Genomic DNA, 72,089 nt, shown 5'->3' with positions numbered 1-72,089 from the left:
ATTTGCACAGCATATGCGTTTTCACGCCAAATCGTGCCCTCTTTGACGCAATGCACTGCACCCAGCTGAGCCTCCCCTTGTAAGCTATTAGACTTTCGTCAATGCTGACATCTCTTTCTGGCACAAAGGTTTGCTGGAAATTTTGTAGAACCATCTGAGACACTTCCCAAATTTTCTTAAGTTTTCGGTAGTCTCATCAAATTCTTCATTGTTTGCGAAGTGCAAGTACTTCATGATAAGGGAAAAGCAGTATTCTGGCATGACTGTGCCAAAGAATGGAGTGGCAATCATTTTATTCTTGGACCAGTACCACTTCTGCACGGGTTTGCCCACAACTCCCTGCAGGATCACCAAGCCCAAAAACAGCTAAATATCCTTGGTCACAAGTTCCCACTTTCTGCTTCTTGCAAACCTCAGGTGTGGAGCAACTTGTCCAGTGTACCTGCATAAAACAAAATAAAAAATGTATTAGGTTATGTTCTTTTATAGTGTGGTTGAAGGTTGTGAGTAATATGTTAGCAAGCATATATGTTTGCCCAAAAAATTTCAAAAAGTTAGCAAACACAGAGCAACCTACATGTTTGCATAAAAAAAAAATAGCCAAAAGCTTTAAAAAGTTAGCAAACACAGAGCAGCACACACGCTGGCATAAAACATTAAAAAGTTAGCAAACAGAGCAGCATACATGTTTGCATAAAAAAAAAAAAAATTGCCAAAAAACTCAAAAAGTTAGCAAACACAATTTTTCGATAACTTCGGTAATCGATAATCGGTCAAAAACAACTTCAGGGATGCCAGGGGGTCGTCGCATTCAGCCTCAATTTTCATCCCAAGTGCGCTGGTAAATGAAAATCTTGGCGGTGCTGCCTGGTCCGCATCAAGGTCAACGAAGCACCATGTGCACACAGCACTGACCTCAGGTTCAGAATCATCGCTCCGTTCACTTTCACTGTCTGATGACAAATTTACATGGTGAATAACTATCGCTCGATTCCACAAGGGACTCCAAATCGCCGGCGAGATGCTTTTTGGATGTGGTCCCCAGCAATCAGTCAGGAACAATTAAGGTCAAAGACAAAGTGATGAAATGATACATTCAGGAAGTGATTTATAAGCCATCAAAAGGTCAGATCAATGTCAGGGCTAATAGTGGGCAAAATGTAAATCAGGGCACTGGGCAATGATGCTTGGTGCACTAAAATATGTACTTGTACTGTTATTTAATATAGTGTTTTTTTTTGGGTTTTGTACTGTAAAAATTTTTTTAAAGCAGATTACATAGCAATCTGCTTTTAAATTTCCTGCCCCCACGTTCCATCACTCCACCGCATCACCCGTAAGATGTCACATCTTGCCGGGTGATGCGATGGGGATGTCCCCGCCCTGCTCACTCCCCTAGATCCACCAACGATGCTGCTCGCATCACCCGGAGGATGCGAGCGTCACATCCTCCTGGGAATGTAAGCAGCTATAGTATCTGTATCAGTTATCACCACTGGCATCACCCCCCAGAATATTCTCTTGCTGATCGCATCACCAGATAGATCTGATGCTCCATGCAGAAATCCTGCATGGTGCATTGCATCTAACTGATTATAGGTTCAGCGGCGCTGCTGGGACCCAGGCGGCATTTAAAAGCAGATTACTTGGTAATCTGCTTTTAAATTTCCCGCCAGGCCATGCCCCCCAACAGACAGACGCCCCAGCATCACAGCGGGATCGTCCGATCGCCACTGGAGTGCGGGGCACAGGTAAGAGGGGGTTCTAAAGTTACCGCTTTTTGCAAGTGAATTCCACCCAGAGTCACACTCGGGATTACCGCTAGGGGGGGGTTAAAGAGGGAACTAAACCTGTTCCTATTTGTGAGACTATACCATTGTAAATGGAAGGTTGAATCGTGTCTTTAGTTTGTGCATTATAACCTGTAGTGTCTTTGTTTTTCTCATGTGTATTCGTGTTGTGATGTCTTTTTTTGTTGTACGTGGTGAAATGTCATTAGGTACTCTTTTCAACTCTTGTTTTTGCCCAAATGTACTTGAGCCAGTATTGAAAAAAAAAAATAGGTCTGATGATCTTTCAGAGCCGCTTTCATCGGTAGTTTCTCTATTTCTCTCAGGGATTCCTCTTTTAGGGAATCCTCCTTTTCTTAGTTGGTTCCACTTATATGCCCTTTTTGACATGAAGGTTTGCTGGTCTTTCAAGAACTTTTGTTCTTTGTTTGATACCAATTCTGCGTTTGTTTTTTTAAAAATAATTTTGACTCTCAAGATTTTTGGCACATAAACTTTTAAACTTTTTAAGGAAAGCAAAGCAGAATTTTCAACATAGAAATAAACTAATTAGGCATCATTTTTTCCTAATTCCATTGTATGATATCCAATTATTAGAGACATAATTTTTGAGAGCAGTCCTTAAGGACCTCTTTCCACACTTTCTTCAAAATTGACATATTTTTCACATTTGGAAAAATTTGTATACAGAGACCAATGGGGTTGCATTTTTCCCATAATATATCTGTTCAAATAATGTATATGCCAATAAGAAATGGATTTCCTCTTGTATAACATTTTTAGTTTATATGCAACTCCATTGATCTCCGATTCCTTTTTCGTATGGTTTGTACAGGTTTCTGTGAGCCCCAAGGCAAAACCTTCCCACGCATTACCTCGTAGAGTCATAATAAAGTGAAAGATGTGAGAAAAAAAATCAAAGGCCCACCAGAGAGACTAACACAGTTCTCACTATTGTTTCAAGTACTTTCAAAATTAGATTATACTCATTTCAAAGATCACAAGGTTGGTTAAACGGACAATACAGGTGATTCCAGACCTAAAAATTCTTGGCTCTTAAAACTAAATCCGTTGGTTGCTGTTGTACTTCTGCCATAATCCTGCTGATTAAAGGACAAACTTAGATGGTGCTGTTGACCTGTATCAATTACAGGTCCAGGACTTCCGTGGAGATAGCAATCCTGTTCAATCATAGAATGGTGTAATCCCTGTGCAGAAGTAACATTATTTCTGGTAGCTGGCTAGTTTATAGCCTAAACAAAAAGCCTCCAGGAGCTAGTTTTTCATTTGACAAAAGTACATTGCATATCACTTTTGTTCAAGTTAAGGTCTACTTCAAGGGCAGCAGGGTTTAAACTCTGAGCTGATAGATCATTGTTCCTATCCATGGGCTAATGAAACCCTGTACACATGGGCATCTGTACACTAAACAGCTTGTTCCTTACTGACACTACATCAAAATGAACACAGATATTATTGGACTCCAATGTAAATTAAATATTTAAACAAGAATTGTGATAGTAAAATCAGATAACATTAATGTAATGTAACATTAAGGTATTATCATGGGTTAAGGGGGGAGGGGAGGAACACCAGAATGTAAACAGGAAGATAATGATAAAGAACTAGACCTCAAAGCTAGGGAAAGGGAAATGGTCACCACCTACAGAAACCCTAGATCTAGCCCTGACTCCTGTCAGTATGAATAGACCCTGAAAGTGGGAGGATTCATACACCAGAACATAGACCCTAGGAGCCCTGAAATGCCCTAGGAGTAGTGACAGGGTATGAGACTACTGGTTCCTTCCCAGATGAACGAACCAGCATCTCCCTGAGGCCTAGTAAAAACGAGCAAAGGGTAACACCAAAATACAAAGAGAAGTAAACTTATCTTCAATAGAAAATGGATGAGCAGGACCTCAGGAGAGGACCACACACCGCTCTTCCACCTCCAAGCAGAGAATATCAACTGCATGACCTGAAGTGTAAGGCCAGGCTAAATAGAGGAAAAGTAATGATAACAAGCTGCAGCTGAGACCAGAGGTGTGGTCATTACCAACAACAACATTGAAACAAGTGAAAGCAAAGAGACTGTCAGATAACCTCACGTGCAGCCAGTCTCTCAGATCATCTACCCTCATGGGAGGGACCGTGACAGATATAGAGGGTGAGTATATACAAAGGTCTCTTAAAGTTGTCCATAAATAAATTTGCATTCCATGGGGGCTATATTGTAGCCCATTGTAGTAATTTGCATTTCTAGATAATAATACAATTAAAGCAAAAATACATTACCCCCTCCCCACCCTAAAACCTTCTTGTAGGTAGCATAAAGATGGGGCATCCCAGACTACCTGTATCCCCTCAGTATGTGAATATAAGTATAGAGACTGCTTACACCTATGCTACATAATAAACACAATTCAGGCAGACCACCCGCATTCTGAAAGCTGTTTGGAAAATCTGTGGTGTCTTGCAACTAAGAAGGCATCAACAATATTTAGGATTGTAGAATAAGATCTAGAAAAACAGGAAAGTGTTTAAATATATAGAGCCACGTTTGCTCAACCTGGAGGTTTTACAGGATTCTTTGGTAAACCGTAAAACAATGAAATCTGTGGAAATAAGGTCTTCTGTACTCCAAAACTTTGGGTCTCCTGGACATCATCAGTCATTATGCCTGACTTAATAGCATGCACTAATGTTTACATACTCTTTTGTACTATATAGCTGCATTTTTGGAGGCTATGTATAAGACCCTGGTCCAGTGCCAGAATTTACCAGATGCATATCTCGGATTATAACTGAACACCATCACCTATAGCAGTGGTGGTGAACCTATGGCATGCATGCCAGGGGGGGGGGGGCACTCAGAGCCTTTTCTGTGGGCATGCACTCCCCACCTCGGCTGGCCTCATTGGCTATTGTACTATTGTCCCTCTGTCAGCTTGTGCTGGCTGTGGATTTTCCCTTCTCTAAAGTCCTCAGTTAACCCTGAGAATAGGAGGATGTGGGGCGGAGAGGCAGCTGATGTCTATTGAAGCTGATGTGTCTTGATCCAGAATTAAAAGGGTGAAAGTACAGAGCAGGGAAATAAAGTGAGGAAGGGGGGATCTTGTTTTAATCTGTCCTAGTTATAGGAAGTACAATATGAATTAAGCTGAAGACACAGAACAGAGCTACACAGCGCAGGGACAGGAGTCTGCTATACCCAGTCAGGACCAGGTGAAAACAAAGCTTGTGGTAGAAAGTAAGTGTCTGTTGATTGTAATAGGAACCCTGTAACTGTGTATTGCTGTCCACAGTGCTTTAAAAAAAATGTGTGCAATGCTATGCAATTGTCATGTGTTTAGTAAAACTCCCTGCATTCCTGTATTGTGAGATATAAATAATATGTATTATTTTTATTTTTGCTGTCTGCACTCTACTAGGAAGATGTTGATCATTTTCTCTTAGTGACAATGGCCTCGTTACCAAAATAAATGAAGGTGGCAATTGATGATAGCATCTAGCTTAAATGCCTTTCAGAGGGGTTTGGACAAATTTCTGGAGGAAGTCCATCACAGGCTACTAGTCCTGATGGGTATGGCTACCTCCTCATTATAGATGTGGGCCACTGTGAGATACAGGAGCTGGACTAGATGAGCCATTGGCCTGATCAAGCGGGCTCTTATGTTCTTATCAGGTTAGTATTATTACACAGTATTTATATAGCGCCATCATATTACACATTGCAGGTTATCAGTCTTATCAGGTTGTTGCTCATTGCTGGTGTCGGGTTATAAATTGGTTCTGTCATAGAGAGTGATTGCTGTACATTGCATGAATGACATTCACACTAATTGACATCTGTTCTGTGAGTCTAGTACAAGAAAGGTTACAATGTCATTGCATAGCAGCAGGTTGCACTTACCTGACATCACATGACCAGTGTAATGCTCGGTGTGGTGTCATAGGTTGGTGTGCAGGGTTCATCTCTCGATGGCTTGTGTGTGCTATATGAGAGGACAGGACAGACATGGCACTCATTGTACTGGGATTGTCAGGGGGAACTTTGTATGGGCTGCTGTCCACAGGAACCAACCTGGGCTCATGCTAATGGAAAAATGAGAGCTTGTATGGATGATCAAGGTCTGGAACCCTCCTGTGTATGGGAAATGTGCATTACACTTCCACTTCATCCTATATAAGAAATTCTCCAGGAATGCATGTACATCGGAGGTGAAACAAAGGCAGGAAATTAACTTACCTTTTGCAGAGCAGGCCAAAAGCTAGTGGTCAGTGGAACATTGCCCCTTTGCTCTGGTGGTCAGCAAATTCAAAAGGAACCCCAGCTGAGAATCACTGCCGTAGATTGTTGATTTTAGGGAATATCCGTTTCTTTTGTGTTAACTAATAGTGTAAGCTATTTTGATATAGTGATAGAATTGTATTGGGCACTTCATTTGTTTTCAGTTTTGTGTTTTTGTAGACTTCAAGTCTTGATCACCCAAAAATAAGTACAGCAAAAAAAGCAAAACAGATAGTGGAAGATCATTCTAAGAGGCCTGGACAGAGGAATTTGGAGTGATTGAACGCAATGGGAAAGGGTTATGTATTCTGGATAATGAAAGTGTTGTGTGTCGCACATCAAGTGTCAAACGACACTTTGACTCCAAACACAAAAGTGTTGTCAAACTTGGTGAGACTGAAAGAAAACAGTTTCTTGAAGGGAAATTGAGGATATATTCCTAGTATCTTAGTTTTTTTAAAATATCTTTCTAGAACTAATCATCTGACAGCTGCCAGTTTTCAAATTTCACTGTGCATAGCAAAACATGGTAAGCCTGCTGGTAAACATGGGGATATTATCAAAACAGACATGTTATCTGTGAGTAATTTTCTTTTCATGATTTTCCAAACAAGTAAGAAATTATTCAGCGCATCTCTGAGATGCCACTTTTGCATAATGCTGTTGGTGACATCATGAGTGAATAGCTGATGAAACTGGTGTCTTTGCCTGAAAGAACACAAGGGATAGATATCTACAATGGTGTGATGGAGGTTTTAATAACTAGTGATGAGGCACCTTCTATGGTGGGGGGCAAATCTGGTTTCATACAGTTCTTTGGTAAAGACACAAAACATCAAGTCATTCAGTTTTATTGTATCATACATCAAGAAGCTCTTTGTGCAAGGGAAAGCAGCAAAGGATGTTTTGTGATATCAAAACATTTGAGAGAAAACTGCAGGTGTTTGAAAGAGACATTGAAAGTGGGCTGCTGAAATGTTTTCCAAACCAAAAAATGCATTTAGAAAATTCTACATTTGCGGACTATCCTACAAGCCATCAGAAAATCTACAAGGAATTTTCTAATATTGTAGGAGCTGCAAAGGGGAATTTTAGTAACAGATCTTTACAGTTCTGTAAGATGGAAACAACCCTGTGTTTTCTTACTTCTCCAGATAAAGGCAGATTTTAAGAACTTGATCTTTCCTGCTTAAACTGGTTAGATTTAGGAAATCCTGAAATGGAGCTATTGGAATTTCAAGAAAGCTCTATGGACAAATAAATTCTATAACCTGCATGAAACACTTGAGAAGACAGAAGGAATGACGAATGACAGCACAGTTAGTTTTGAAAATGAAATCCTTAAAGTGTGGAATTCTCTGCCAAATAATTTTAGGTCAATGAAAGGACGTGAGAATGCGTTCCTTACTTTGTTTGGATCATCTTATGCTTGTGAGCAGTTGTTTTCAGCTTTTAATTTTATCAAATATGACACCAGAAACAGACTAAGAAATGACCTGAGTGCTGCATGTTTTGTTCTCAAACTTACATACAAAGTTTGAGCCAAAGTTATAATTATTATCAGCATGCTTGAAACATCAAAAATCAGATTATTTGTTCAAAAGCATGCCCAAATGCAAACTTTCAAAGGAAAATTGATTGTATCAGCTGTATTGAAAGTTCTTTCATTGTGTTTTTCTTTTAAGACAAAAGATGGTAATGTATGGGTTGTTTTATCTAAACTAAAACCTCAGTATTCGGGTTAAATTGCCACAGTGGCACGTGTGCGATAAACAAGTGGGTTGCAGTTTAGGCACTTGGTCTCTAAAAGGTTCACCATCACTGACCTATAGAAAGCCCTCGCTCAGCCTTGGGAGGGTAGTTGCACTGTCCTAACACATGGTGATCCACAGATAATGCAGTACAACAAAAGCAAATTCAGAAAACCTGGCCAGAGGTCATACACAGGTTAGCTGTCAAACAAGGTGTTCAAGGGTAAAGATAAGGCTGAGTCTGCAATAAGTTATACAGAAAGACACACCACTAAAAGTTAAGGCCAGCCAGCCTAAACACTACAACAGGCGAATAGTGCCTGGGAACTGAGACGATATAAAGTACCAGTAGCCATAAACTAATGTGCTAATTGTCTGCAGCACATGGTCTAAAATCCCCTTCAGCTGCACACAGTCTGAATGTATGTTTGATATATTGAACACATGTTGTGTTGGAAATGCTAAAATAGGCACATGCATAGCTAAAAAGAAAACTACAGGTGCAGCAAGCTGTACAGTATAGGACAGACAGCTAATTGCTTAATTTCCTTTACTGCTGAAAGTAACACCATTGGAGGAAAAAAAAGAGGGAGCACTAGACTACGGGGGCTTATGGTGCGGGATTGCTGGCAGGATAAGTAATTTCTAACACTATGGGGTGTATATATAAATTATTCCACTATTCATTTCACTCAAAATTCGACCATAATTTACATACATATAGCATATTCTATTGTGACAGTTGTGCATTTTGACAATTGGCCACTAGTTGGCAAAACAAGTCATTGTTTTAAAAGACACTGAAACGAGAAGTGTAGAGAGAGATTCAAACACCTGTCTGCAACTTTCAGACTACTTGACAGGAGAATAATTTATAAATAGAACCCTGAGCCCTTGAAACTAGCAGAGACCTTGGTGTAGATATGAATTACCAAAATTTTTCTACATCTGTAGGCACTTAACAAGCATGGGTGCATGGAATGATAATTTAGAACAGAGTGTGAGACAACTGAAGGCAGATGTCCTGGCAGTCCCAGCACTCAAACTACCAAACCAGTCCAGACCTTTTGAACTCTACTGCTCAGCAAAAGGTGCCACTAGAAAATGAGTGCTTGTACAGCCTTCCCTATCAGGAACACATGCTGTGGCCTATGAGAGTGAACAACTAGATCCAATAATTCAAAGATCACCCTCTTGTGTCAAGGCAGTGACAGCAGCTGCTCTGTTGGTGGACAAAGTAGCAGTGGTGAGAATAGGCCAGCCATTACAGTGTATACTACACATGCTGCTGAAGGGATCCTGTCAAGGGCAAAGACAAGACACTTGTCATCTGCAAGACTAAGTAAATATAAAGCAACTATTCCATTCTACTGGAATCCAGAGGAATTACTATAAGGAACTGTACCACCAATAACCCAGCCAGCTACCTACCAGAGAGGGAAGGAGACTTACAAGAGGAGGGTGACAACAATTTCCTGGAAATAATGGAGGATGAAAAGTGACAAATATCCCCAATCTAAGGCACACCCCTTACAAGCCTGGATTTATTCTTATTCATGGATGGGTCAAAACTCTACAAAGATGGAACCCCAAGGACTGCATATGCTGTGACAACTTTGGAGAGTGTGGTTGAGAACCAATCACTTCTTACTTTGATGTCTGCTGAAGCAGCCGAATTGGTAGCCCTCACAAAAGCATGCAAAAGTGACAGAAGGCAATACAGTGAACATTCATACAGATAGCCAATTTGTATTAGGGGTTGTACATGATTATGGACCCATATAGAAGAACAGGGTATTCAATAAAGCTGCTGAGAACGAGTTCAAGACTTATCTGATGCAGTCACCAAACCACTGTAAGCAGCTGTACTGAAGGTTAAAGCTCACACCAGAGGTGTTTCCTAGGAAGAAAATGAAAACAGTCTTACAGATCTCACAGCCAGGAAAACAGCATAACAATCGGGAACTACTATGATTCAAGTACCCTGTTTCCCCTATAATAAGGCACTGTCTTATATTTTTTGAAATGCCAAAATATGCCCTGGGTCTAATTTTCAAGGGGGATGTCTTATTTTTCCATGAAGAAGACTACAGTACACATTTATTGTTGAAAATCACTCATGTGCCATTGATTGTCCCCTTCTGATCACTCTGTGCCATTGAATGTGCCATTGATTGTCCCCTTCTGATCACTACCGTATGTGCCATTGATTGTCCCCTTCAGTGTCCCCAAAACAGTGCACCCAAAGGGTGGAGGGAGCCAATGGAAAGACAAGGAGCCAAGGTCACAGAAGAAGCTATTGGTCCGTTATCAATGTATGATGACCCAAGATATTTAGGAGTTTGCTTTCCACCACAGGTAGAAAAGTTGATACTAAAACATAAGCCCATGGACATGTTAGACCTAAGACAATGGCCCAAATGATCAAAGCTACCTGGTTCATGAGTGACACATTAGGAAAATGTCAGGACTGTGTAAAGAGGTGCTTGATTTGTACCGAAAAATAATCCACATAAGCCAGCAAAAGTACCCACCATACATTTTTTGGTAGAGGTGTATAAACTAGTTTGTGTAGATATGTTTTTAAACAAAAAGGCTTGGCCAGTTAGTAGTGAAACTGTCAAAGCATCAGGAAAAAGGTTTTATGAAAATTGTTGTGTAGGTATAAAGTTTTAAAACTATCATATAGTTGATAGTGACCCATTTCACAGGTCAAATGATATATTTATTCTGATGTATTTTCTACAACAACAAGTATATATCTTGTATCACACTGAGTTTAGTAAAAGCAGAAAGATGTAATGGTGTGATAAAATTAAACTATCACAAATTATACAAATATGGGTTTACAATTTTTATATTAGTAAGAAGCTCAGTATAATAATGATTTGTCTGGATATGTGTAATCTTTATCCCAGAACTAATGTATGTGCAAAAGTGTTTATTCTTCTTCTATTACAGAATCCTGGTATATTATGCAGCCTGATGTCAGGAGATTGTGTTCTGATGAACAACTTTAAAAAATGCAGCTTGGAATCCTAATGTCAAGATCTAGTTGTGCTACTAATTTCTATTTCAACTGTAAGATTACAAGTAAAAAAGACTTGGCTACACCCAGATGCTGCAAGAAAGTTCAATCACCAACAAAAGATGAATAAACTTTCAATACTTGTTCATGTTACAGCAGTTACATGACAATTTATTAATTGCCTACAGGCCAACCATTTGTTTTTTTAATTGCACCCGAAAGCAGTTTACAAAGTTAATTTAATTAATTGTATGATATGCATGTATAAACCAATACATTTTGATGGCATACCTTTAATACCTCCCCTTTACATAATTAAGTTTTATAAAGAAAGAATATTGTGTGTATCAATATAATAAAGAAGTTACAAGAGAATATAGAATTGTATACCTAGAATTTAGTTAGGATTAGAAAAACGGTCAAATTGTGCAAATTTAGGAAAGTATAGCTCCAATTTTTATAAATGTAAGAAAAAGGACGAAAATATGGGGATTGTATATTAATATGTTGTTTAGTGCTTTGGCCTATCCTGCTTTTTATTGTATTATATTTGCAGATTTGATGTCACACTTACCTCTTCCTCGCTAAAGAGCCTCTCTCCTTGCGCATGCATAAATGTATGCAGACCCCATTGTCTCCGAAAAGCCACCCTACAATATATTCAAGATGTATCAAGAGTCAGAAAGGGACAGGTATGATGACATAGATGTTGTAAATTAGAGTACTCCTCGGATCCTATAAGGGATTCACATCCTGGAGAAGAGGGGCTCTTCACCCAGGAGGTGAACGTAGCACTGTGAATGTATTGCATCATGGATAGGAGGGAAAGATAGAGTGTGACCCTCAAATAGGGTCAATAGGAGGGAATGAGAGAAAAATATAGGGAATCTGTATATAGAATACACAATATACTCTGCTTCTATGATGAATGGAGACTGCTTTGTTTGGGACTTCATAGGCACCAATTGAAACAAAAATTTAGCTTTTATTAAGAACAGTAAAATTGAAAAAAATAAACTGTGGCAAATTCTAACATATCGCCACTACACTAAAAGTTGATGACAATCTTCTTATTTAAAAACGAACACACATACTGCAAATGACCTCACAATCACAGTTCAATGCTTGTCACGGATTTTAGCATCCGCTTCTTCAGGAATCAGTCATGAGATCTGAAAATTTATTGGTCAAACATTATTGAACAAAGGCGATCCTTTTGTATAATTATACAGACAACTCTCAGTGTTACAATTTCATATGCTCTACTTACATATTTGATTGACAAACCATCAAAAAGGTGAAAGCGCCTCCTCAGATGTAACACTTGCTCACCATAATGGGAGGCAGGACAAAGATAAAACAACACGCTGACCAAGGATGTCAGGGCTGAGAGTTGTATGTATAATTATACAAAAGGATCGCTTTTGTTCAATATTGTTTGTCTAAATTTTCAGATCTCACAACTGATTCCTGGAGAAGCGGATGCTAAAATCTGTGACAATCATTGAACTGTGATTGATTGTATGTTTTTAAATAGGAAGATTGTCATCAATTTATAGTGTAGTGTTGAATTTGCCACGGTTGATTTTATTAAATTTTAACGTTCTTAATAAAAGTTACATTTTTATTTCAATTGGTGCCTATAAAGTCTCATTTTTCACCTACATATTGAAAGGATCTGCTTCTACTTCTAGTTCCTCGAATGCACCCTGACTTCTCCTTCAACCACAGAGACAGACGTCTGGAGAGATACCCCAATAACACATACACACAGTATGGTCTTAGGAATATTCTCTAATCTTTATTTGACAAGGTGGTCTTTTTATACAGATAGGTATACAAGGGGTTGTCGTTATTCACGTACAGCTGTTTAATTTTTGGCCATATTTAGTGTTATTTGATACATTGCAAGGCATACATTGTATTCCAAAGAATTTATAATTTTCGCCATCTGTTTACAATTAAACTCCTCTTATGAAAATTTAGCTCACATTAGCTCTAGCTTTACAGTCCTGTAACAAAACTTTTTTAACTCTTCACATATCTGTATAACAATAGCTATAATAGCTGGGATATGGCACATAAATCTAATCTCTAGAAGATGGATGATCTGACTACACTTATGCTATACTGCTTTGTTTGTTTTTCAGAAACAAGTACCTGCAACAGAAAAAGTCAGGGGAATGACCCTGAAAGCTGAACAGAGGATGACCTTGAATGCTGATAAGAAACCCTGTACCAAAAATGCTAGACACATAGTTTATCCACCCTATTAACTGTTTGTGAACTTTTATGCTTTTATGGACTTCCGAGTAAAGCTACGTACACACTTCCAATTATTATCGTTGGAAAACGAACAAACCAAAAAGTATGAAAACAGTGCAACAAATGAAACAATAAATTAATTAATTTTGGTAATGAGTACAATGTAACCTAAAAAAGTAGCACTTACCCAAAAGAAGATGACCCCTATTGCTCATTTATTAAAGCAGGAATCCAGCTGGCAAATGAAGGTGTGTACACTAGCACTCGGCTCTGGCCCGCAGAAAAACGCCTCGTATGTTGGCGCATCTCAGTGATGAATCAGGGCGGTTGTATTGAATCCAATAAAAAAAAAATTTGAATTTTCTGCCACGACCACCGTCAACGGGCGCACGCACTGACGTCTTCAGGACTCGCTGAGGAATGCGTATGCGAACGCCAAGCGTGGAATTTTTTCCATTTTTTGCATGGAAGTTTATTTTAAATTGTAGGCCTATAATTCTTAGGCATAACTCACCGAAATATGTCCAAAATTTAATAAATTTAATAGACAAAAAAAAAAAAAAATGATAAAACATAAAAAAAACCAAACTCTTAAAAAAAAGCATGTAATGTAACTGTACAGAAGCCTATATTATATATATATAATTATATATAAATTTTATAAAGATTTCTTTGTATTTGACTCAATACAGCTTTTTTGTATTGAATCCAATACAAAATAATTTGAATTTCCTGCCTGCACCCACGTCACAGGGAAACCCCGGAGATCGTTTCTGCACACAGCAGGAGAAGACAGAAGAGGAAGGATGTCTCCAGAGGAGCTGCAGGGACAACGTAAGTGTTTTTTTTTCAGTTGTAATCCGATTGTCATACAATGTTTCTATTTTTAGCTACCCCAAACCTGGTTAGGGGTAAACACTTTCAGCAAGTTTTCTTACCCCGAACCAGGCTCGGGGTTACCACCCAGGGGGTTAAAAGGGGGTAATAAAGACATATTATTGAAATGAAACAATATAGCAACAAACACAATAACATAGCATTAACATTGACTTCCTAATTGCGAAATGGGCATTAAAACATTCAAAGTTTAAAAAACAAAAGCAGCTATTGTACTAAATGGTAAGCAAAGTTATCAAATTTAGCAACATAGATTATTTAGGATAACAAACAAAACAGCCCCCCCCGAATCCCTAGCAGCAGCCCCTGCACAGGGACATGAGACTATGGATCTAAAGTCAGCTTCTGCAGTGCACAGACTTATAAATTATTGCAGAGGACATCAAAAGTGTCCCCTTTGCAGCCATATCAGACCTGAAAGAAGACATCAGTTCTATCACCAGGGGGTTATCTGCAGGAGCAGATGGGCCATGAAACATACCATATATTTTCTCTACATGCTGCAGTATCTGGAGGACCTCAATAACAATTATAGCAGGAGACACATCTGCCTGCAGAGCCTTTCAGTCTTTCCCAATGACTCTAGAGTCAGTCTACAACAGACTATTCAGGCACCCCCGCTGCAGTTTCTTTCTGCACTTAAGAAGGTACATAGAGCTCTGTGGCTGGGTGCTTGGAGACTGACCCTCCTAGAGTTTTTACTTTTCAGCGTTCAACTTAAGAAGCATTTGACAGTATGAGCTCATGATACAGTATGAGCTCCTCACATTTACCGACATGGAGGTTAGGTTATTTTAGGACCTATCAAGCATGAACCTGCAACACTGTAGGGACCAGCTCTCTTTTAGAACTGTTGAGAGAAAGACACATAACCTACAAATGGAAATTCTCCTTCTACCTGTTAACACCCTTGGTGGGTTGATCCATTAATTTTAACAGAATCTGAGAAAAACCAACCTGGCCTATCACAGGGTGCTTTGAGACCTTTTCGCAGACTGGCTTCCCTTGCACAGCACCAGATCACTTAACTACTAAAACAGAGGCTATCAAGAATTGTCTCTATACTGGTCTAAATTTGTTGTAAAAACTGTCCTGTTTGAATTGCTAAGTTAAGTTTGTGTTTTATTTAGAGGAATTGTAAATGGAGCTGGGGATGTTCCTTGGTAACTATACTGGGTGGATAATGGTTGTGGTGTAAGGGAGAGCGATTTACTTCAACTTTACCACCACATTTTTGCTGTGGCTTCTATATATTTTGTAAAAGTGTATGCCCTTTACAAACTGTGAAAGATTGTTAGCATCCTATAGGTCAATGGTCCCCAACCTTTTGCAGGTCCCGGACCACTAAATGCATGGACTCCGGAGAGTGCATGCGCAGGGAGCCATATGTCATTTAAAGGGGAAGAAACTTTCCCCCAGAGTGAAGTCATGATGCCAGAACCCGCCCAATCTCCCATCGCAGGTCTGAGTCTGGTTGTGGGTCTGGTTGGGCTGAGTGGGCAGGTTGTGTCCAGAGACCTCTCCTGACCCTGCTGAGGGGTGTACCAGCCAGAGGCCACCTGTGAGATGGCCAGACCAGGAGTTGGGGACCCCTGCTATAGGTTATAGGCTTTTTAGCTGTTTTCTAGCTTTTTGAGAGGAAATAAAGGAAACAAACAATTACATACATAAAATTGCAAAACACTATACAGACGTAAACCAAAGAGGTACAATGATTACAGGGCTTATTTTTCAGAAACAACAAGTGACCAATGAGAAAGGTTACAGGAAAACAGGGGTGAATTAGATCTCAATTGGAGGATCATTAGATAACAGCCGATAGGCATCATACCAAGAAGTCTGATCAAATGTGAGCTCTAAAAAATGGATATATACAAACATACATACTCCATTTTAATAGGTAAAAGCATTACACCCATTGGCTTCCATGTAGGCAGTAAACATAACTTCAACGTAGTTATTATTCATTTTTTTGCTTTGGAACAAATCTCTCAAACCCCAGAGGAGGAAACATTGACATTAAACTTCTTCAAACAGAAACTAAATGTAGAGTGACTTTTAAAGCCACTCATGCACCAGGACTTAACCATATGTTAAGTTTTAAACCCTTCTTAAAAGACTAACATTTAGTCCACTGGCAGCAATACCTTTATCGCTCATGTACTTAAGAGTTTTGTTCTCTATATATGTGCTATATTTACGTTCAGTCATGTTGTATGGTATACTTTGGACTATTACATATAATCTTTGTGATATATGATGTATCTGATGTATGATGTAAAATAACACACAATATAGAATTGCATGTTTAATTATATATAACCTGCAAACCCAATATTGTATACGCAATTGTTTGTTGTGATCATTAGACATTCTCTTTGAATATTCCCCATACAGATTCCACTGGATGTTACATTGAGCTATTACAAGACATTGTATTATGAAATTACACATGGGAATGAAGGTTGAATACATCATAGTATTTTTAACTATAGGATACTTTACTATGGTTTGTTACATGGCAATACATGGTGTCTGAGCTATATTATTGTTACTGTGAGACTATATGACATTGTACCAGTAAAGAGCTTCTTGTAAAATGTGTTGACCTATTCACATTATTGATATTTTAGATTGTAAAGTAGTTTAATTGATATATTTCATTTTTTTTTTGCTTAACTTTGGGACATGGTACCATTATTGGTACAGATCACTGTTTACCTTGTGGACTTTTATCACAATTGTATTGATTGTATTTCAATTTGATTGTACTTTTATGCTTTTTGCACCTCACTTCCACAGTCAATTCATTATTTATTATTTTATTTATTTTTATTTATCTCTAGAGGATCAACCCTAACAATAACCTCCGTTTACCCCCATGGGACACACACAACTTTCTATCCCCATAATTTTTACACATTCAACAGACGCTCGATATTATCATTATTCACTTCTCATACTTTTACACCACATAAGAGACTATCATAATTAATTATTTTTTTCCTATACAGTTAACCTGTAACACACATCCTTTGATACATTTACACCAGCAAATGACTCATCAACGTGACTATGTATGATTTAGCCACCCCTCACACCTAAATACTTACTTTACCCCACCTTTTACAGATCATCTTTTGAGCACATTTTCCTCAGGGACATACGCTCTTTGATACTTTCTCATTATATCATCTATCATATTACTCTCCCCTTACTCAATGTAATTCCTTTTTCTTTCCCAGCCCTTTTATTTTTTCTTCCCCCTCCCCCCTTCACCCTTACCTTACCCTTGGGTCTTCCCCCTCCCACCCTGTGACTCAGGGGACACATCGCGGGGAATTTACCAGCATGATCACTGCTAAGGCAGACAGTGCATGTTACACTGTCTGCCAACCAGCTTACTGTCTCCCGTATGACCACTAACCTTCACATGGCAACGTAGGCGAGTTTACCTGCATGCCTTGGATGCGAGGTGGCATCCCGCTGGTATCATAGTGAATCCCTAATTGAATGCCCCCCAGACTCTACAACTGCGCATGCGCGATCTTCTCCGAATGAAGCATGCGCTGTGGAGACTCACATATGCCTTCATCCTTGGCCTATTTTTGGCAGAAAATTCGCAAAGCACAGAATAAGTGCCAGAATAAGTTTCTTTGCAGGGACAAACAGATACTAATTGCTACCTAGTGATCCCCTAGTGCAGGGGCCGGCAAACTCTGGCCTTTAGGCCACATACGGCCTAGCCGGTAGTTCGTTCCGGCCTAACGCCCCAAGGCCGGAACCGTGCCAGCGGATCGGCAAGGGGACATTAGGAACTACCAGACCCGCAAGAGCTCCAGTGCCACCTCCTTGCTGTGGCTCCCCTATTTATCGCGGCCAGGATTAATACTTCCGCCGCTGCGGTAAATAGGGAGCGCTGCCTTAAGGGAAATCCCTCTCCTCCGCAATGCATACGGAGGAGAGGGATTTCACTTCAGGGGACGTTACCTGGTGGTGGGTGGAGCCATTAGGGTGGGACTCAAAGTCCTGCCTAGTGTGCTCCCGCCCACCCCTGAAATGGCCTAGTGGCCATAAAAGTTTGCTGATCCCTGCCCTAGTGGGACCTCCTTATAAAACCCACTACAACCTCAATTTCCAAGTAAGTACATCATAATATATACTTTTGCTATTTTACCCCTTCTTTTATGAGGATTAGAAAATTTCTAAACAACTCCATACACATATATAATATTTTTTAAGGCTGAAATTTTATTTAATGCATCAGAACAACTCTGATTTATATCCTCCTTTGGTGCCATCTTAGCATCTCGACAATGACAAACCATGGAGTTATCTACTTCACTTAAGTTTTAAACCCTTTTTTTCAAGCTCTTCATCAATTAATTTTTTTTTCCTTTCTAACTCCATTTAACAATCACCTGACATCTATATAATTATATACATATTGCTCCAGAATAATATAATCTATAGCCATTCAAGACAGTTACCTCCCCTCATGTACCCCTATCTGATGGATGACTTAGATATATTCATCTATAGCAAAGATGGCGAACCTTTTAGAGACTGAGTGCCCAAACTGCAACCCAAAACCTACCTTTTTATTGAAAGGTAAAAGTTTGCATTTGGCATGCTTTTGAACAATTTTCAATCATCCATACAAGCTCCCATTTTCCCATTAGCAGGAGCCCAGGTTGTTTCATATGGACAGCAGCCAATACAAAGTTCCCCCTGACAACCCCAGTATAGTGAGTGCCATGTCTGTCCTGTCCTTTCATATAGGACACACATTTAGGCCAAAGAGAGCTGAACCCTGCAAACCAACCTATCCATGTAACGTAACTTGCTGCTATGCAATGACGTTGTAACCTTTCGTGTACTGGACACACAAACAGATGTCAATAGGTGTAGATGTCACTCATGCAATGTACAGCAATAGCTCTCTATGACAGAACCAATTTATAACTCGACACCAGCAATGAGCACAAACCTACTCCGGAGGCGGGGTCACACATAGTGTTGGTCGAATAGCTCACTATTCGATTCGACCGCTATTCGGTCGAATATTGCATAATTATTCGGGTAAACAAACGTCGAATTTGAACTTCATTTAAGTCAATAGGGGAACCTCGGGACTGTGTAGAGCTTCTACAGCCTATAAATATATTTAAAAAGACATGTCAAGACTTCCCAGCTCTGCACAACACTGTACAAGTAAAAAAAAAATAAGGAAGTCTTTTTTCTGTTGCTGGCAAGGCCATTTTATGGGGCGGTCAAGGGAACATGCCGGATTTTATACGGGTCTCTGAGTAGAGGCAGAGAGGGCCACGAGGGAGTTCCTTCGGTCCAAAAATTAGCCACCAGGTTTCACCGTTCCGTTACAAGCCATACACAGGCTTCAGAGTACAGGCAGAGGTCCCCGAGTGGGGTCTTTCAGTCAAAAAATTAGCCAGCTACACAGCTCTGTTATAAGTTACATGTGACAAGTGGCAGCATCAGGAGGAAGAGGCGGTGGGCACTGAGACGGATCGTGGACAGCATTGGTAACTGGCATCCAGAGCTGGGTACTGGGCAGGCGGCATCAGTAACAGCATGAGGAGGAGGCGGTGGGCCCTGAGAAGGAACAAGAAGGACATTAGAGGTTGAAGCCATCCCCTTCATGGACAGTGTCGAGCGGTAGCTATTGGAGACTAACGAGATTCCAATCTGTCCCTACCTACTATGTAACGAAACCACATGAAACGGAACAGGCTTGACGGAATCAGTGGGGAAAGAACACCCTGTTGAGCTTGAGTCTAGTCTTGCATCTAGAGCTAGGTACTGGGCAGTGGGCAGGCAGCAGCAGTAACAGCATGAGGAAGAGGCGGCAGGCCCTGTGTGGACAGCATTGTTAAATGCCATCTAGAGCTGGGTATTGGGCAAGTGGTGGCAGCAGCAACAGCTTGAGGCCATCATCCTTAATTGACAGTGTAGAAGGTGTAGCTATTGGGATGAATGAGATTCCCACTGTCCCTACAGTGGCGGTGGGCCCACTGCCCAGTACCCAGCTCTAGATGCCAGACTAGACTCAAGCTCAAGAGGGTCTTCTTTCCCTGCTGGTTTTGCCAAGCCCGTACCCTTTCATGTGGTTTCGCTACATAGTAGGTAAGGACAGATTGGAATCTCGTTCATGCATTCATGTCTCCAATAGCTACAGCTTCAACACTGTCCATATAGGTGATGGCCTCAACCTCCAATGCCATCCTTGCTCCGTCTCAGGGCCCACCGCCTCAGCCTCATGCTGTTACTGCTGCCGTCTGCCCAGTACCCAGCTCTAGATGCCAGTTACCAATTCTGTCCACGCTCTGTCTCAGAGCCCACCGCCTCCTCTTCCTGCTGCACGCCCCAGGCTTGATCAATATGAGCCATCAGGATGCAGGTATACTTCCGATAAGCCAGCTGATTTGAGTGGGTGGCATCTTTAACCCTGGAGTGCAGCTTGAAGCGTGAGTGGAAGTGTAAGTCAATCACATCCAATTGATGCAAATCTGTCAGTGTGGCGCTGTAGAAATACCCTTCTATGATGTCCCAGCACACATTAGGAATTGGGTACTCTAGCACTTTACCAGCTTTGAATCCAACAGACATGGACATGTTGCATATCACCAGACATTTGGGGCTCAGCACCTCGGTGAGCCGAATAAACAGGTGGTCCAGGTTGGTTTTGTACATTTGCAGTGATTGCTCATGATACCCGATAACATCCTATATACATGAGTTGATGAGGTCCATCTTGGAAGTTGGCCAGCACACTCTCATTGTACTTCGAAGAGACATGGGTCAGGAATTAGAACTGTACAAGGTGGTAGTCAGTTCTGTAATGAAGCACTTGGCAGTAAATTATGCCATTGTGCATTTCACCCAGAGATCCCCCAACGTGTCCTTTGCAAATGACATCTCACCCTTCCCTTTCATCATTCTTCAGTATTTTCACAAGATCCTTGTTGACGGGTCTTTAAATGGAGTCTCCCAGGACGGCCACATACTTGTGGAGAAGTCCCCGGACGTCTGCCGAGCTCAATAACTTCATGGCTCAATGTGGTCATCCAGGACCTCTCGGTTCCCGTTAAACATACTGGTGTCTCCCATCTCATCCCTTCCGACTTATACAGAGGGACCGCTGTGGTACCGATGGATGAAGCAGAAAATGTGGCCTTCTACATTCAATCACAAATTTCAGATTACACACTAGCATTACACACTTCGAGGTGTCATTAAAGATGCACTACACCCAGCTCTAGATCCCAGTTACTAATGTCTTCCACACTCCGTCTCAGGGCCTGTTATCAAGTGAAAGCACATGAAAGGGAACGGGCTTGGTGGAATCAGCGGGGAAAGAAAACCCTGTTGAGCTTGAGTCTAGTCTGGTATCTAGAGCTGGGTACTGGGCAGTGGGCAGGTTGCAGCAGTAAGAGCAGGAGGAGTAGGCAGTGGGCCCTGAGAAGTGTGGATGGCATTGTTAACTGGCAGCTAGAGATGGGTACTGGGAGGAGGAGGCGGTGGGCTCTGAGACGGAGTAAGGACGGCATTAGTGGTTGAGGCCATCACCTATATGGACAGTGTAGAAGCTTTAGCTACTGGAGACATTGCTGTGTAGGGGACTGCATTTTCCTATCAGCTAGCTGTAACTTTGTAAAATGCGGCATGTACAGCGTTGTTAACTGGCATCTACAGCTTGGTACTGGGCAGGCGGCAGCAGTAACAGCAGGAGGAAGAGGTGGTGGGCTCTGGGACAAAGTGTGGACTAGTAACTTAGTAACTGGCATCTTGAGTAGGGTACTGGGCAGGGGGCAGCATCAGTAACAGCAGAAGAAGTAGGCAGTGCGCCCTGGAATGAAGTTTGGACGGCATTAGTAACTGGCATTTAGAGTTGGAAAATTAGATGGCCCCAGACATTTCAGCTCCAGCTTCCCATATCAAAGTAAGCTGGGAGGTCTATTAAATTACCCAAGCTGGGGGAATGCTTCAACCAATAGGTGTGCTACAAATCACATCTATTGGCCAATCTTAAATCTTCAATTATTCCTAATTGGGTTTAACTGCATAGGACTAGGAGCTGGGAGAATGGTAGCCAGCCAGAAGCCAGGAGAAGGACACCAGATAGTGCCAGAGGAAGTCTGTGAGTATGAGTCACTGAGTAAGCAAGAAATAGCCATACAAGAAGCATGGAAGAAGTTATCAAGACACTATTCTTAGGGATTCAGGCTCCTGGGGTACCCATTTACATCTTAACAGGTAGCTATAAGATATTCCTGAATGCATTTCTACATTGTCTTATATGTGTCGATGTTATTGTTATGCTATTTTGTATTTGCAGGATTAGGTTCTAACCATTATTAGATTACTACAGGGGTTTACCTACTAACAGCATTATTTTCATGTACTGTATACTTTGTTGATTGAAATTGCTATATATATATCAAACAATACTGCTGTGTATGTAATGTTTCAACTTGTTCCTTGATTAAACTGAGTGACTATTATTTGTGCATGAACCTTCATTTATTGAATATATATGTGCATTGGTCATATAATATCTATATTTATGTAGTAAATATTCATAATCAACAATAGTGCTTTGCAAAGCCTATGGTATTAGATAACCATGGTAACCCTTTGACAACACACCACATTGTGAGCAACTACTGGATCTCAATAAGCTTTGTGGCAGTAACACAGCTTGATCCAGAAATCTTAAAGGGATGGTAAATCCAAAAAGAAGGTCCCACAGAATTCTGAACTCTGCTGGATTTAGAGTCCAGGAGTGCTAGCCATTACATCATGGAGCCCCTACTAGCAAGAAGGAAGCAAAAGCAGGACACCATTGCAAAACTTGAATATAGATGGTATTGGTAATCATTTTGTCTGGCTTTCATATGGGTGTTCACCACCCATTAGTAGCAGCCTAGGTGCAACCATCGTTGCCTTTTAATATCCAGGACACTTGTTTGGATGCAACAGGGGATCTTGAAGGAGGGGGCCACACACTCAGTTACTTTAGGAGCATCTTCTAAGCCAGTTGAAGATGACTGCTAAAAAAAAAAAGTCAGCTCCTTTGAGAAACACTTCAGGAACCTGTGAGCCAAAAGCACCGGGGGACATACAGCCCCTTTCATGTATCATTGGGACTCTGTCCTGGGTAATGAATCCTTACTTCCCTCTGGAAGTTCTGGCAACAGCATAATCCAGTTTATCACTGCAGAGGTTCTGTCTCTTATAGGAAAATCTGCACCAACCCTGCATGGAGGTGGGGTCTGCCACTTATGGCCTAACGGTTCTTTGCTGGTAGATGGCAAAAGCATATTGCTGGCCATATTACTATGTCAATGAATGTTTTCAATAGGCAATCAGTCAACATCCTCATGTGTTTATTTGCAGTTGGTATCTCAGGTTTACTGAGCTTGGTGAGTCTGCTGAATCAATACTCTTTCAAGGGCCCCGGAAACTGAAAACTGTGGAATGGCAGATTAAAAAGCTGCTCCAGCTGTTGAGTATGGTCCTTGTTTTTAAACTGATCATCTTCTTTGTGAGACACCACAAAGAGACATGAAGCAGTGAAAGAAGACCTATGGTTGGCAGACACAAACCAAATTCATTCTGGGTTACCTTCTGTGCCTTCCCTACCTCCCCCTTTTTTTTTTACCAAGCGCTCTTCTTTGGTAAATAGCAAGAGGTATCAAAAACTTAAATATTTGTATTTTTTATATAGTAGTACAGAAATGTCAGTTACAGTATAAAGTGTCAGTTACTGTATAAAATCCTCACTGTGAGTTAATCACTAAGCAAAAAAAAAAAAAACGTTATGGAGCCTAGATATTAACTTTTGGTGCAAGCTGTGCTTTGATATGCAAAAAGAAGCTGCAGTTTGTCTTGGTCATTAATGAGTTACAAGAGCTTACAGAACAGCCCAGACTTCTTCAAGTCGAGCGAACCACCCCCTCCCCTCATCAAGCCTCCATTCTGCATACGAAAGAGCAGGGAAGCCTGTCTGTATCTAGGAGTCGTCCCAATGTCAGATGTCCTTAACCCGGGAACTTCTTGTACATATTTTCCACACAAATGGAGCATTGTCACTAAAGAGGCCATTAATCTTTAAACTTTTGACTACCAGTATCTTCTTTTTTTTACCACATGATTTGTAATCCCTTCATATTAGACAGAACCTGGAAATGAAAGTACAATTTGATCAACCATCAACCGGATGACATCTCCCCTTAATCTGTCAGTTCTTATTGAACTTCCTGCCTGGCTATGCTTACCCTTGCACAGCATTGAAATGCAATAAACAACACCAAGATGACCATTTCAGCGCATAGTATTGCAGGGTACTCATGCCCGAGTACCGGTACTCTACCATGACATTGCATAGTGAAACTAACAACAAGAGCTTTATTGAGGGCAAAGCAAATTAGGTGTTCAAACTTACAACTTTTTTTTTTTTTTTTACACACAGAACTATACCACTGGTTAGTCTGCTGCATCCATCTGTAAAAGGTGTTTCCCACGTGACTTGGTTCTTTACCCCAGATGAATCACATTTTAATTCCTAGTATTTTGCATAGAGAGATGTTCTCAATAGTCAGCATTGCACACACACACATTTTGTTGAATGATGGTTCCGTAATATAGAGCCTAAACACATCTATTTGTATGATTCAGTTCCTCCACCAGGTGTAGGATTTGCATCAAACACAGAACTTGACAGGCTCATTGAACCTCCTGTCTGCAATACAAGACACACCTGGACACATGTTGTTGTATGTCTGCACACAGCGCTACTGCAGCAAGTCTGCTACCTTTAAGGAAAAAGTATTTTTTCACATATCATGTCTGTGGCTCCACATATAAGAGTTCTATGGCATAAAAAAAGATGTAAAGCTTTCATTGAGGTGTCTCACCAGTATAAACATTAGGTGGATTCCAGGATTCACATTATGATCCAAACATATAGATTACCAAACCTCTGAGCCACAGAGTGTGTGTGAAGATTTGTTGCTTCAAATGTATCAAGCACTATACCATGCCCCATAGGACCAGCAACAGGGCTCCCCTTCAAGGTGACCTTTAGCAACCACACAGAGGGGGGTTTTCCGGGTGTCCACTGTCCAGGTAATTTACTCCAGCCAGGTAGATGGGTACACCAGTGCTGAGAGTACACATTAGAAAACAGAAGGAACACTAGGGTATGGAGCGCCTTGCATTTATCTAGCTAGGTCCTGATAGTGGGAGTCGAAAGGAGTTACCCGGTTGTGTGCTGACATTAAGTGTTCAGGAAAGTAAGCTAGTGCAGGACTTTGATAAAAGCTATTGTAGGGGACTGCCTTTTTCTATCTGCTTGCTGAGTTGTAACTTTGTAAATTGCAAATAAAGTTGTTGAAGTGTTTCCTGCCCCTGATAGTGGCCTTGGAAACCCCATCAGAGATCACTTAGGAAATGCAGGAAGTACAGGGACAGAGATGAGAACATGTGCTCAGCCAGGGTAGGTGCCTGCATCCCTTCCAGAACACATTGACTGCTGTGTCTGTGCCTAGTGCAGTATTATATTATTACCCTCTGAATTAATGGGGTATATATGATATCTGTTATCAGAGATCACTTTGGGAAATCCCTACTGTCAGTGTATCAGCTACATACACAAATATATATTTGTTCTGCCCTTTCAGTTATCTTTGTTGATCTGCACCCTCTGTCTAGTTACAGCTAGCATAGGTTAGGCATCCGATGGCCCATAGGTAGCAGAGGTCCGTTTGCATTGGCAGATTAGTGTGATTGCTAGGGTTTAAGTGGTAGTGCAGATAGATTGTTCCTGAACTCCAGAACTTTGCCTGCATCCCTGCAATCTAGGACCACAGCACACACAGTTGGAGGATCTCCTTGCTGCTGTTTTTAGGATCATCCCATCAGGACATCTTTGTTACCATCAACTCCAGAGGCCTCTGCAACTCATCCTGACACTGATCATAACTGGAGGTATTTGTGGTTATAAACTGTATATATACCCGGGTATATCTGTGCACAATTCTCAGGACTCTGCTATGTGCTTGATATGTGTACTCTTTGATGTTTATGGATTGTAAATATTGTTATTACTGTTTTGAGATATAAAGCTTACAAATACTCCAACCTGTGTGTTCATTTAGCTGCAATGGGTAATGTTGTATGCTGGGTGTAGTGGTTCCTCGGGTGCTGTTTTATATTTCTGTTATTATTTCTGGTTAATGTCCCAGGAAGGGAGCCCCTCTGCTAACAGAGACCCTGTCCTGGGTGGAGGCACTGCCAACTTTATTATTATCCTCACTCTTCCACATAGCGAAGGCCCAGGATCCTCTCTGTTATCTACAGGTCAGCGCCATAATCTGGTTTGTGGGGGTCATTTACATGCCCCCCCTCCATAACAGGGCTACACTATCTTTAGGTTTTTTTTGTCTGTCTAAAAAAAGGTTTTTTTTAAAAAAAATATATTTCTTTATTGGCAGTAAGAAAAATACAAATAAACACTTACAGTAAGCAGCATTATATCAAATATTTACATCTTCTGCCATTTCACCATTTTTCCAAACAAAAAAGTCAGTTCAACAAAATCAGCGACTTAACCGATAACAAAACATAACAGAAAGGTAAAGCACTTGGATCAAATACTAAAACCAATTACGCCAGTAATATTAGGAGTATTCGGATGCTTCATTTCAATACAACTTTGCGGAATACTTACAAAATAAAAAGATAGGGTATAAATACAGTAAGTACAAATAGTCATCCAGCCTTAAGTCCCCAATACCTAACTATACACAGTCAGAGAGGTATTAAGATGAGTGGAGGTTCCTGGTGTCATACTAAACCGTATGGCAAAAGAGCTCAATAATATCATTAGGTTGGGTGGGTGATAAAGTGTGTCTTAAATAATGCATCCAGGTATTCAAGAACTTTGTGGGTGGGGATGCTGGGTGGCCTCAGTTTTATCAATGATCATTATAGCCTGGAGGTATTGTAAAAGTTCCGAGGTGGTGGGGGGAAGAAGTTCAATCCATTGTTTCAGTATACATTTCTTAGCAGCTAAAAGGCAAAGATGCTCAAATTTAGAAACTGAAGGTCGTGTTTGTGTCCCGGTGAGAGGTGTCAGAGTGGAAACATTATGGAAGTGGACCAAATGTGCTTGTATCTGTGCATAAAATCAAAAATTTTTTTCTAAAAGCAGGAAATAACAGGGCAGTTCCATTTGTCCCAGACATCTAAGACCTCTACCATCCCACACCACAAATGCCTTGTAAACAAGGCCCTGAGGAAAGCATAGTGTAGATCGCAAGGGGGTAGCATAAGTGGGTCCAGTATGGCACCCATAAAACTTTTTTATTTCCCTCCAAGCCACCGTGTCTCGTAACAAAAGGTTACTTTTAAACTCTCGAGAGACAAGTGAAAATGGGGTTTTTGAGACCCAAAAGGGAGTAAGGCCGCACTAACAAAGACTCCAAATTTGTCATCGTATAATGGCTAGTATTATGCCACCAGTCCTTTATATGTCTGAATATACAGGCTATGTTGTACTTTCTTAAATCTTGAAGGCCCACACCAAAATTCTGTTTAGGTAAAGATAAATAGGTTCCAGAAATACGAGGGGGGGGGGGGTTTACCTTGCCAAATGAATGAAGTGAATGGCGAGTGGAGTTTTAGGACATCTGCATTACGTAACAAAAAAGGCAGTGTCTGCATGGGGTAGAGCAATCTTGCAAAGCTAATCATTTTGATAAGATGACAGCGACCCATCAGTGATAAGGGTAAAGGCTTCAACCACTTTAGAATTTTAGTTATGAGTGGGGCATAATTCAGGTTGTACATATCTGGAGTAGAACGTGATACTCTAATCCCCAAATATAAGACATAGGATTTAGGTAGCTTAAGTAATAATTTTCCTGCACAAGCCAACAGTTCCTTAGAGGGGGCTGGGGAGAGACCCAGTAATTCACTTTTCGTATAAGTAATTTTAAATCTTAAAAAGGTACCAAAATATGTGATATGTTGGATGATGTTAGGCAGATCTCTAACAGAGTCATTGAGAAATAGCATAATGTCGTCTGCAAACATAGCAAGACTAATGTGTTTACCCCTTATCTCCATTCCCCCCATAATTTTTAGATCTCGATTTAAGCACCACAGGATACATGAGTGTGAAGCGGAAACTTTTGTCGATGAGCTGTTTGCAGATCTGGGAGAAGGCCCAGCGTTTTTTAGTAGTTTCAGCTGAGTAGTCAGAGAATAACATGACTCTGTGTTCCTCTATACTTAGGTAATCAAATCCCTGATAGGCCTTTAAAATTTGGAGCTTATCGTTGAAATTATGATATTTGACAATGATTTGTCAAATCATATTTTATGAAGCTGCTTTTTTATGACTCAGGGATCCCAATAATTTTTAGATTACTACGGCGGTCCCTGTCTTCCAGATCTATCATCTTATCTTGCAGTTGCTGGCATTGTTCCCCCAATTGCTGTTGTTTAGTACGTGTACTGAGCAGGTCATCTTCCAGGTCACTAATATGCTGCTGTGTAGCTTGCATGTCTGTGCCATGATTTTGTACCAGCTCTGTAATGGGCTGTAAGTGTACTGCCAAAGCTTCTTTATTATTTAAAAGCAGTGCTGGTTGAAGGTGCTGAGAGACACCTCTGAGGCAAGTTGCTTATAATCAATAGAGGGGCAGAGATGAGCAGGGCTGTCATTCCTACCTGGACTGTGTGCTGCAGCTTCGTGGTCTAGTATGGCGTCTGCCCTCTTGGCTTGTGCTGCCTTCCGCGCAGTCTGCTTCTGCTGACTGCGTTTTGAGGACTGGGAGCCGGCAATAAAGCGATCCATTGGTGCCCCGGGAGCCAGAGAGTAAAATCGTGGGGTGTAACACACCGCAACGTGAAGTCAGAGGAGCGGAGGAACTACTCTTCACATCGAGCACCGGAACTGGAAGTCCAAAGCGGTCTTTTTTTTTGGCATAAAGATACTTCTAATATTTTTTAAACTGTGCTACATGGTGCTGTAGAGGCTTATCCCTCCTAAAATCACAAAGTGTACATTCTTCTCATTCCTCTTTTTTTCTCGCTTATAATTTCAGTGCACAATAAAGCAAGTATATTATATATTTTTGCTCATATACACTTTTGCTTTACACATTTGTACTTTATTGTAAATTTCAATAAAACGTGGTACAATGAAATGAAAAATATGCAAATATTTTTGGTTTAATAAATTTCCTAAAAGTTTTCTTTTTTTATCACACTTGTGTTCTAAAATATCCCTACTACAATAAAGGTTACATTGCAATTGCCAATTGTTGTGCCTTACTTTCTGTAACCAAAACTATGTATTATAAAGTTAACTTACTTTGTCTGAACACATATGTTGAGAGTACTTTTTCATATTCAATACAAAGCTACTTGCTTGTTGAAAGGGACCTACAACTATGAAAAACTAATCAGTTTATTAGTTCTATATTTAATTATAGCAGAAGTCAGGAATATTTAAAATACAGAAAAGCATTCAACATATAGCAATCAACAGCAATTAATTAGAGCATACAGTGCAGATATCAGGCATATGTGATGCACACCACAACAAAGGGAATAAGAAGTAATATGTAATGCACAGTATATAGTGGGCAGCTGGGCAAGAGCATTTAAAATATATAACAGCACACTTAATCTAGCAGTCTGAAGTATACAGTATATATATACAGCAACCATCATTCAGAAGAAATTAATATACTTTGCCTTACAAAGTAATCAGTAAGATCAGTAAGAAAAAGATTATCCACTTACACTGAATTCCACATCAGAAGCAAAAGGATTGCAGCTATGCCACTGCCCAGAATTCTGCCATAAATTAAAGCCTCCTATCTATACTGGAACATCAACTGTCTAGGATGTAGTAAATATCCCAGAAAAACGTTCCTTAAAACAGAAGGTAATGCAAGACAGGGTGCTTTGCAGTGTGGGGGAGAGTAGACAGTTTGGTTTAGATGGTTTGTATGACTGAAAGCACTCTGTACTGTTTGCATTCTGTGGCATTCAAAAGCAGTAGGCCTGTGCAGCATACTAGTTAATGTTAATAGTGTGTGAAGTTATTGTGGAGACATGACTAGGTAAGTCTTGTAGATAACTGTAAATTACACCAATAAACTTGACACCTACCAATTGACTGGATAGATCTCTGTACCCTAAAAAAAATGCGCCCCACAGGAAGCCTAGCACCTACTACTCATACCTTAGGCTTAGTCTACAAGGACTGTTTATCCAGTTATCCTGAGCCTTTAAAGGCCCATGATTAAAATTCCAATGCATCCCAATAAGCTAGGTAACACCAGGGCATTTTAAAGCACATTTTTGAGCATTCAAGGAAAGGTTCCTTGCTGCATTTTAAAAATGAAAAACACATGAAAACACCTCCATTTAAATCAATTATTATGAAAGCTTCCCTTGAAAACAATGGAGACTTTTATAATCATTTTAGCAGGACTGTGGAATCTAGAAGCCCCCTAGATAAGGGGACTCCCAGATCTCTCCCCCCCCCCCACACACACACACTGGCAAATCAGTACAGTGGTACATAAAACCCCTTACTCATTCCCTGAAAGGGTTAAATATATCCATAAATAATGGGACAAGACTTAATGTTAAAGTATTTTTATTATATATTATTATTTTTTACAGGTTATCCCACTATAAAAGGATGATTCCTATGGCTGCACTTGATGTGAGAAAATGGACTGATTGGCTGAGAAAAGGTAATCCCTAAAGACACTTCGTCAGGGTTTACCTTTTCTCAGCCAATCAAGGGACAGGTCGTATGAGAACCCTGCTCCCGAGTCCCCAGTGGAGCACTGGCACGTGGGTGCAGAACACTTTCCAAAGCTCCGCTACGGCTTCTGGGAGCAGTGTCCCCATATGACATCCCTATTGATTGGAAAGGTACTATGAGGGGCAGCCTGTACGTGCACACTACTCCCCAAATCTCTAGAAGGACTCTGGCACGTGTCCTACACCCACATGGTTTTAACAATAGTCCATGTAGACTCAGCCCTAATCAACATGCCAATAAGAATCTTATTTACTTTGTTTGAAAAGGTTTACAGCACTAACAAAAAAAAATGTGCAAGTATTGTATACAGACTTCATTTTTGAAATGGGATATTTTAACATTTAACATTGTATTATTGGCTAATAAATTATAGACAGTTAAAATTAGTGCAGCCTTGTATGGTTGACTCTGTGGGCTGGATATGGACATTTAAGTATTTACAGACTACTAAAAATTATTATATGAAGTTTTAGTGCCCCTATCTGGTGGTAGGCACCGTAATTATACTATTGTAGAACGTCACAGAAAGGGAAATTAAGCTAAAGTCATTCAGTTTATTCTCCAAGCAGCTCAGCTCACTCTGCTTTGCTCTCCCAGACCATATTCTCTGTGTTAACAATAAGACTTGAAAAAACAAACAGAACACGGCCATTGTTTCTGCTAGTATGTGATTAACATGTAAATGTTCATAGGCTGACCAGAGATTATTTTTCAAATATATTTAACTTAATAAAGTATACCTTCCTGTACATATTCCTAATTCTTTAAGAAGATTAAATGAGTAGTTACCCTAAATATTTACAAAATTATTCATTTAACATTGAGCTAAAGCAAGTTATTGATATTGGTGTAGTCATATTTTGTTCCATATTTTCAAGTTGTTGATCTATTTCTTTTAGGCGTATTTTCTGGTCTCTGAGTTCCTTTGTGTAACGTAAAACTTGCTCACCAGGCACAGAAACTAGATTTGCAAACTTATCCAAAGAAACTTCCTGTAAAAGAAGTGGAGAGATGATTACATACAAAGGCTGTGTTTGATGGCTTACATACATCATTACACTTCCGGTAAATGTGTACTACAATTCCCCTGATATTTTAAACAGGTAACTGTTGATGGTGAATATTTGCCAAAGTAGGTACCATCTGTCAATAACAATTCAACGCAGGAGTAACAAAATTAAACAAAAACTAATAATAAATTATTCTGCTGCTTATAGGTAATACATACCACATAACTGGTGAATACTGTTACAAACAGATTATAGGTTCAATTCACAAAAAAATGAGTATTAGAGATGTTATTTCTATACCAGAGCATTTTTACTGACAGTCAAAAAAGGCATAATTTTTGTCAATTTACAAAAGTCTTTACTGCAAAGGAACTGCTTTTGTCTTGCTTTGACAGATCAGATCTGTCAAAGACAAGCTGTTTGTACTGCACTTTACATGGAGGACAACTGGATGGAGGACCTACACTAGGACCTACAGTGGCTTCTTTGTTGCATTGAGATCACTGCTGCTGTTTGATATCAGGATAAGGGACTACTACTTTATATCAGAGGCAATCTTCTGGGTTGATTCAAAAGTGCTTCTTTGGCCTTTCACTAAATCTTATCTTGGAGAATTGTGGTCGAGGTCTACCAGTGGGACTATAGCTGGGCTTTTTTTTTCTAAAGTGTCATCAAATCAACTTTCAGTGTACTTCCCGTAGTCAATAAATTTGTTGGAAAACAGCTTTTTTGACATCCCATAAACAGACCACAAAACAAAAGTCCCTCAACAAAAATCCCCCCTCCTTGCCCTCCTCAGTGCAAATACCACTCTCTTTGGATCTGCTGGCAGGACAGAAACTTCACTCTCAGTGACCAATCCAATGCAGATGGTGTCAACGGTTCCCAAAGTTTTACTGCCACATTTTGACAGGAAATTTGATGGCCCAAAGAATTCTATAGAAACTACTCTAGCAACAATTTCCTCAAACACCCAGTGCATAATTGAACTGGATCAGAGGGCCAGTGATCTGGAGGATTAAATGTTGGACTCTCACATCAAAATTTCTGCTCAGGCTACCGTAGTCCTTCCATGGAAACCAAGCTGGAGGATTTGGAGAACAGGAAATGTAATTTACGTCTAATCAGCTTTCCGGAAACTTACAAGAGTCAGGATTTTTTCTACTTTCTAATGATAAACCTGATGCGTTAAATCTCCCTCCCAGCTCCTCAAGCTTTGTTGAAAGAGCCCATCACATAAGTCAAGATCACCCCAATATAACCAACATCCTCACCCCGTCACCGCCCTGTACTTGGGGTATACAGAAAAAAAAATGATATTTTCATATTGAGGGCTTTAAAATTCTGTTTTTATGTTCCAAGATTATTCAGCAGCGGTCAGGCAAACGCAGAAAAGTTTTGCCCCGTACATAAATGTTTGGTGGCACTGGGACTTTCTTTTTTTTTTATTATACCTGGCCAAACTGAATCAAAGCTATTTGATGATCTGGCAGAGACCATGGTAGTCTACATGGCCATGCTGGTCTACAGTTAAGGGATTCGTCCTCAACTGGACACTGATGATTACTCAAACCTTTTTTTTTTTTTTTTTTACAGTGCTTTATGGCTAATCTTTCTTTGAAATTGACCCCAGTCCCTAGGGGAAATTATAAGTTGGTAGAAACGTGGAGGCAGTTTACACCTGCAGTAGAGACTATATGCACTATTCAGTGAAACAAACACATACAAACAAATACTCAAAAATGTTACAGTAACATGGTCAGATCATGACCCGGTCATAGTCAAACAGAGGAAGTAGGGAGGAAGACCATCGAGGTTTAGATGGAGGATGAACAAGAGTATTTTGAATAATCATGCAGTTGTTGGTGAGATTGAGCAAGTGATCGATAATTTTATTTGCTCTAAATACGGCGGATGAAACGTCAACTGGGAAGCACATAAAGACACTATAGGGGGAGATCATTAAAATTTCCACAAGGGTAAAGAAAGAGGGTTCATGGGAAATTGATAAAAAATGTAACAATATCATGAACTAAAATAGGGAGGCAAAAAAGGTACCCACAGCTAGGATTAGGATCACAAATAGAAACCTTGCGGACTGAGCTAAATTTATTATTAACCAATAAAGGGGAAACATCAATAGGATGGGTAGCACATAAGTTTTTTTTTATATTGAAAGACAGAACAGGCAAATTGTTGGTAAATAAACTCAACCCAAAATCTAAAAGGTATATACTACCTAAAATTATCACAGCAGATTCAGGAATACTACAGACAATATTAGGGAAATAGAGAAAGAGTGAGGCTTTTTAGGCTAGTTTGGAGTTACTGATAAAATCATAAAGTTTATTTATACACATGAGAAATCAAATGAAATGTGTTTAAAAGCACATTACAACGTTACAGAATTATCTGTTGGCAAAGAGGTCTAAGTTACACATATGCTAGGCTAAACATTACTCTGTTACTGATTAGATTGAAGTAATCAGGTCCCTTAAAAAGGTCTCCTTGCTGACGCGTTTCGCCTAACTGGCTCCCATAGGGGTTTGGAGGATTGTGCAACAAGCTACAATAATCAAAAAAGACAACAATATTCATATCTCAATAATATGTGTAACATGTATTAAAAATTTAGAGAATATATACATAAATTATTGACAAAGGTTATGTCAGAGAACAATTCAAGGTAAGTAGTAACAATCATTCGCCTTTATAAAATTTTTTGTGAATTCATATGGGGTAGTAAAAAGCCAGGCACCTCTTGATTCTACAATAGCCAACACAGAATGGGGGTCTACATTTCCCAGATATTGAATTGTACAATGCAGCATGATATACTTATATGTAGCATGTATATAAAACTACCCCTAATTTGAAGTTAAAATACATTCTTCATATTCACAGAGACTTGCTTCCTGAGGAAGTTACCTCTAACCCCATACGATACACTTTTTGGCAAATATGACATCATCCTCTGAATAGTCACTCATTTCTTTTCTTCCTCTTGGGACAAGGAGGACCTTACCCATCTAACATATTCCTTAATTGTACAGAAATGGCATGCATTCCTAACTATAACAATTGAATCATTAGTGAACATGGATATAAAGCCCACTCTCCACTTTGAAGAGGCAGCAGCTGAATAACCCCATTTGAGATCAGCAATGTATATCTTTATGCAACTGCAATCTTATATCTAAGCTGGGCTAAAATCCCTGTTTGCAAAAAATTGGACCCCCACGATTAGGCTTCTCCCAATGCAAAAGCCCCCAATAAAGGGGATCACAGAGATCTACAAAGAGAAACCCCAGATTACACCAATAGGAAAGAAGGCTTTGTTAAATGATCAGAGCACTTCCCTACCAAATCGGAAGCTGATTTACTTATGGACTTCTCCAAGGCATAGGTAGTGCTTCCATCAGCTATGTACAGGGAGATGACTCAAAGTATGTCATGGTGTATACATTTTCCCAAACTGTGCCTGTCTTATGAGTTATAGCTCCACTTCCCACTGTCCCAAATGTACACAGGAACAGGTGGATTTGTATTATGCTTTCTGGGATTGTTCTAAGATAAAAACGTTCCGGCAGTTAGTGTAATTAGTGTAATTCAAAATATTAGCAGCATGTTTCAAAAAGTGAATAAAGCTCAAAAACATTATATTTTTTATTTCCAAACACAAATGCATTGGGAACACCAATCAATAAAATAAAGAAAAATGTATTAAAACTTGTGTTATTCTATTACAGAAAATGAAAAAAATGAAAAAAAGAGAACATTAGGCTGTTCAAAAAAAAAAAAAAACACAGTGTCCTAATTCTAATCTAATCCTAATTCTTTACAATCGAAAACATTCACTTCAGCGCTGCGTAATATGTTGGCGCTATATAAATGCTGTTTATTATTAATAATAATAATAATAATAATAATAATAATAATAATAATTCACTTTAAAAACTGAAAAATGTTTAAAGATTTTGCTTTTGTTTGAATCACTGAATGTTTAGTTGTATAGGCACTTTCTGAGAAAAGCTGCACAACTGTGTTGCATGGAGTTGACCAACTTCTGGCACCTGTGAACAGGTAGTCCAGCCCAAGATGAATGAAATACATTACAATTTTTTTGCATTTCTTGGTTTTGCTTTAGAAACCAACATTTTTATATCACTCCACAAGTTTTCTATTAGATTAAGGTCCAGGGATTGGGTTGGCCACCCCATAACATCAATCTTGTTGGTCTGGAACCAAGATGTGCATTGGTGTGCTTAGGATCATTGTCTTATAGAACCAACCATTTCAATGGCAATTCTTCTTCAGCATGAGGCAAAATGACCTCTTCAAGACAGCAGTGAGAACCAAAAATTAGACAGTAACAAAATCAAAAATAATAATAAGAAAAAGAAATAAAAATAGAAATAAATTAAAGGGAGAGCACTAGGTACATACAATAACAGGAAATACACCTAAAATAAACAATATATCCAAGAACAACATATGATTTGGAATAAATCTAGAACAACAGTACTGTGTGCCAAGCCATTTTGTACCCAACTTTCAAGTAATCAATGTGATCTCTCAGACAACCCAGTCAGTTAGATATGTTCAGAATATACCAGACAGAGTGACGGAAAGGCATTAAAATCTGTCTCTGTGTCGCTTTTGGAAAAGAAGAAAGAAAAAAAGGAGTACAATTTGGCAAAAAAAAAAAACGATTAATACATCTATCGTCATTCCTTTCAGCGTCCAGGGGGGAAGTGAATCAAGCCATTTGAGAAGCAGCGCACGTCTCGCTGCCAAGAGACAGACTGAAATCCACTCTCTCCTACTTCTGCCCAGTACTACCTCTATCAGATCATCCCAACAACCAAATAAACACAGACTAGGTCGAGCAGGGACAAAATATTTGGTGACTTCATAAACATATTGTAGTACTCTCCGCCAATATCATTGAATCAGCGGACATAACCATAAAGAAGAACCAGAGTGGCAGATGGAACAGTACATTTAGGACGGCCAAAGTTCAGATTTGCATATGTTTGTGTCCCTTCGGTGGTTCTAAAAACCCTGTAGGCCCGGTGAATGATTTTAAATTGTGTTTCCCGCCATACTTGAACCACAATAGGAACAATATCTTCCATATTCAAATTCTCTCCCCACCTGCACACATTCCTTGTCATCAGACGTTTATGAAAATAATCTTGGATCATCTTATAAATTTCTGAAATGGACGGGGAAGATAAGAACAACAGATTGTCATAGAGGTTATATCTCAATGCCCCTTGAACATCTGATACTATAGATTTGATATAACTGGTTAACTGTAAATTGTATATAGAATGCGGCAGAAGCGTCAGAGGACAGTTTAGCCCTTAGTTCCCTAAATATCATTAAACACCCCATTTCTAGGTAAAACAGATCGCCTCCTGTCATCATTCGTTTGCGTCTCCACTTACTAAATATCGGTAATGTTTTGGACCCATCTAGTAAAGAGAAGTACTAAATCAAACAAAACCAAAACCTGATTGGGGCTTTTAAGGCAGCAAAAAAAAACATAATAAAAAAATCAAGCAGTAATTTAATATTACAAGTAAAACATGACTGTAACAAGCACCAAGTATATCTATATCATGCTATACAAGCATGAAAAGCATACCAAAAAACAGATCCACTGCTACTTAGATCTGGACAGAGATAGCATAGGGAGGGGATGCTGAAATCCAGTGGACCTAAATATCAGGAGCAAGAACATGTAAACAAGCTTCCAGCTCACATATGAGAGCCTCAGTGAGTATGCACTGTTAGAAAACAAACTGGTGCAATAGGATTTTCTTGCCAAAATTTAAACAAATCCAAAGAGAAAAACTATCAATTTGTGGGACAGTCCTTAATCAGAAAGGACAATCCACAGGCAAAAGTATATAGAAATGTGGCATCACAAATGCCTTTATTAGAATGAAGCAAGATACAAATATATTGAGAATTCAAAAGAAAATAGAAAGGCATACTCACATAGCTTCTTGATAAAAAAAAATAACCCAAGCAGAAGCACTTTCTCATTTAGGTACCAAAAAATAGTGTATATATGTCCAAAAGTCAAATACATAATGTGTATATATAAAGATAGAGGAGCGATTTTCCCTTCATTAAGATTATAGAAGCAATGCATCCGATTTCAGAACCCCCTGCTCTCAGAAAGCTGAGTTAAGCAGAGACAGATAAAATGGAGTTATGCAAGTTGAGTAGCTAGGGAAATAGGAAAAGAGAATAATGCTCCTATGGTAACCTATAACATCATAAACAGGTAGCTATACCCTATTCCTTAATGTGTTTGTATTTTGTTGTATATATGTCTATGTTATTATATTATAATATAGTTGCAGGGTTTATGTACTAACAACCATTATTTTTCTTTTACTTTTATTCTGTGATTTATGTGAGTTCCTAAAAATATATCTGATAAAACTGTTGTGTATTTTCATGTTTCTAACGTGTTTCCTAAATAAACTGTTAGAGTTACTTGCTATTATTTGTGTATAAACTTTCATTTACATTCTAAATATGTGCATGGATGTGATTATATAATAGTCATATTAATGTCGTTGTTATTCTTAGTCAACAATCCCCAGCAATTTTGGTGACAATTAAACCCTGAATTTAAACTTGTGTTAAACCCTGACTTTTAAGCTGCGCACACACTTCCAATTTTTATCGTTGGGAATGAACGACGAACGAACGACGAACGACCGATTGGCCAAAAATCGTTCTTAAAAAAAGTAACCTACGACGCCGACGAACGAGGATAGTCGTTGGAAATGAACGACCGGACCGGCGGATCAGATTGGACGACGATCGTTGACCATCTATCATGTGTACGGTTGTTCAGTGATCGTCCATGGTCTGAGCATGCGCGGTGAACGAACGTTCGCTCACTTCCTGTGGTGCACGTCACTTCCTGTATCGTTCAAACGATCGCATCTATCGTGTGTACAATATCTTTGAACGATCGTGTCGTTATCTGTATGTACAGGATCGGTGCCATACGATCGTTCGCAGATATTGTGCAGGATCGTTCGTCGTTCGTTTACCAACGATAAAAATTGGAAGTGTGTACGCAGCTTTATATTGACTACAGTTTAAAAGGTCATCTGACAGTAAAAATGCCTCTAAAAGAATGTGTCCTCAAAGTGCTTAGCTTGGTTATTGCAAAGCCATTATTTCTCATTTTTAGAGACTCTTTATTCACTGGCAAGGTACCAATGGATTGGCGTAAGGCCAATGTGGTTTCTATCTTCAAAAAGGGACCAAAGTCATTACCAGGTAACTACAGACCGGTTAGTTTACCGTCCATAGTTGGAAAGGTCCTAGAGAGTTTGATAAAGAACCACATAGAGGAGTTTCTGCTAGAAAATTATATTATAGGTGATAGTCAGCATGGTTTCAAGAAAGAGCGAAGTTGTCAAACAAATTTACTCTTTTTTTATGAGGAAGTAAACAGGTAGACAGTGGAGTAGCAGTTGATATAGTGTACTTGGACTTTGCTAAAGCATTTGACACTGTACCCCACAGACGGTTAATATGCAAGTTAGGGTCAATAGGTTTAGAAAAGTCAATCTGTAAATAGATAGAGAACTGGCTTAAAGACCGCATCCAGAAAGTTGTAATTAATTATTAATTTTTGAAAAGTCTAAGTGGTGTACCCCAGGGTTCAGTGTTGGGATCTTTACTGTTTAACATCTTTATAAATGATATAGAGTTAGGGTTTTTAAGAACCATTTCTGTGTTTGCAGATGACATCATACTATGTAATGGAATTAGGTCCATACAGGATGTCTATAATCTACAGTTAGGTCCATAAATACTTGGACAGAGACAACTTTTTTGCAGACTTTTCAGCTTTAATTCAGTGGGTTGAACAAAAAAATTGCATAAAAATGTGAGGAATGGAAGCCTTTTTAACACACTCACTTAGGAGCTGGAGGAGCTCACTTATGAGGAAAGACTAGCTGAACTGAATCTATTCCCCAAGGAGAAGAGACGTTTAAGAGGGGATATGATCACCCTGTATAATTATTTAAACTGTCCATATAGAAAACTATCTTCCCCAATATTCACTTCACTATTTTTCACTGTAAGGTCTGAAAATGTGGAATAGTCTTCCCTCCCTTATGGAATCAGGAAGGAATTTTTTTCCCCTGTTAAAGCAAATTGTACCAGGGTTTTTTGCCTTCCTCTGGATCAACTATGTCTTATAGGGCTTTATATCTTGGATATGTTTATTTCCCTAGTGGTTAAACTTGATGGACTTATGTCTTTTTTCAACCTAACCTACTATCTAACTATGTAAAAGTGAAGCCTAGATATTTCGAAGAACAGTTTAACAAATTTGGATGGACACATTTGAAGGGCAAAATATAAGCAAATAGAACTAGAGCAATGAGGTAAAGTAGACCTGACAGGAAAAAAAATAAAAAGGGGTGAAAATGAGATCGTATCCACAGGCAACAGTTTATAAGACCCTAGGTCTTAAAGGGTCTGTGGATGGAATCAGATTCTAGCTTCACACTTGCAAGTGTCCCAGTCGGATTGGAAAACATGGTTTTGACAGCAGTTGTTGCACCTCAAGATTGTTTATGAATATGTAAATAGATATGTATAGGTATATATATATATATATATATATATATGTATGTGTGTGTATATAAAATGTATGTGTATAGGTGCAGCAATGTTGTGTGTAAACACGAAACCTGTTTATCTTGATCTGGTCATAGGGCCTTCCTAGGGGGTCTCCAAGTGCAGGGCTTCACAGAGTGACACACAAGTGATACAACAGCTGCCAGGAGACAAGACCTAGTTTCCCAGGACAAACAGACCACCAATATGGCCTTCAAAGGGCAATAATCCATTCAATTGAGGAAACAGGAGATGGAGGTGTAATTAAACAGATGGACTGGGGTGATGACCCAGCTGAACATTTATAGACCCCTAAACATAGATTCCAGCTGGAGATTTTTATATCAAATTTAGTTGGGAGGTCCATCAAATTACATTAACCAATCCCAATCTAGTGGGGTGTGTGCCAACTGATGGTCATTGTACCAATCACACCCACTAACCAATCAAGGAGTCCCAATGTTACCTAAGGGGACTTAAAATATATAAAAATGGAAGCTGGAAGTTAACAGAAGGAAAAAGGGAATGATGGGAGCTCTTAGGGAATCAGGCTCATGGAGTACCCATCAACATCCATACAGGTAGCTATTACACATTCTTGAATTGCATTCTATGTTATTTGATGTATTGTGTATCACTTAGTTACTAGATTCTTACAGGGGTTACTACTAATAACTATGTCCATGTGATATATATGTATCAATATTTGAAGTTCCTATGTGTTTAAATATCTGACAATATTGCTGTGTACTTTGTCTTACCTTGTTTTCTTAATTAAACTGTTTGTATGACTAGCTATTATTTGTGCATGAACCTTCTTTAATTGAATATCTATATGCATTGATAGGGAATATAAATTCCATATTTATGCAGATAATTAGAGATAAAAATATACCTAAATAACACAGTTAGCAATGAAACACCTTGTATCCTTAAGCTGTGGTACCTGTTTTGGTTCTCTATATAGTCCGGAAGTAAAAGCAGGGTCTGAATTACAGACACAGTAATGGTTGTTTCTGGTGAACTGTTAGAACATATATAGCTAAATTGACTAGCGGCTAGCCTCCAGCCATGATAAGCTGCTCTCCAGCTCTTTCCAGTCTTATTATTATTATTACTACAGTATTTATAGAACGCCATCATATTACGCAGCGCTGTACAAAGTCCATAGTCATGTCTTTGTCATTCTCTAGATCAGGAGAGGAGTTGTGCACTGCTGCAGTCATTATGGTGATCATAAATAGATCAGAAATCAATATACATAAAAATTTTCCAAAAAATTGGATTTGGAAATTTTTTTATGTATATTGATTTTTTATCTACAAATTGATGTATATATCATGAAATGTTATTAGCCTTATATGATTTATATATGTATAATTTACAGTAGAGCGTTATGACATTATTATTTGTCTATGTTTGATGACTATACCTAGATCATAGGTAAACTCACATTATAAGCGCCCAGCTACCCCTGAGAAAGCACACAAAAGGGCTAAATGTGTCGGGTAACAAGGCTGCACGCAAAACATTCGCACTCTTTCGTGTTCCTCACACATATGGTTTGCTAATCCGCATATGCTACTCTCAGATACAGCAAAATCACCAAGTAGGTGACCTATGTCAAGTAAGCATTACTGAACCTCAAGGAATTTCCAAAATATTATAAAATAAAGTAAGAGTGGATCCGTACCCCAAGATATTTTACATGTGACGCACACCATGTGAATTGATAAAAACTTTGGAGGGAGCTGATTAGAGAATACAGCATGTTTAGTGGGAGAGCTTCTGTCTTTTGAGCATTAATTTAATAGCCCGACAGGAAGCCATAAATCTCCACCTCTCTCCAAAGGTTTGGGAGTGGGGTGAGGGGTTGAGTAAGGGTAAGGATATCATCGGCATACAGCAAAATGGTATAGGGGGCTCCTCAAATGTCTGCACCCTTGATGTCCGGACTGGCTCTGATAGCAGCTGCAAGAGGTTCTATAAAGAGGGCGAACAAAAAAGGAGACAGTGGGCAACCACGTCTGGTCACATTGCAAACTGGGAAGGAATTGGACTTGGCATGGGGTAGTTTCACTGTTGCTGATGGTGTGGTGTAGAGTGCACCAATTGCTTGCAAGAATGAACCTCTGATCCCAAAGCGGCAAAACATAGTAAACATAAACAGCCAGCTTAGATGATCAAAGGCCTTCTCCACATCTAAGCTATGTAGGAGAGACAGAGTTTTATGTTTATTAGGGCGTTAATCACAGAGATAGCTCTACGCATGTTGTCACTGCAATGCCTAAAAGGGATGAATCCAGTTTGATCCTTGGGGATTATGGAAGGAAGAAACGCGTTGGCTGGGACACCTTACCGCCATCACTAACCTAGTATGATACTAAACGATATTGGTATTTTTTTTGCAAAACTAGTGGTTATATGTTAGCCTAGGATTCATTTATAGAGACACAGCTCTTAATCTTTTAAATTATGTTGTTGGAACAATAAAAATGTTGTGTTTTTAAATTTAACTCGGATTGCCCTTCAAAAGCCTGGCTTTCCCTCCCTCCTATTCTTCTCTTCCTCCCACAGATACATGAAATATGAGGAAGAAAAGAGCAAAATGACATTTCCTAAACAACTCCTCACCCCTACAGTTTTTTAGGCTGGGATCAGACTAGTGGTATTTTTTTGTGCAATTTACTACAAAAAGCCTAATACGGCTCAGATAATATAGATAATTTGGAACTGTACTGGCTCTCCATTTGGTAAGCCTCTTTATTTTCGTTAAAATTTTTATTGGGAAATAAAAGCAAATAATCAAACACACAAAATCATCAAAGAATGACACGAAAAATTTAAATATAACAAGACAATATACAATATCAAATACACAGTACATAAGGAAATAGGTAAAGGAGCAGAAGAAAAGTCTGTGTCTGAACCCTGCAGATCCTCCAGAATACCACTGAAAACAGAGTACAAAATAAGTACTAAAGCCAGCAAGCTCTTAGAGGCCGGTAGAGCCCCTGAGAGTAGGATGACTGTAAACAATTCAGGGGCCCCACACCTCCAAAAACTGGTTGTGGGTGTCAGTAAAAATGCTGGTCAGGTCCTCATTAACCATAAATACATTGAGTCTGAACTTCACTGAAGGCCAGTCTCTCAGTCTTCCAAGCCCTGGCTATTGCTTGTTGAGCCGCCATAAAAACAAAGGTTGCCAGGTTTCTAGAGGACAGAGAGAGCGCCAAATCTGGAAGGTGTAAGAGAGCACACCATGGATCCCGGATCAATTCAGCAAAGAACCAAGTAGGTTGTTTACTTATTGCCAAAAACCGGATAGTTTAGGACATGCCCACCAAATATGGAGCATATCCCTGACATCACAGCCTCAAACATCGACCCATTGATCAAGGCGCGCCAACCTTGCAGGGGTAAATACCAGCATAATATTACCTTGTACACATCGTCCGGACGACCGACCTGCCGGATCCACGGACGATGGACGACAGCCGAATACAAATGGCTGCAATCTGGCAGGACATACAGCAATAAGCTGTCTGTAGAGAAGGGAGATAAGGCCAGGGGATAACGGAGCCAGATAGCAGATTCTTTCAAACAGAGTGAGGGCCAACTGACTATGCACCTGCTTCACAGAAGGAAACAACCAATGATGCAGTTGCATGTACCAGTAATATTCCCAGGGGGGAAGGGATTTCATAGGTCGCACACAACTGATCCCAGGACTTAATGCCCGAAATACCAACTAGGTGAGAGGCCAAACATAGCCCCCTTGTTCTCCACCATTGGAACACCATAGGGTTAATATGTCCAGGTGGGAACCCAGGATTAAAAGAGATTGCAGAGGTGCCCATGAAGACATGAGCCAAAACCTGCTTCTATAGGTATCCCAAACTTTAAGGGAGTGCCGCATCAAGGGGCTAAAAAGTTTGGGACATAATGAAGAGGACATCCAAAGTGGAGAACAAATCGTGAAAGATCCACAATTCACAGCTTCCAGTGCAACCCATAGAAGGGACTCAGAGGAGGCATGCAGAGCAGAAAGTTGACTAATTTGTGCCGCAGCATAGTATTTAGCTAGGTTGGGTACTATTAACCCCCCGGAAAGCCTGGCGTGTACATGGTCCTTTGAGCTACCCTAGGCCTCTTACCATGCCAAAAAAACGCATTTACATGGCGTTACAAACAAACATCGCATTTACAGGTACGGAGCACTGGAGCCGGAACCGCTACTGGTAAGGTTCTAAAATAGTAGAGAAGTTTTGACAGCCATTACATTTTTACTGCCGCTATCTGACCTAGCCAGGACAACGGAAGAGAGGCCCAGGCGCAGAGCATGGATTGCAAGGAGCTAAGGAAAGGATGGTAATTGGCGGCATATAATGTATGGTAGTTGCTAGAAGTTTTAATCCGCAAACACATGATAGGTGAGGATGACAAGGCAAAGGAGAAAGACTGAATCTGCAAACCGGAGAACAAAGAGAATTTTCTCAGAGTACTCACTAGGTTGGGGAGAGATATTAAAGGCTGGGTCAGCGTAAGCAGCATATTGTCTATGTATAAGTGCTGTTTATATTCTGTTCCCCAAACTCGCACTCCATGTATATCATCTAGGCATCTACTATAGATCGCCAAGGGCTCCATAGCGAGTGCAAAGCCGGAGAGCACTCCTGCCTAGTTCCCTGTTGAAGGGGTTCTAAACAGGGAGAAGACCCAGTCCACAAACTCCTGGGGAAATCCCCAGTTGTCTAGGATAAACCTGATATACTCCCAAGACACACTGTATATACTGTATATACCTTTTGTATATCAAAAGAAAGTAAAAGGCCCGCCTCCTTCCTCTCCTGCAATATATGTACAAAATTGGATACCTTATTTATGTGATCCCGGGCTTTTTTATGCGGAATAAAGCCTGATCTTGTATAATGTATGTATAATGCTCAATAAAAATAGTTCTCATAGTTTAAAAATAGCTCATAGTTTTATGGCAGCCAAGGTCTCCACAACGGTAACATCCGCCTTGAGACTCTCAATGCATGATTGTGGAATAGGAGGTAGAAAAATATCCTAAAAAAAACTAACAAATTTGCACTATTACCAGGAAAGGGAGGAGTAGTAGAGTAGATAGAAGAAGGAAAAGAAGCAAAACTGGTAACTATTTTAGCCGGATCAGAGGTGAGGGACCCACCACAGGATTTTACCCTATATGGCTTAAAAGAATGTGCCCCCACCCGTGGCCTCCTAGCCAGCATGGTACCAGATTTGTTTGCCTGAGAGAAAAATTTCTGTCTCGTCCAACGCATGGATTTCATGTCTGATCATTAAGCAGCAGATCTAGAGCGAGACGGGTTTCTGTAACTTGTTTTGTTAATAGCTCTTGAGGGTACATGCTTCTAGGCCCTTTTCAAGGTCTGGAGTTTTTGAGTCAGGTTTGCCATGTGGCCCATACACTCCCGCTTCAACCGAGACGCCAACTGTATAAGATGGCCTTCAAGGGTAGCCTTATGAGTCTCCCATAAAGTCACCAAGAATATGCCCCCTCATCATTTAAATGAAAGTACTCATTTAGCTGTGCTTGGATCCGATCACAGTTCACCCGCATAGACAACAATGAGTTGTTCAGACACCACAGCCCCCTAGAGGGGCTAGGGCGAGTGGAGGAACACATTATAGAGACAGGCGAGTGATCTGACCAAGGCACTGAGTGAACCTGAGTCTGAACCACCTGAGGCAGAAATGACTGAGTAATGAAAATAAGATCGATCCATGAAAATGAATCATGTGAATTTGAATAGAAGGAAAAATTCTTCATAGTGGGGTGGAATTATCGCCAGGAATCCACCAAACTATGCTCCCCTAGAAAAGTTCGAAAATGTGCTGAGGCTCCACACCCTTGATTGACAGTGCTGGCAGATCTGGAGGAATGTGTACATGATTGTTTATCCATGACTGGATCAAGTACCAAATTGAGTACCCACAAATGATCACAGGACCCTGAGCATGCATAGAGAGTAGGTGCAACACATGCGTAAGAAAACGGAATTGGTGAGTGTTGGGGGCATAATACAACAGGAAAGTAACATCATTATCATATAATGTCCTCATTAGTATAAGGTACCTGCCATTGGGGACAGTAATCTGCAGTTACATATAAATGGTAGGCCCCTCATCTTTTCTTAACAGTGGCATTAGCTGCATAGACTAGTGGATAATGTTTAGACAGATATGCAGGGTAGGAGGATGTAGAGAACCTAGTCTCTTGCAAACATCCCCGTCCCACTAGATTTATAAAATTAGAAAGCTTTTTTACGCTTCTGAGGCAAATTAAATCCCTGCACATTGTGGGTGAAAACCTTAATACCAGTCATAAGTACAGTATGTGGGATTCCCCAAAATAAACAGGAAACCCCAGAGGACCTCAAACAGGACAGGCCTCAGGCACAGAAGAGGGGTAGGGAGAAACAAAGAATAACAGTTGGGATAAGGGACATAATAATAGTGGCAGAAGGGGACCAATATATATAGGTAACAGCTATCAACTAATGCGAGGGGAGCAAAATGGAGGAGGGGGAGGAGTACGCCGACTTACAAATTACTGATTAAATGTCCAACTGTAAACTGCAGAACCAAAAAAGCCCCTCGAGCTACAGACTGCTATCTCACTGTACCCTTTCATGTAACCCAGCAGTATAACTGCCAATTTAAGTAAACCACATTCATATGTGAATGTGAGTTTACTTAAATTGGCACATGAGTGAATAAGAATGTCCGCAGCATCCTTTTGAAGTGATTACAAAAAAATAAGTCAATAGTTGGGGGGCGTGGCTTGGCGGGTATAAGAGATGGCCGCATAGATCCTGTGCTCTGTCAGCGCTGGCCACGATGTACAGCAATCCGAGCTTCACCTGCACCATTCCACTCAGTTGGATGCACTCACACCAGCAGCATTTAGGCAGGGGGTCTCCTTCCCTGTACACAGCACCCCAGCCCAAGGTTCTGGTGGGTTTCCCACTTCAGCCCCCCCCCCCCCTTTATGCCACGGTGGTCTCCTCTCCAGCAGGATCCTCAGCACCATCAGAGAATACCAAAAGGGCAGAATCCACCCCCATGAACTTGGGGACCCGAGGACCCTCCAGGAAACAGACTGGGGGATACCCTTTTTCAGAGGGGCACCCACCTTTCCCCTGGCAACAGTATATACAGCTTTTGCCCACTAAAGCAGATTTTCAAAACCTGGTTGCTAAGGTTCAGGCCACTTGTCACTCATAAATTGGGTCCATACGTAATGACCTGCAGTTGTTGGCAGGCAGAGTGGATGAACTGGATGGCAACGTTCAACAAGCTAAAAAGGACATTGAGACCCTCACTCACAAATCCATGGATGATCTCAGAAATTTAGGGATCTCTACTGCATTATTGAGGATTTAGACAAACAAAGTCGCAGGAATAATATTAGGGTTCGGGGCCTACCTAAAGCCACCCAGGATGCTTATTTGAAATAGGTTCTGCAGGCCTTTTTCAGCCGTGTACCGGGACGCCCTGCCGCTAGAGAAATTTAAATTACCAGGGCCTTTCGCACTTCCAGACAACCTGGCACGGCATCCAGACCATGGGATGTTCTCTGTCAACTGGACAGTGCTGACCTGAAGGGTATGAGATCATGGCCACTTCTAGAAATGTCCGCAATCTTGAGTTTGATGGTGCTTCTCTTCAGCTGTTCCAGGACTTATCGTGGCATACCCTGCAGCAACGTTACTTGCTACAACCGTTGCTGCCTGTGCTCTGGGATAACCGTCTCCCTTATAGATGGGGCTTCCCTTTTAGCCACAATACACAAAATGTCCATATATTTAGGAGTAGCGATTTCACAAAGTCCATGTGCATAGTGAACATTAGTCCACAACAAAGATAATGAAATACATATGTCAAGTATCAAAAAAAAAGAGAAAACACATACAGTAAAACAAGTGCAAATTTCTTGAGAACCAAACCCCCACCGATAACGGATACGCTGCTCCTGTAGGATCAGAAGATACAGTCTCAGGTTGCAATGTTTTTAAAGAATAGTCAGGCACAAATCCACATAAATCTGATATTGGAAGCCCTGGAAGGATAAGTCCTTCTTTGCACGTGCTGCTTGCAGTATAGTTTTCTTTCTGCGATAAAACCTGGTTTTAAGAATCATCTCTCAGCGTCCAAAGCCTGATGTATCCTATCGATTTCCAATCTATCAATCGGAATCTAGGGTGTCAGTTCCTGAAGCAAGGCCGTGACCGTAGATTGCAAATCTTCAACCATCTCAGGAATGCCTCTGATCCAGGAGATTGCCTCTGCGAGCTCTATTTTTGTCATCCTCAAGACAAAGAAAAATCATATCCATACCCACTAAGTAATTGCTCCTGTGCAAGGACCGCTGTTGTTAAATGATCTGTCTGGTAAGCTGACAAGCAAGCTTATCAGTAGCAGCTGTGAGCTCATGTTGCAGGATAACATAAAACTATTGTAACAACATGGACTCATGTACAGGCAAGTTGGGTAAAACTTGCAATGCAGGCTCCAACATGCTGTCATTAGAAGAGCCATCCAACACATCAGGCGCACACGTGGATAGAGTGGAGTCCTCCTCGACCGAGGAGGACGCCATCTTGGTTCTGTCCGACAATCGAGACAGGCCTGTTGACAGCCTTCCCTGACAGCCTGAGTGCTTAGAATTCTTTCCCATGGGGACTTGGGGGGAGAAGCAAGGCAGGAGCCAGTCGGTAAGACAAAAAAAAGCTACTGTAGCAGATGGTAGAAGGATCATAGTATCTGGGTGGTGTGGAGCCTGGTAAACTGTGTCTGCCATCTTGGCTGCTCACGCCTCCCAAGCCTCTTTATTTTTTTTTTTTTTGAAGGGATAGTGTTACCTTCATGAAAGAAATGTAGGATTTCCTTAGTCCTAACTTTATATCCATACTGAAGTCAGCAATTATAGACCTATTGCCCAGATTAACTGTGACCTTAAAATCATCACTAAAATCCTTGCAGATTGACTAAACTTTTTGGGCAGGTATATCCACCTGGAAAAAGTAAGCTTCCTACATAAATTGGCAGGATCCAGATCAAACGTGTGGAACAACTGATCTCATCAATACTATCCAATCTAATTGGGACACCAATGAGAATAGAAAAGCCATGCTTCTTTTCATCAATTTTAATCAAGGTTTTATTAGCCCCATATGGGATAACCTGACTTATTTATTGAGAGCCATGGGATTTGGTTCATATTTGACTCAAGTGTTGAACTCTATTGTGCTTTCTCACCTCAAATTACTTTAATAGGTCAGAATACCTAAATATTGGCTATCAAAGGAAAACTAGAGGGCTAGAGAGGGCTTCCCCTAATACTTTTACTTTTAGCATTGCCCATTGACCCTTTGGTGATCAAAATTCAAAATATTCAAAACTTTAGAAGGATAAAAAGTAGCTTAGTAAAACACAAACATGTTCTGTGTGTAAACAATATCTTAATTTTTTATCAGGTCAGCTAACAGTCTTTCAGCTGTAGGGCCCCTTATGCCTGACCTAGAAAAATTTCAGGACCAGTATAGTTTGGTTCAGTTATAGGATCCAATCTTTGTCCAGGCCTGGGAAAATGTATTAATGATAAATGGGATGCTTGCCTGAGGGTGTTGGGAAAAAGTTACTCTCACTTTGCAATGAATGTTGACCTCCAATATCAAGTAGACACTATGAATGGGAAAGTAATAAAGAAGTTGGTGGAGCTTCGCTCACACCACAGGGTTGTACTTGACTTGCCCCATGGGCACCCACTGCCTTATTCTGGAAGAACAGAAGAGATTCCTGCAGAGGTTCTTTTGGCCCATGGTTTTCTAGACATTAGGAAAAATTCCGGGTTCAAGAGTCAGTTGAAATCTCCTGTGCCTCATTACCAAAACCCCTTGGTACCTTTGCCTATGATTGAGGTACCCTTTAAAAGGATTGCAAAGAATTAATTCGGGCCAAATTCAATCTGGTGGATTCCTCTATAGGAATTTAATATATTATATATTTTTGTAGTCTTAGGTTAAGCTACAAGGTATTCTGAGGCGGTACCCCTAGGGAACATCTCAGCCTAAAATAATGTTTGTTCCATGTTTACTACAATGGGAATTGCAAAAGAAATTCTGACAGTCCAAGGAACATCCTTCATGTCTCTCTACCACCCTAAAACTGATGGTCTTGTAGAGCTCTAATATGACTATTAAGGGTTAAAAAGGGTGACTTATCAGTGTCAGGGTTTCCCCAGGCAGGTAGCATGGGCACCGAAACTGACACCAAGTTTTTACAAGGGCACAGAGCAAAGGGTAATGGATGTGTAGCCTTATAGACCACAGGCTCTTTGCTGCAAGGCTTCACCCCCCGCCTGGGGGTGACCCCATCTGAGTAGGAAGGAGAGAAAGGCTGCAGTGTGAAGATAGAAGAAGTACATTAGGCAGGAGAGGAACACCACACTCAGAAGAGGCCGGAGCTGGTGGCAGGCATAGTGTAATATGGGTCCAGGCATGATCAGAGCAGAATAGCAACAGTGTCTAAATACAGAATAGCAAGGTAGTTGGTGCATGACAGATTAGTATAGCCTCCAAAAGCCCAGTCTGGGCCCTGTCAAGTAAACTGACTGCCAATCAAAGTCTTGGTGTTGTCACTGTACCTGGAGAAAGTTTCTGCAGCTCAGATATAATTAATTAGTTATGAGATCAAGGGAACATATTGACAATGACATGTCCCCTCTCATCCATAAATGGAGAATGCAGGTAATTTAGCAGAGGACAAGATTGCTTGCATGGAGTCCAGTTGGAGTTCAATTGAACAATCATAAATGCGATGAGGAGGAAGAGCATTAGCACCTTTTTATTGAAAACATCTAAATAATCATACAAACGAGTGGGATGAGCCTCTTCTTCTTGAAGTACAAGCCCTGGAATCATTGATTTCCTGAACATCAAGGGTTATTTTAGTGCCCTGAGGGGATGAGATGAGAGATATGTGAGAGGAGTCAGAGTAGCAGGGGTGATGGGTTTAACTCACTCTTCCTTGCTATCCTGACAGGGCAATTTTGCAAAAGATGACTTACAAAAGATGATCAGAAGACATACAATGCAAGCAGAGGTTGGAATGGAGCTACCCCTGGTGCTCTGCAGACAGTGAAGGTCTGGCAAAGCCTTATTGCATAGGTCCCCAACAATTCTTGGTGTCAGGATGCAGAGTATTTGTGGAAACCAATGGTGGAGGAGGAGGTGGTAAATTGGAAGACCAGGCGGAGCAGGGACCCCCTCATTTTTCCATTCTGCGCTCCTATAATCTTCAATTGATTTGGGTAGCCTAATCAAATCCTTCAGAATACCCAATAGAGCTAGTTCATCACTCAGTGACTCAGACAACTCACTAATGAACTGGTGTTCGAGAGTGGCGTCATTCCATTGTGTATCAAAATCAGAAAAATATTTGACCTTGTTAAAGGCTGCAGAGGGCTGCTTCACAGGTGGCAGCACACCAGGGGTTGTCATAGTGTTCCCCAAATCTTTCAAAAAGAAGATTGGCATTAGTCAGGGCCTTGTGTTGTATTATTGAAAGACCCAGGCCTGGGATTACCCAGGGAGGAGGGAGATGACTGTGCCCACCTTGGTGCGCCCAACTGCAAATGTCCCCGACTGCAAGGGGAAATGTAGTTGACAAGAGATACAGAAGGCCCATGACTGGCTCTGATCACCAGAGAACAGATTAGGGAGTGGAATCTTGAGTCCCACTGGCTGGCAGAGGAGAGTTTGGAAGTGGCCGACTAATTGAAACTACCCTCTTTCAACCTCTTGTACCAAAATCATAAGCTCAGCTTTTTGCTTGCACAGTTCTTAAAGCAGTTTAAATTGTCTCTAGATGCCGACATAGTGGTTGTGACATTCTGTCAGTGTCTCTAAGGTTATCGGGCCCATCACACACTTATATTGCAGGAGCTTGGCTCCACTCTTTTAACAAGTGCCCGTTTTATTTCCTGTGATGCATTATTTGCATTTGCACATGGCTTTTTTATTTGACACATCATTTGACGCATTGCTTTACATATATTATATATATATATATATATAAATATATATCTTTATATCATTTTTCATGCTGGTTCTCACCCCCTGAAGTCTAACACGTGAAATGCTTTGGGACCTGACACAACTTTTCTTTAAAACATACACTATACTCTTTACTTTCTTTGTTTGGAACCAAAATGTGAATTGTTACTCGTAGAAGGTATCTACTGTCTAGTACGTACTTCTCTGCCTACTGACCCCATAAGAAGGGCAAAAAGCACCCACCCATTTATACCCTATTCTTTTTTTTAAAATCTGTATATAGACTGGTAATAGTCAAGTTGTCTGCCGCTGGTTTGCATTTATTGGTTGTGGCTAGCCCACTCTCTGAAGGTGGCATTAGGGGTAATTTGAACTGCTATTATATACTGTTTTCTTTAGTTTTCCATTTTTAGGCGTATTTTCATCTGAATATTTTTTTTATTGATTCATAGGACTGTTGTAAATTAGGGTTCCTATTAGTGTCAAAAATATCAGGAGACTGAGTTCCATTTTTACCAAATACCAGTTAAATACCCTATTTTTGCAGTTGTTGAATTCCAGATTCCAATGATCTGAACTTACTATACAACTGATAGGATTTACCTTAGTAAGGTATAATTAGTTTTGTTGGGAAGACCCATCTTTTTTTCTTGTTGCAAAGAGGTCAGGTGGAGAATGCAGCAACAGTTTGGAAGAAGAGCAAAAGGTTATGCTGGTAACATCTTCAGTGATCCCCAAAATATAATGTTGCCCTGGCTGATCTGTCTTCCAGGTCTGACAGTTTCATTTGCATTCACTGTATGTCATTTTATTGCTTATTGTTGAATTGACGATTATGGGTGACTGGAAACGCTATGGTTTTGTTTTCTATGTGGGATATGTGAGCTCCCAAATTAACTATAGTAGAATCAATCTTGTACACCAAGGATGACATGTCCAGATAGATTGATTATTTAGGCAAGATAAGCATTTTTTTATAGCAGAGCCAGATAGTTTGGTAGCATGTAGAAAAGTTCAGTTTTAGTAGGAAAGTGTATGATGGTGTGTATATCGAACTCATTGGGGGTTCAGAGTTGTCTTCTATTGTGGTTGTGGAAAAATCTAAAAGCAGTTTAGGGTCCTGGAGCTAGTCAGGGAAATGTCAGGAGAGTTCCCACTACCAGTTCTATGTCCAGGTTTTTCTACCTTTGCCGAATGAGGCACTGTGCGCTTTTTAGGCTAATAGGTCTAGAGAATGCTGAGCTCTGTAACAAGTGTTCAGAGGCCGGAGAGGAAGGAGAACTGTATTACAGTTGCTATGGTAAAAATGTTACCAAAGTAGGTTGCCCTGTTCATCTGAGGTGGCCAGGAGTCAGACAGCCAATGCTTATTTTACCAATTTAATTACTGTTTAGGACAGCTTGCAAAATAACTACAGGCAGTAGCATGGATCGGCACTTAATCTCTTGCCAAGTCCCATATTTCTGCCTTGTAGACCACTTGCGCGAGCAGATCAAGTAGCTCAGTACTTGAACAGAAGAGAAATCTAAATCAAATCAATATTTGGTATGACAAACCTTGCCTTCAAAACGGCATCAATTTTTCTAGGTACACTTGCACAAAGTATTTGAAGGAACTCGGCAGGTAGGTTGGCTTATAGGTACTGTAAGTGCTCTGGCGTTTGAAGCACTAGGTCCCAGGTTCGAATCTTGGCCAGGGTGCCATCTGCATGGAGTTTGCGTGTTTTCCCTGTGTTTGCGTGGGTTTCCTCTGTGTACTTCGGTTTCCAAAACATAAACATGCGGTTGGGTAAATTGGCTTGCTCCCCAAAACTGATTTTAGACTGTTGTAATGACATGTTACTATGATAGTGACATTAGATTGTGAGCCCCTTTGAGGGACAGCTAGTGACATGACTATGGACTTTGTACAGTGCTGGGTAATATGTTGACGCTATATAAATACTGTGTAATAATAATAGGTTGTTCCAAACATCTTGGAGAACTAACCACAGATCTTCTTTGGATGTAGGCTGACTCAAGTTTTTGTCTCCTAATGAAATTCCTAACACACTCAATTATGTTGATATCAGAGCTCTGTGTGGTCATACCATCTCTTCCAGGACTGTAAGCATGATATGTCTTAGTGTATCTGCCTTTCTTAGTTTCCTTGGTTGATCACGGAGTCTACAGTTTTCAATATTGCCCATTTCTTTGTGCTTCTTCACAACAAACCTTGACTCAGTACCTGAGTTAACCACCTGGCCGGCAAACCCGACCTTGGTTCGGGTCTATCGATTTTGCAAAAATCGATAAACCCGAACTTTTCTCACCGTATAAATCCCAATCACTTACCTGGTCCCTGCTGCAAAGATCCAGCGTTGATCAAAAAAAAAAAATTACTCACCTTCTCCCCGCAGCTCCTCCGGACACGTCTTCTGTCTTCTTTCTTCATCCGGCGAGTGCAGTGACGATCATTTTTTATATTCATGATATCTACTAGACCCTTGTTCGGACATATTTCTGTAAGTTACAGGTCTACAATTTAAAAAAAGAAAATCATGAAAAACAGTGTACCGCTTTTGGTACAGAAATCTAGACATCAGTGTAACGCCCAGGTGGTTAAAGCTGTTCCTCACCTATTTTTAAGTTTCCTACACAGCTGTATTTGTTTTAGTGAATGACTGTTTTACAGCCTACATAAAAAATGATAATCATTAGCACCTGTTTGGTTATTCACACACCTGACTACAATCCTACAAAATCTCTGACTGATATGTACTGATAAAGAATTGATGCTGGTTAGAGGGAAAAGCAGTGTAACACCATTTATTAATTTGATTTAGGTTTCTCTCATTTTTCTTTCTTTCTTTGCATTTTTTAAACTAACAAGAATATACAACTAGAGTTTATATTTCTGAACACATTTTTTTCTCAGCAGCATTTTTTTACACCTGCACACACTATTGTTAATATATATTATTAACATAAAATAAAAGGCAATCAGAAAAATGGAAGTTATGAATAACTGTAATAAAATGATGACCTGCAGCTCGTTGCATGCAAAACTGATGGGCCACAAATTTTGTTACATGGAAAATGTAACAGTAAAATGGATGAAGAGACAGCTGTAAAGTCTAGTTAAATAATCATGCTGCACATTGTTTATTCTCTAAAAAATGCTGGTTACCGATTTTGAATGTTCAGGCAGTACATGATGGTCACAATCACTGTTTTTTCTAGTGTTGCAAAACATCTGGAGTTGTGCTTCTATCGTTGCCAGCTGTGCAAGTACCCCTGGTTCTGCAGTATAACCTTCACCAGGCACCATCCAAAGGGCAACATTTGTCTATAAATGAAAAAGTTTTGCATGAATCAGCTATTTAAAAATATATTCTTCTAGAAGATAATGTGATGAACTACAAATATTTATATATTCATTTTTCTAACAACTACTAAAGTTTTGAAATTCATGCATCTGATGTTACTTAGGATTTTTGCAATGTTAACTGTACAAACATTGTATTCAACAAAAAGTAAAGTGGGTGAGGCCTAGGAACAATACTTCAAAAATAGGATGGAGACAGGGACTTAAAAGGTATACTTAATCCCATATTTTACTGACTGATGCTATACAGCAAATAATGATTTACATTCATACTTTGTACTAAAAGCAACTTTAATAAAAAAATATTTTCCAGACCTATGTTTGTGTTATCCTGATTACATTGACATATCAGACTTTTCCTGGACGCATTTCATGACTGGTCACTTCCTCAGGAGGAACATAAAGTCTGTTCTACAAATACAATGGTACTCAATTATAATCACATATATAAATATATACATACTCATTAGTATACAAATCAACTTATTATGTTCAATATTTTCTTACATATCTGCTTCGTTCAATGGAATCAAGCCCCTTTTGGATACTCCAGTATACACAGAGGGAGAGAAGGGTAGAAAACACACTCGTGACACGCATCCACAGGCATATTGGGCTTTGGTTTTGAAGACCCTTTTAACACAAAGAAATATATTTCTTATTTCTACGTTTATTTACTAAAAGATTCCAACATTCTTGTGTTATCCATTACTATTTCATACTTACAATTTATTAATAACATAATTAATCAATTAATTAACAAATTAATTGCGATTCAGATGCTATAGGTGTCATGCTCTCCATTCAATCCCTTAATGATCCATATATGCCCCCCATATATACCCCTAGAGATAAATAAACCTCTAATTCATAATCATATTTCTCCATCTTGAATATGTTAAGAACAATAATAGCCACTTGTTCTATTGTATGTGATATAATCATAAAGACATTTTTATCCAATATTAACTATTTATTTATTAATAAATCTTCTTTGTATTTGAAGATAGAGCCAACCATATGCCCTAGTTTGTAAAAAAAACTCTTGTGCTAATCACCAATTATACCAGTAACTGCTATATATGTGACTTTCATACTATCAAATTCCCCTTATAAATATAAAACATACCAGCAAGCATAATAAAGAGCTAAACTGATTCTTCTTAGTCCATATTCAATCCTATTAGGATATTTTTCTCTGAAGTTTCCACAGGAAGCTTCTACCAAGCTGCCGATGCTTGATTAAACAATCAAAAAATTACATCAATCATTGTTTAAAAACAGCCTGTTTTTTCTCCATTAGGAAATCAAGAGTCTTGTTTAAGCCAAAACTGTGTATTGCGTGTTTATGCTTCTCCTCCGATGTCGGCAGGAGTCGACATCTGCGTCTGAGTCCCTCGTGGAGGAGGCGGGTCCCACCCAGCTAGAGGGAACTCCTCCCGTCCCATAGATGGCATACAGTGGGCTCCATCTTAGAAGAGGGAAACAGGCAAGGCAATGATTCCTTTCCAAGATTCAGAATTTATCAAATTGAAAAATAATATAATATATTTAGAATTCACATCGGTTGAAAATTATTTTCCATCGGTCAACTGAGATAGTAGGTAATTTTGGGGGCATATTTGCATTGTAATGTATGTCTCGGCCACGCTTTCACCATAGGTCCATAAGGGACCGGAGTGGCACGAGACTCTTAGTTCATTACTACTTAGTATTTATAGAAAGGATAAAAAAAAGACATTCATTTTATTGAGATAGTATTAATCGCAGGGAACATAAACATAATTGCATTATGATATATATCTGGGCCACGCTTTCACCAAAAGTCCATGAGGGACAGGTGTGGCACGAGATTATTGAGTCATTACTACTTAGTGTTTATAAGAAGGGTTTGAAAGACAGACATTTATTTAGCCCTGGGTACTTATTTGCTTTTAAATTGAATATCCACTTAGTTTCTTTTTGCAATATAATTTTGTCAAAGTTTCCTCCCTTAGGGTCTGGGAAGATATGATAGCTCAGTGGTGTGATCAGTTTCCCATTTTTGATATTATAAATGTGTTCATAAATTCCTCTTGGGAAGCATCTTTTTGTTTTCCCAATATAAAACCGTTGACAACTACAGAAGGCCATATATATGACCCCCTCAGTTTTACAGTCCACGGTTCCATGGAGTTTTCTCCTTTTATTGACAGGTGGTTGAAAGCTGTCACTTTTAATGTGTATCCATTGGCATACCTGGGGGGATGGGAAGAAAAAAAACTTTCAGTGACAGCTGATGTTTATGTACTTCCGCTACATTTTATTGTGGCAGAGGTACATAGATGACGTGTTCATGTTGTGGACTGGCACAGAAAAACAGCTGGAGGAATTTATGGAGATTACAGCTAAAACCTTAAATTCACATACCAGAAAAGTACCTTAAACTTACTATTTTTGGATATAGAAATAGGAATTAATGAGGAACAATTTTTAACATCAAAATTATATAGGAAACCTACGGCAGGTAATATGATTTTTCCACATCCCAAACATTTAATAAAAAATATACCCTATTCGCAATATCTGAGAATACGAAGAAATTGCTCAGACGACGATGAGTATGAGCCTTAGAACTACAGGACAGACTATTGGAAAGGGGATACAGGAACAAATTACTAAAAAGCTTGTATCAGAGAGTTAAGGGAATCACAAGAAACCCTATATAGATCTAATAATCAACAAAAGAAAAGGGACAATCAATTAAGAAATGTTACACGATATTCAGATCATAGGGAATTACGCAAAATCTGTAAAAAATTTGAGCCATTATTAACATCTAACCCTATAATTAGTGGGGTAATTCCGGCTGAACCACAATTTTTGTTTAGGAAATTACCTTGCTTACGGGATAAATTAGTGAAAAGTCATTTTAAAGAAGAGAACTACTTAAAATACACCTTAAAAGTGGGAACATATCTTTAAGGGAGATGCACATATTGCCCATGGATACACAAGAAAAGTGACAGCTTTCAACCACCTGTCAATATAAAGAGAAAACTCAATGGAACCGTGGATTGTAACACTGAGGGGGTCATATATATAGTCGTCTGTAGTTGTTGACGGTTTTAAATTGGGAAAACAAAGAGATGCTTCCAAAGAAGAATTTATGAACACATTCATAATATCAAAAATGGGAAACTGATCACACCACTGAGCTATCATATAGGCGTTTACCACAAATTTAATCCTAATGAGTTGCGATATATAGCATTAGAAAGAATGTTCCCAGACCCTAGGGGAGGAAACTTTGACAAAATTATATTGCAAAAAGAAACTAAGTGGATATTTGATTTAAAAGCAAAAAAGTACCCAGAACTAAATGAATGTCTGTCTTTCAAAGCCTTCTTACACTAAGTAGTAATGACTCAATATTCTCATGCCACACCTGTCCCTCATGGACTTATGGTAAAAGCGTGGCCCAGATACATATCATAATGCAATAATGTTTATGTTCCCTGCGAATATTACTATCTCAATAAAATGTCTGTTTTTTAATCCTTTCTATAAATACTAAGTAGTAATGAACTAATAGTCTCGTGCCACTCCGGTCCCTTAAGGACCTATGGTGAAAGCGTGGCTGAGACATACATTACAATGCAAATATGCATTTGTCCCCCAAAATTACCTACTATCTCAGTTGATGACCAATGGAAAATTATTTTCAACTGATGTGAATTTCTAAATATAATATATTATTTATGAAATATTGTTAAAGGGAATTGGCAGAGTTCTGGTATATGATGACTGCCTTTTATATGTAATGAACTTCTTTGTTTGTTTTCAATTTGATAAATGCTGAATCTTAGAAAGGAATCATTGCCCTTCCTGCTGTGCCTGTTTGCCTCTTCTAAGATGGCGCCCGCTGTATGACACCTATGGGAGGGGCGGAGTTCCCTCTAGCTGGGCGGGACCTGCCCCCTCCATGAGGGATGCCGACACACAGCCGGCAGACACATAAGTGAGAGCATGCTGCCGGCATCGGAGGGGAAGCATAAACACGCAATACACAGTTTTGGCTTAAACAAGACACTTGATTTCCTAATGAAAACAGGCTGGTTTTTAACGATTGATGTAATTTTTTGATTGTTTAATCAAGCATCGGCAGCTTGGTAGAAGCTTCCTGTGGAAACTTCAGAGAAAAATATCCTAATGGGATTGAATATGGACTAAGCAGAAACGGTTTAGCTCGTTATTATGCTTGCTAGTATGTTTTATATTTATAAGGGGAATTGGATAGTATGGAAGTCACATATATAGTGGTTACTGGCATAATTGGTGATTAAAACAAGTTATTTTTACACAAACTAGGCGATATGGTTGGCTCCATTTTCAAATATAAAGAAAATTTATTAATAAATAGTTAATATTGGATAAAAATGTCTTTATGATTATATCACATACAATAGAACCAGTGGCTATTATTGTTCTTAACATATATTCAAATTGGAGAAATATGAATATGAATTGGAGGTTTATCACTAGGGGTATATATGGGGGGCATATATGTATCATTAAGTATTGAATAGAGAGCATGACACCTATAGCATCTGAATCGCAATTAATTTGTTCATTAATTGATTATGTTAATTAATAAATTGGAAGTATGAAATTAATAATAATTACGAATTATAGATTACACAACAATGTTGGAATCCTTTAGTAAATAAACTTAGAAATAGGAGTTATATTTCTGTGTTAAAAGGGTCTTCAAAACCAAAGCCCAATGTTAAGAGTTGGCTGTGGATGCGTGTCTCGAGTGTGTTTTTTTTCCCTTCTCTCCCTCTGTGTATACTGAAGTATCCAAAAGGGGCTTGATTCCATTGAACGAAGTGGATATGTATGAAAATAATTAGCATAATAAGCTGATTTGTATACTAATGAGTATGTATATATTTTAATATGTGATTCTAATTGAGTAACATTGTATTTGTAGAACAGACTTTATGTTCCTCCTGAGGAAGTGACCAAAGTCATGAAATGCGTCGAGGAAAAGTCTGATATGTCAATGTAATCAGAATAACACAAACATAGGTCTGGAAAAATTTTTTTTTGATTAAAGTTGCTTTTAGTACAAAATATGAATGTAAATCATTTTTTGCTGTATAGCATCAGTCAGTAAAATATGGGATTAAGTATGCCTTTAAAGTCCCTTTCACCTTCCTATTTTTGAAGTATTGTTCTTAGAAAAAATATTGGATGTGGCATTGAGGAATTAGAGGGGATATCTATTTTGTTGTTTTGTCAAGTAGGTGAGACCTGTTAAAAGAATGCATTGCATTTGGAGTTTGGTGAAGGTATACCTTTTATTAGCCAACGTAAGCTATTTAAAAAGCAAGGTAACAAAACAAGTTGAATTTCCTTTCTCAGACCTTGTACAATTCAGTTACCCCTGAGGATTGAGGGGTAATTAAAGTAATGCCTTATTAGCTAACGTACTGTATCTCCAAACTTTCCAATTTAATTTGGAACAACGAACATCCTACTCTACTGCTCAAATAAATCATGAACATTCAATAAATGATCACATCACATTATACCATTACATCAGACCAAATCAGTGTGAAGAATACTATAGTATCACACTAAAAATCCCTGAATGTTCAGGTATAGACTCTTCAAAAAATGTAATAATTTGTAATGATCCAAATCAGAAAAAAATACTCATGTGCATCTAGTGGCAACCATCCTTTGTGAATCCCCAATGTGCCAATGTGCCCCAGTTGCAAATTGTCCTTAACTTCCTGTCTGGTAAAAACCTTTGCCACCTGTGTTAATAATGGGTAATATCTTTCTTACAAAGCAGAAAACTTAACAGGGTTCTAATCGTTTTTCACTATTTTAAAAGTTTGTCTGGACATACAATTTAAACGTTTTACATTTTTTTACAGCCTAAGGCTGGAGAGCCTGAGTGATCCAGAAAACCTGGACTGGATTGCTTTAAAATATTTGCTATTTGACAAATGTTTGCAATCTGGGTGTAAGCATTAGAATTTTGTCTTTTTAATAAAAAGGAGTGGATACAAATTATCTCCATTTGTGCAGGACCTCAAAATTAGGCCCCTCAAGGGGCAAGAAAATTCTAACACATACTTATATAATTTTTCATTTTACATACTGCAATATCCTACTAACTTGTCTTCCACATTAGCAATCTACCTCTACTGAAAATAAATTGTTACAAAAAATATTAGACAAATCAAACTAGTTTTTTTATGCTTTAAGTATAGCTAGAGATCTGAACATTCACTCACTGTGACATCGTCATCACAACAGCTATCTTGTATGTCTTCCAACAGCTGTTCCAACCGAAGTTTTTCATCATCCATGAAAAGGACTTGAGACCCACCATCTTTCACTAGCTGTAACAGAAGCAGCAATTCAGATTTTAATGTCTAATCTAAAGGTTGTGCTTACTATCTGACTAAACAAACAACTGATTATATACTATATTTAACACAGTAGGTGTGTGCATGGAAACTGAATATTTATCCTTCCCCACACATCTTCATTTACTTTCATTGGTACCACGTGAGATGGGTATCAGTATCTGTGTGTCAGTACTGCTTGAACCATGGAAAGGGTTTTAGACATCTGAGAGTTAGCCCAAAAAAATATAAACTGATAATTCACACAGGAGCATCACTAGCACTAACAACACTTGTGCACCCTAATGTTGGGGAGATTATACGGGGGGTCTCCAAAAAGTTTCCACAACTTTATGTGACTAGACTGACCTTGCAGTTTAGTATAGTGGTTGTCACACTGTGGTGAAGGTGGCTGTGAAACTTACAAACTACACCAAAGAGGAACAACATTGTGTCATGCGCTTTTTGTGGCCAAAAGGTGTACCAAAAGACTTATGGCTACCCATTTTTCGGATTTTTATGGCATATATAATACAAAATACTAATTCATTTATATACCTATTAGTTGAAAACATTTTTTTCACATCCTAAAAAACAATCCTCTAAATATTATCTAACAGCACCTCCTAATACCTATGATAATGACCATTGCATAGCCCAAAACATTTCAACATATTGGTAGTTACACCTTCTATTCAAGTATAACACATAATGGGGCCTTCAAAAACACAGGTCAACAAAAAATTTGTTTTAGTAATCATCAGAAACCACAGCAAACTTTTATCAGTTTTTCAAGCAGATTTCAGATCTGTTTTCAGTTTTTCTCTAACGTGTACAGGTTCTGAGTTACGCAGTCTGTTGTTCAGTCACGCAGCCTGTTGGAACAACTGGTACAGATGACATGTGAAGCCCAAGATTTATCCTGGTCACCTAGTGGACAGCCGAAATATAATTTGTATATCTTTTAAAGTTCTGTGGTAATTTGGCTGTGTGGTGCTTTCGTCTTGAATGAACCACACACCCAACAGAAACTGGATCATTAAGGCAATTTCTAGGCATGATGACAAATGAAATCAATCGCAGTTAGTGCGGTCTCTAACTTTAAAAAAAGAAAACGGTTATTAACAGATGAGACCCTGGCACATCTTTTTTGTAGTAAAGGTATATCTAAAGTTTGACTTATATGCATGCACACATAACCGTTGTCACAATTGTAAGTATTCAGATTTATAAATAACCATTTGAGTGCCTACAGATGCCATAAAGATAGATAGTTATCAAATATTAAGTAAAAGTACTAAACTATTGCACCTGTCCCAATAATAGGTCATCCATAAAGCAAACTTTAATTGTTGGAACACAGCACTTCAATATCGATAGTTACCAACACTGCTTCTGGGGAAGCCGTAAGATCATCAATTAGTTTTAAAAGGTCTGGTGTATCTTTAAAAAAAGATGACAAATCAAACGTGTGATTGCAAAAATAAACTAATTTGCTTGTGTTACTAGTTACCGTATTTTTCGGACCATAAGACGCACTTTTTTCCTCCTAAAGTGGGGGGAAAATCAGGGTGCGTCTTACGGTCCGAATGCAGAGGTACAGGGGCATATTTTTTTACTTACCTGTGTCCCCGCCGGTCCCCGGCTGCGCCGATCTCTGCCTGTTCTGTGATCCAGCGTGCGGCACTTGTGCCCGCCCATGAAGGCGGCGCCGATTGATTTGATGAATGCCGATCGGCGCCGCCTTCATGGGCGGGCACAAGTGCCGCACGCTGGATCTCAGGGGAACACAGGAGGAAAACAGACAGAGGCTGACAGCAGCCAGTGTCTGTGTTCCTCCTCTGTGTTCCCGTGTCCCAGCGTGCGGCACTTGTGCCCGCCCACGAAGGCGGCGCCGATTGATTTGATGAATGCCGATCGGCGCCGCCTTCGTGGGCGGGCACAAGTGCCGCACGCTGGATCTCAGGGGAACACAGGAGGAAAACAGACAGAGGCTGACAGCAGCCAGTGTCTGTGTTCCTCCTCTGTGTTCCCCTGTGTCCCAGCGTGCGGCACTTGTGCCCGCCCACGAAGGCGGCGCCGATTGATTTGATGAATGCCGATCGGCGCCGCCTTCATGGGCGGGCACAAGTGCCGCACGCTGGATCTCAGGGGAAATCAAATCAATTTTTTTTTTCTTGTTTTCCCTTGTGCGGAAAACCTGGTGCGTCTTATAGTCCGAAAAATACGGTAGATTCCTAATACCAAATACAATTGGTCGCCCGGGGGAGTCTCGTAAATTTCGTTGCACCTTGGGAAGGGCATAGAATGTCAACACTCTTGGATAAGGGACAAGTAAAAATGCATGTCTTTTTAGTTTCCTAAAACACCTCCCTCGCAGCACCGATTCTGCAGATCGGCGAGGGGGCAGCGACTCGGAGAACATCCCCAACACCTGTGACAACCGGCAGGTATGGTGGTAAAAGTGGGAGAAAAGTCTAAAAAGATTGGATGTCTCAATCTTAAACAATATGCCCAACAATCAAAGCCCACAAAGGCAGCCTCCACAGACCCCAGCTTAGCTATCAGTTACTGGCAGGGATCAGGGAATAGGAGAATCGCCCCCAGTCTCACCAGCAAGATCTCTTTAGAAACCCTGTTCACCCAACACTGGAACCCAATATCCTGGTTCACAGGCATCAGTTCACAGCAACACAAGCTCCCCAGCATTTGTGGGGCTGAATTTACCACCAGCTTAGCTCTTCCCAGCTGCCCACTACATTAGCTTATCCTAACCTATCATGGCTGATACCAGGGCTACCACAGCCTCAACTATTAATACAGAATGGGAAAGCAGGCTATTAGAACAAAATGGATGCTCTGTTCCAGATGGAACTAGCTAACTAACTTCAATGTCCAACCGGCGGGATCTACAACGCCTGGGCACATGTTTGAATTTGATTGAACAAAAACTGGACAACATGGTCTGCAGAGTATTACAAAACACTGCATTATCATGGTCCCTGACACTCAAATTGAGGAGCTTCAAATTAAGATTGATGACCTAGAGAATCATGCATGTTGAAATAATTTCCACATTTGTAGGCCACAAATGTGGAAATTAGTCTGAGTCTATCAAAGATCTTTCAGAAGCCACCAGGAGATTTCTTAATATTGTTCCTGATACTCAACTTGATCTGGGCAGAGTCCATCCGGTTCAAGCAGTTCCCAAGCCAGATGGCCCACAACGTGATATATTAGTGAAACCTTAATACTTCACCACCAAGGAGGCCTTGACGGGCGACCAAGAATAAAAATAACCTGTTGATGGAAGGTTTTCCAGTACAAATATCGTTTCCGATTTATCACCGTTCACGATTCAAAGAGAGAGAGCACTGAAACCATCGATGGGCCTTTCCTTTATGCTTGACCTTCCAACTCAATGGAAAGCCGTTTGCATTTTCTTTATTTGACAAAGGAGAAAAATTATTGAAAGATCTGAATCTGCTACCACAGAGTTCCTCGGCCTCATTACCACAAGAGGGCGCCCAAGTTCCTTTGTATCCTCTTTAGTAAAAAGTGAAATCTGGTCTCAAATGGCACACAGAGTGTCACCTAACTTAACCACACTGGAACCCTGACTACAACTCACCATGTCACGAGTTGACTTTGTGCCTCGGAGGAACCGGGGTAGAATCCAATCAAAAATGGTTTGATTGGTTTTGACTTTGATCTGATATATTGGATCACATCTTGACTACCCAGGGACCAATTTCAGCTCCCTAGTGTATGTTCCCCTTACCAATCTACCCCTCACCCTGACCCAAGGAGACTTTCCCCAGTTTGAACAGTCAGTCAAGGTATAGATATCAGTACTTAGCTTTGCCGACTTAACTAGTAAGCGGGAACTCCGTAGAAATGACTATTTCAGATATAGACAAAACAAATCGTTCATGTGTTCTAAACTTTGACAAGCTGATCCTCCATACCATTCCACCCCATTTAAAAGCTCCTGTCGAACACTAGGCCAAATATCCCTTTTATATGCTTCTCTCATGTCTCTTGCCACGAAACTAGCGCATATGCACTCCTGGGAGGCAGACCTAGGCAAAATGTAGGAAAATACGTCTTGCCTAAGTTGAATCGTTGAACTCCTCTCTAGTTGTATCTATTTAAAAGGTTTTACTAAGGTGGTATCTTGTGCTGAACCAGGCCGCCACTGCTTTATGGCACTTCGGCTCTTGTGTAGCACACACTGTGCTGGCCATCCCGTCCCCTGTATGATCCGCCCCATGTCAGGGCGGATCACTCAATCAAGTTGAAAGGGGCAGATACACTTGTCCCGCCCCCTTCACCTGCATTGTGGAGCCCCGTTGACGTTACTGGGATTCTCCTACATGTGGGAGCTGGGTGTCTGCCCACAGCAAGGGCGCGCTCTCCCCTCATCCCTCATGCTCTCAAAGACGCCACTTCAGGGGCCCACAGTAACAGAACAGCCCTGCAGGCTGATGCTTTTTCCATCTCCCTACTGCTTATCTCTGCATGAGACCTACCAGATTTATACCCTTCAGGGTTAACCCTCAGTAATGGTTGCTACATTCTCCTATCTGTAACACCCTGGATTACCCTCAAAACTTATAAAGAGAAAAGGTAAACCTATATTAAACTCTTACAATAAAATTTACACATATTAAAGGTAAACCCTCATTTACCTTAAAAAATCGAATTGGCTCCTTTAGACTTATTGTATCTACAAAAAGATTTTGAATGATTTATTTTTTAGAAAGGTTCTTTTCGAGATCCACCTTCTCAACTCATATTTCTAATGAAGATACCCTTCTACTCATCTATTCAAAAACATCGATGGATTCAAGGACAAGCCTTCACCGCACCCATGAAATATTTGTAAAAAGTGCTAAAACGTCTAACAAAAGTATAAATTACTACTTCAAACCTTAGGTATGTATTCCTATACCTACTGCTATCTTTTGAATATACCCCCCTTTTCTAATGTGTATACTTAATCATACTCTATGATTCATACTTAGCATTATCACCAGCAGCAACTCCATATATACACCCCCCTTGTGGGACATGTTCCTAACTTCGGGTACGTGAGTAACAATATTACATTATATATCCATATATGCTTCTTTGTGTAAACAGTAGCATTTTATGACTCTTTAAATACTGTCTGAACCAATTACTCTGAATAAATCACTCTGAACATACCCAGAGGTATTTTTTGACTTTAGTCATACTTACTGATTACCTTTAAACCATTGTTAAATATTTTATGTCCTTAGCATGTTTATATATATCATGTTATAACTGTATTCAATTTATGATGTACTTTATTGGATTTATTATCTGAAAATGTTTTTCACTATGCTATCCTTGACCTATTAAATTTCTATACATAACAGACCAGTAAGCAAGCATTATTATCTATCCCTGAGGAAGCCCTTCGTGGTGAAAAGCGGCGGATCATTGCGCGCCACGGCACAGTCTTTTGAACAGTTTTATGGTAATGTGTACTATTTTATGAAAAAATTCATACTGTATAGTATGTATAATTATGTACTAATAATATAATGTAATATATAATGTAATATATATATGTACTAAATTATCAATCAATACACTTCACTTTTTGCATGAAAAATCTATGAGCCTCAAACCTCTTTCTTTCCTCTCCATTCATTCATACCTAAATACCACATAGGGGTGGCTCAATGAAACAACATATTCATATAGTGAGGTGGAGTAAAACCCATTCTATACTAACTGAACCGTATATCGAGATACCATCCTTCATCCTCACCGTATTGTTTCAGGGGCTTGAAATGAGGGGCACAATAAAACAAAAATGGCAGTAGTGTCCAACGTCGCAAAGCTTTTGGTCAGAAGTATTCAAACAAATCCATAGTTATACAAACTGAGAAAGATAAAACACCTGAGGGTGCACTATTTAGCAAACTTGACCAACCACTTCCTAAATACACCAAGAAATTGACCAATTGACATACTGCTAGCAGCCTGCATTACATTGACAAACGCATAAAAGAAGGTTGAAATTCCCCTTGAATCTATAATTTTGAAATTAAATTGGATCATGGTAAACAATAAGCTCACTAGTAAGCTTAATAACACATTAGACAAATTTGACCAAATTTGGGACCCCTGGGTGACGCATGACTTAACCTAAATTTAAAACCAGTCACCATAAATGAGTTCTCTACAAGAGGTATACTACTGTGAAACTCCTATGGGCACTTATGGGTTGGTTGTACGTTGCTGCTTTTAACAATGGTACTTTTTGAAGTCATCCTTTAGATATACCTTTACTACAAAATTAATGTACCTGGTCCAATCCGTATGTTTGATGTCCATTCGGCAGAAGAACGTTCATTCATACAGATTACATATTGATTTTATCACATCATCTACAATACCAAATGAGAAGAAGAAAAAAAAAACAAAACAGAACATTACAATCCATATTAAGCTCCTTATTAACCCTAATGATGATTCTTCAAGTCACTTGCACTTACATGTTTCAAAAACTCCTTACATCCTTTAAATTCACCCATGTTTGAATTGAACTCTATTGAATGTAAACACAGGTGAATTTAAAGGGTGTAAAAAAAAAAAGTTTTTTGAAACGTAAGTGCAAGCAGCCTGAAGAATCATCATAAGGGTTAATATGGAGAGTATTATGTATTGTAATGTGGTGTTTTTGTTTTGTTTTCTCTGTTGGTATTGTAGATGATGTACTAATATCAATATGCAAACTGTATGAACGCATTGTCCTTCTCATGAAGCTAGGTAGTGAAACGCGTAAAGAACCTAAAAATGGACAATATGTCGCCTGTGATGTGTGAGAGGGGGACGGGCAGAGATCTCTCACTTGTCCCATAGACGCGAGTGATGCCGAGACTACAATTCCCGGCATTACTTGCGTCTATGGAACAGAACAGGGGCCACGCAGTGATGCTGGGAATTGTAGTAGCGGAATCACTCACTGCAATACGTAGTTGCAGGCGGGCCAGATGAAATTCACTGTGGAAATTGCCTGGGGGGCCATAAAAAAGACCCTGCGGGCCACAGTTTGACAACTCTGATCTATGCAATGTATCACTAAAAACAAAGAGTCTGATGAAGTGGGATCTGGACTGAGAAATGCATCTCTAACTTTGCATGGCTAATAGTAGCTGTTAAGCTGTTAATAGTAACAAAATTGGTGATTTACATGTTCAGGGGACAAAAAATATTATTGTTAAGTCACACAGGGGATGCCAAACAATAGTGTCTTCCCTCTGTAAGAAGGTCAGCCTGTTACAGTGGTTTGAAGGAATGAGTAAATAAATGGATCTTTATTTTACAAAGACTCACCTTTAAATTGACTTTCACTATTATGAGGGTCCAAATTGTATAGAGTTAAAAAAATCTTTCTAAGCCATTCACTGGTTGATAAGTACACAGTGGATGCTAGTAAATTACTAATATTTTCCAAAGTGAGTACCAGAAACCCTGCCACAACCTTACCCACCCCCTTCTCAACATGCTTATAAATGAAAATGGTGAACACCCCGCTATTTACTTTAGCGGGAAAAGTGTAGAATTAGGGAAAGGAGTTTACAGTTAATCGTGAAAGATCCTTTCCAACGACAAAAATTGCAAGTGTGTACGCAGCTTAAGAATCGGATTAAAATCACAATTTCATACTTTATTAAAAACGCATATAAAATCACAAAAACATATGTGATCTACCTAATTGGAGTGGTTGTATGTGAAACTCTATTAGTGGTGGTATACTGCCTTTTGTAGACGGTAGTCACACACATGTTGTTTGATATAATTTGGTATAGGTCACCAACATAGCCTGAGACATTGATAATCTGCTGGAAATCCTAATCTTAAACGTCTGATGTTTACCATATGTGACATTTTGTATTTCTACAATACTGTGACCAAATACGGACAATGAGTAATACGCAGGTATAAGGTATTTTTATGGAATATTTTACATTTTTTGTATTTAGGCTTGTAAATACTTGGATTTAGGGTAATATGAAGGTTTGTCTTGTTATAGACACATAAAGTGGTGTTTCTCCTGATGTAGCAATTTGTGCGAAACGCACATTGTATTGAGAATGTAACATGATGCTCACATATGTTTCTGTGATTTTATATGCATTTAAATAAAGAATGAACTTGGTATTTTAATTATGTACCGAAAAGTTGCATGGGTATTGTTTGCAATTGTCAGATTCTATGTTTTTTCATGTATGGCCGCCTTTAGAAGTGATTACTGTACAAACACACAAATTCAAATCAGAAGAACTTTCAAGTTTGTTCACCCATAAAGAATCCATATAGTGGAAGTCTAATATTAACAGTCTAAAATAGAAAATACAGTTAAGACATGCAAATATAAAAACTTTCTCTTCCTCACTGTGATTTATGAAAAGACTCATGTGTAGACAAAAAATTTGATTTTTAAATATTTAACCAATAAACACACCAATGAGTCTGTTCTCACTAAACAGAAAGCTTTATATGCCTTTCTCCTCCCCTTTAGCACATTTGCACATGACACAAATATTAACAAGTGTTGTATGAAGCAAACAATTCTAGGGAGGCTTCTATTTATTGAACAGAGTATTGTGAGCAACAAATGAGTCTTTGCAGCATTTTTCAATCAGCCTGCCAATTACCGTACACTGTAAATTACACTGCAGACATACTTCAATGTTCCTTTGTATATAATCGACTCCTCTTCTGTGGTCTTTCTGTTTTGTTCGCTGATGTAATTTCTCATTGCTGCTAAATAAATAACTAGTTCCATTTCCAGAAGATTTGCCTGAAAAAAATATTTGCAATGAGTATGTAATACATTTTTAAAAGGCAATGCTTTGTTGAACATAATGAAACATACATTTTTTTTCCTCTAACCCTCCTATAAAAAAAAAAAAGTATGACAAAAGTTTGGTTGTTACCTTGCAAGGTCTTTGATTCCTTGTCATTACACTCTTCAAATGGAGGCTGAGTAGAGAAAATGTGAAATGTTTTTTCAAAAACAAATGTTTTTCCTATAAAATATATAAATGTAATATTAAATATACTGTTAAGAAAGTAATATGATTATAATGTTAGGAAATGGTAGATTTAGTAATTTACATTGGTAGCCGTTTTGAATTATTTCAAATACACTGAAGTTGCTCTTTCATTTCTGAGTTTTCTAAATCATACATGTAGCTTAATCAATAGCATATTGGAGAACCAAAGACGTACCTAAAGTATGAACATTTATTATAATGGACAGATGTAGAAGTGGACAACTAAATTTATAAAGGCAGAAAAGATTTTTACAGTAATAGAAACTTTTTTATTTCACTAAGTTTTTATTGAGTAACAAAATGGAAAAGGGGAAACAGGATCACTACACTTGTTGCATAAACAGAGTATCAGACAACATAATCAGTGGAACAGGTCACAGGTGATAGTATAAGACTTTAATTTGCAAAGTACCCATATGTAAGATAATCAAAATAAAAAAATAGGGGGAGCATAAAAGAGATCATGAGGAGGGGGAAGGGGACAAGTCGGCATGACTGTTTCCCAAGATTTCATAAAGGAAGCTTGG

General features: G+C 39.5%; 1 protein-coding gene and 1 long non-coding RNA gene across 3 annotated transcripts; one reads left to right on the top strand and one right to left on the bottom strand.

Moving 5' to 3' along the window:
- The first annotated feature begins 4,821 nt into the window (after window positions 1-4,821).
- LOC140342567 (uncharacterized) lies at window positions 4,822-13,212 on the top strand. Of its 2 annotated transcripts, XR_011923098.1 has the most exons (4): window positions 4,822-5,040; window positions 5,222-5,475; window positions 11,417-11,552; window positions 13,011-13,212. It is a non-coding gene; the product is annotated as an uncharacterized lncRNA (long non-coding RNA). The 2 variants fall into 2 exon arrangements; XR_011923099.1 differs by lacking the exon at window positions 5,222-5,475.
- A 17,411-nt stretch (window positions 13,213-30,623) lies between these two features.
- On the bottom strand, window positions 30,624-71,532 carry LOC140342224 (fibrous sheath-interacting protein 1-like). Its single transcript, XM_072428338.1, has 5 exons — window positions 71,443-71,532; window positions 71,191-71,306; window positions 62,348-62,455; window positions 55,857-56,015; window positions 30,624-31,890 (listed from the first exon to the last, which is right to left on the bottom strand). Exons 3-5 carry the CDS (start codon window positions 62,420-62,422, stop codon window positions 31,705-31,707), a joined length of 420 nt encoding a protein of 139 aa, XP_072284439.1. The 5' UTR covers window positions 62,423-62,455; window positions 71,191-71,306; window positions 71,443-71,532; the 3' UTR covers window positions 30,624-31,704.
- Between the last annotated feature and the right edge of the window lie 557 nt (window positions 71,533-72,089).

This window comes from Pyxicephalus adspersus, chromosome 12, assembly GCF_032062135.1.
Source record: "Pyxicephalus adspersus chromosome 12, UCB_Pads_2.0, whole genome shotgun sequence".
NCBI classification, from domain to species: domain Eukaryota; kingdom Metazoa; phylum Chordata; class Amphibia; order Anura; family Pyxicephalidae; genus Pyxicephalus; species Pyxicephalus adspersus.
Note: the sequence above shows the minus strand (reverse complement) of the source record. Positions and strands in the feature narration are given on the sequence as shown.

Coding starts and splice junctions, on each gene's coding strand:
- LOC140342224 (XM_072428338.1), bottom strand. CDS start 62,422: ATGGATGATGAAAAACTTCGGTTGGAACAGCTGTTGGAAGACATACAA. Junction 56,016..62,347: donor GTTGTGATGACGATGTCACA/GTGAGTGAATGT, acceptor TTTCATTTATAG/ACAAATGTTGCCCTTTGGAT. Junction 31,891..55,856: donor TGCCTGAACATTCAAAATCG/GTAACCAGCATT, acceptor CTTCTTTTACAG/GAAGTTTCTTTGGATAAGTT.